Genomic DNA, 71,672 nt, shown 5'->3' with positions numbered 1-71,672 from the left:
GATATTCGGTTGGATATGGGGTATTTATTATTTAAAAAATTAATCGGTTTATTCAGTTTGAATATCCAAAACTGATAATTAACTGAAAAAACTGCCAAAACTGATTAAGCTAACCAAATAAATCGAAAATTGAATAAATCAACTTATTTCGGTTAAATCAGTTCAGTTTATTTAGTTTGACTGACTTTTTGCTTGCCTCTACCTTTTATCTGCAATGTCTTGCCAGTTGCTACTATATATGACTATTTTCTGTCTATACATGTTTAGATCTTTCTTGACTGTTTTGAATGCCACGGATGTTCCTCTATTATATTCGCCTGTGCCATTTCAACATGCTGCTCTTTCTGCCCCTGAGGTGAGTGACATTTCTAGAAATAAGATTTTCATCTCTTTTAGCCTTTGTTGGTTGTAAATACTAAACGTTTATTCAGTCACATAATCTGGTGCCACTACCCTTGATGCCTCTTCTGTATGACATCTTTTTTACTTGTGTTGCCATCGAATGGCTGTTTGACATAAACATCACATTTTTCTTGTCACATAAAATAAGGATTAATTCAGAAAACTTGATCATGCTACTTGTAGCAAAACCTGGTTGTATGTTTCAATTTGATTTTGATGTTCAGGTTAGATGCATGGAGATAAAAAGACCCGATCGTGGTGCTGCTCTTCCCCATGATTCAATCTTGAAAGACAGTTGCTCCATGCCAAATTCATCTGCTGGCCTTTGCTATAGCATTGAAATCAAGGATTCATACATTCCCCCTTGGATCATCAGCAACATGTGTGCTCAAATGGTCTCTAAAGGACAAAGCTTTGAAGCAAGGTATGCTATACTTTCTTTTCCTTAGATCAAATTATTGCATTCTATAAGATTTCTTAACATTTGTTATATAGGGTTATTAAATGGATCTTCATCATGTAAATTAACATACTAGTTACAAATGCTAGGAGTCGTTTAGTTCTCAGAATGTAAGATTAGCTCTAGCAACAGGATTATTATAACGTAAAATTGTTTAGTACATTTTATTAATTTGCCCTTAATAGAAAATAAAGATGAAAAAGTTATAAAACTATGCTTAGAGTAAAACTCAACTACGAAAATATAGAAAAAAATTAAGACAATAATATTATAATATATAAAATGTAATAATAATAGACAAATTTCAATTATAGTAAATAAACAAATTAGTTGAAATGTTACTTGAGAGAATATATTAAAAAACTAGAGAATTTGATATTGGTATTTGTTATTTTTTCGTTTTGGTTTAATGAAAATGGATTAAAGTCATTAAAAATGGGGTAAAACTATAAAAAATCTAACACTACTATAATAATGTAAGATTATCTAAGGAAAATGTGGTAATGAAATTATTCCTATATTTTTAAAAAAATTGATACTGTTGGTCATATTATCATTATACTGTCAAGATAAATTTACTCCATCCGAACATGAGAATGTATAGATTACCACTGGTAATTTTCAGCTTTTCAAAATTTGACAATTGGTAATAACATTCTGATATTATCTGGGTGGTTTTCAGCTTTACAACAGAGCATACCTCAGTTGGGTTAAATATTGGAGTGGGGGCAGTTTGTGAAATTGGTGATAGTAGTGAAGCCACACAGGAAACAATAGGGTATGCCTTTGATATTCCTGGAGTTATGGTTTCCCCTCATTTGAATTCAGGTTTAGTAAAGGGGTTGAAATACTGCAATGACTCATATATAGTGTCTCTCAGCCCTCTATGATATAGTCTTGATACTCAATCATCTCCACACCCAAAAAAACTATATTAATGCCTTTATATATGTATTCTTATTTGATTGACTATAATTTTATTAATGCCTTTATTACATTTGTTGAGGTTGAATCCTTATTTCATTAACTAGAAGCTGCTGGTTTTTGGCTATGAATTTTTGTTGGTTATTTTCTTTTCTTATTTTTTAGATTATCAAATTAATGTGCATTTACCTAAAATTTATATAAATATGGTGTTTTTTTGGTGAAAAATTGAACTTCATTCATTTAAAACAAAATAAGTTCACACTCTCCCCTCTAACTTTAGCTTGGAGTAAACTAACAAGACAGTCCAGAGGATTATTACAAGCAACAAAAACATTACGACTATAGCTAGAGTTTGGTAACAGAAGGTTTGACAATTGGCATACCATTTGTACATCTATTTCTCTCTAAATTTGTGTTTGATGATGACTCGATGTTCAAATCCCTCAACGTAGTTCTTGCAATAATGTATAAGATCAGAAATGTTAGCATTTGTGACAAAGCTAATGACAATAGTGGCATCTAATTCAATCTCAAGGTTAGCCAAATCTTCTTTGGCCAGTATAGCTCAACTTGGATGCTTGTAGCATAGGGGACTAGTCGATGTGATTCTACAATTCACTTGCATGTATGGTCTCTTATGATTGCTTTTGCTTCGGCCTTTCCCGGGTTTCCATTTGAGCTAGATAGTGCATAAAATTCTTCAGCTCCTTCAATCGTTAAACTTGTTGGGATTTCCATGGCTTTGACACATCAAAATTGAGCTCACCTTGGCTTTAATCAAATGCTCCCAACTTCCATACAACTTCATGAATTGATTACATGAAGGATTCAAAGTATCCCAACCTTTTTGGTATTGTACCAATGAATGTATCGTTTTTATTTTTTCTTTTTAATAATCATTGTTTTCTTTTAAGAAAGATAAACTATATTTTCTTAACTTACATGAGCATTGCAATTTCTATAGAGTATGTATATATATAAATTGAATAGCTTGCTATATTCGAAACTTGATTGAAATATTTCATCCACTATATGCCTACTTGAATTTTCTAAAGTAAAGGCGTTTTAAGATGTACTTTTGTCTTGTCCCACAGCAAATAAGCTGCCTGTATTTGATTTCTGACAAGTTGGGATGACGCTTCAATGATACATGATATGAATACAAGGGTCAATGTCAATAATTTTGGCTGTGATTTGGGCGGGTAGTTTCTTCGGCTATTCGTAGCTTGTCTGGTTTTGCGCCCATTATAATATCAAAACATCAAAAAAGCACACAATTCGGGAGGCTATAATCCCAAATAGTAGAAATTTTTTAATTTTAAACAATCGTCCACTCAATTGGAAAAATTATGAGAATATTTTTATTTTTTTTAATTTTTAATAAAATCAATAAATATGGAGAAATTTAAGCTCACACGATTGAAATATAAATAAGTGAATGAGATAAATAGTATAAATTACTCTTGGGAAATAACCGTTTGCTTGAATAATAAAGGGATAACACTGCATACGTGAATCTGAAAATATAAAAAAAGTGATAGCCTTAGCCTACCTGCAAATACCTCAACCGGAAATCCAACAAACTACATGAACCAACATGCTTTTACTTGCATCCATGTTTTTGCATTGTATTCAATTACGGAAAATAAAAATATATAAACAAAAAAGAAGTAAATTAAAAGAACACTGCAGAACAATACCAAATTCTGCACCAAGAAATCCGTAAAAAAAAAATGGATGCAAAGTTAAATACATTATAGCTTTCATCAAAACCCATTCACCATTCACACAATTAACGAAATTATTGTTAGCTTCATCTACAGATGCAAGTGAAAGAATCGGTTTCGTATCCTTTCACACTTGTGTGCTTGAAAGGCATCTCCATTGCCTCAGTCGAGGGCCCTTGTCTAGAAGCATTAGCAACCCGACATTGTTTGGTGATAATCCATACAGGTACCTATACAAATACGAATGGTAACAATTGTCAAATACCGGCATGATATGCTTATATAAACTTTAATATCAATTTCCAACACAATATATATCAAATAGGTATGTAAGTGCGTGCTCCCTCGTTAAATCAGTATCTCTGTTGTTTCAGTGTCAACTGTTCTCTTTGCATATTGCACCCGAATAACTAATTTTGGTTGCTGGTTAGTTTTTTTTTACCAAATAATGCTTTTGGTTGGATAAAATATTAATAGAGATCAAGAAAAGAGAAACTAAAATGCGTCAGTTTTAAAACGCTAGTCAATCTAACAGCAAGTATGTATATAACAATTATTCTACTTACTTGCTTCGGCGAGCTCTCCGACTCCAAGAAACTGAAGATGCAACCCACTGGGAAAAAAGAAAAGGACATCATCAAAAGACAATAAGCTTTAAGTGGCACAGTGGCAATACATCAAAACAAAAAACAAGGTGTTTAAGATCATGGAAAACACAGAATAGCTATATTGAAGAATTATCACATTCGGTTAACGATGCTTCCAACAATGTTAAGTTCCATATAAATTACAACCCAAATTTGAATCTTCAACTAGAAAAGTGAAACTAAACTATATAGTACTAAAATGTCAACAATATATATATAACAGTTTATGTGAAGAAAGATTACCTTGAAGAGGCCTCCAAGCATAGATGGCTTCCCCACAGTCACTTGTCTTTCTGGTGGCATTTCCTTGCACAAATGTTGAGCTATTTCTTTCAGTAGGACCAACTGTGCTTTGTCAGTTCGCATCGATAATAATGCTTGTCTCATCGATTCCCTGTCAGCCTCAAGGTTCTGAAGCCTCATGTAGAGCTTCTTGATATCAGGATCACAAACATCTGGTAGATTAAATGCCTCCCTTGGAGTGGATGCATAATTATCAGAAATTCCAAATCCAGATTTGTGATCAGCAGTTCCATTATATGGCACTCCATTATGGACAGAATCAATAGTATAAACTCTATCACTCATATCATCTCCAACTTCTGAAGCATTATCCATTCTTCTTGTGCTAGAAATCTCATCCATTTCGGAAACTAATTCCATCTTCTTGAAGCTGGTATTAAACCTGGGAGAACCAAAGTTAAACCTAGGAGAGTCACTGATAAACTCTGAACCCATCTCCCTAGAAATGAACGAATTTGTACTATCCATTGAAAACTTCCTTGAATGTCTTGGTCGCCTAGGAGAGTGTCCGACTACCACCTTCTCGAAAACATTCCTTGTTCCAGGAGTCTCTCCATCCAGCTGATTGCTGCTGGGAATACTCTCCATTTGGGAGATCCTTTCTTCCAGATTCCTCAAGTGTTCTCGGGCATGAGGGGTCGCACCAAATGCATATTTTTCCACGTCTTCAACATCTTCAACGTCTTCCACATCATTACCAGGATTCTCATTCAAATTGCACTTAAGAGGTGGATAATCATATGCAGGAAGATCAACTTCAGCTTCGGCATTGAAGTCCTCAGCAACACTTGGATGCCAAAGCTGTTCATCCTTCTCACCTTCAACCTCTGACTCTGTAAACCCATAACTCATCATCCTATGCTTGTATGCCTGGGCTTGACATGTTAGAGCTTGAATTGTCTGCTCCCTCTTATACAACAGATCCTCCAAAATCATTATCTCCTGTTGGTCATGAGCAATTTTCTCCTCGGCAAAACGCTTGAATTGCCTGGCCTCCATTTCAATCTCTGCCTTCTCGCTCTGCAACTTCAATATCATTGACATAGCCTCAGTTGCAGCCGTAGACGAGGCACTTCTCTCTTCCTCCAAATCTGTAAACAAGTCCTGTATTGTCCCTTGTTGGCTGCTAACGGTCTCCCGCAAGGCAGCACATTCATTCTCAATTTGGACTTGGGCATTGGAAAAAATATCGACCCCCGGAACATAAAACCTGTTTCCAGTCTCAAACTCATCATATTTTCGTTTCACAGACCGGAACCAAGTATTCGAAGGAGCTCCAATTAAAGCACAGGTAGTACAACTGCAATTACAACATTTTAACAAACCTCTTGGAGGTGAAAATATTTCTGACTCCATGTATCAATATATATGCATTCAAACTCAAGCAATCTAATTATTTACTAAGAGTTTAAAATAAAATATCTACACTAAAAATGATTTTTTTAATATAAATATATATTAAAGTTCTCTCATTCTCTCTTGAATACTATATCCTCCCAAATTTTCCCTCCTTTCATTTCTGAATCCATACACCAGCTATATGTAAATTTCCTCCTGGATCATTCAATCACAAAGAAAAGTTCCTGAAATAATCAATCAAACAAAAAATAAATAAAACAAGTTTCTAACTAATCACTAACATTCAAAAATATGAATTGGAAAATCTTACGGAAAAGAAAAATTCTACGAGAAATGCAGCTTACCACAAAAGTATAGAGATAGAGCTGGAAAAAAGGAGGCAAATTTTCCCGGGAAAATTAACCTCCCGAGGCGGAAAAAAAATCAATCCCTACTCATTCTTTTTACAATTTCAATTAAACTTCTCCTTTGACAAATAACGCCGATCGCCCGGTTACCAAGCAAAGCGGTGAAAAAAATCACAAATCCAAAAGTAGAATTGGAAACAATAGCAATGGCGTTTGGAGGGAAGGAAAATCAAAGAGAAAAAGAGAGAAATAACATGAAAAAAAACCTTTTTATTTTTTATTTTGGGTGTTTGTTTTGTATTGTCGCTTTGATTTATTCAGCTTTTTTGGTTTTTGGAGTTTTTCTCGATATGCGTGTCGACTTGAAGCGAAAATGAGGCAACCATTTTAAAGGAAAAATAATGAAGGGATTGGTTAACATGAATGAACGGTTGATTATAACTTTGTCATCTAAATCAACCGTTTATGATTCAATCAGTTGAGGATCGGATTGGATTATAGCTAAAATTGCGTTGTTTTCGGGGGAATTTATAAAATAGTTTACTCTGAGCTTGTCCGTACTATATTTGGCTATTCTATCCACTTCCTTCAATTCCTTCCACCATTTTTTTAGTAAATTATGTTTTTATTATTTTATTAATTATTTTTTTTTCAAGATAAAATCTCCCTATTTCTAGAATAAGTCAAATTAAGCAAATTTAAATTAAATATTTTTTTTTAAAAAAAAAAGAAAGTTCAAACTCATGGTGCTACCTTTAGTCAAACAGTGTTGTCAAATACAATAAAATGGGAAAATAAAAATTCAATAAATTACGTGTTAATGATTTTATCTACGATAACATCTAATTTCATAACGGTAAAACTGTTCAATAATATTTTTTTCTTAAAATTACAAATAGAGCCCTTTGTTTTGTATATTTTTACAAAAAGATAAAGTGTAAATTGATTAATTTGGTCCTATTGATCTATCAAACTTAACTTTAAGGGAAGTATAAAGGTGAAGGAAACACACCTACAAAATAGGGAAGGGAAAAGGGAAGGTCCTCTTTATTTTCACTCCCTCATTTCCATTTTAAATTGATGGATAAATTACATGTTTGAAAATTGGGTTTGGAAAACGTAACCGAAAATAAATTTAGAGAAAAATTAGATTTTTAAAATTTTTTACAAAACAAGATATTAATTGTAATATCTAAAATAATAAACACTTAATTAAAATTGTACATTTTCGATTTTTCTAACATAACACTTCGACCTAGAGGTGATCATAGGCCGGGCCGGGTTCGGACAAAATTTTAATCCCGTTTTCTAGGCTTAGGCCCGACCTGACCCGAAATATGAGTCTGAAAATTTGTCCAAGCCCAACCCAAAATAAAATTGCTAAGCTTGAGCCCGACCCATATTAATTTTTTTAGCTTATTTCATTAAATAAAAAATTTAAAACATAATAAATTAAATACATTTAGAAACACAAAAAAAATATTAAAACAAGAAACAAATAAAAGTTTAGACTAAAATAATTCTTAAAACAATACACAAATTAAAAATATAATAAAAAGTGGTTATATTAAAATTGAAAATAAAAAAGTAAATATGATTAAAAATAAAAAAAAATATTTAGTATATAATTTGGGTCGGGTGGGGCCCGGGCCAAAAAATTTTACTCGAGGCCCAGCCCGTTTTCTAAACAGATCTCTTTTTTTGCCCAAACCCATATTTCGGGCCTATATTTTTACTCGAACCCTCTCATTTTTTCGGACGGGCCTTCGGGCCGGGCTGGGTAGCCCAACCCATGATTACCTCTGCTTCGACCGAATAGTCTTCTATGCTATCCTTAAGTTCATGTCTGACAAGTTTGGGCTCACTTCGAATCAGAAAATTTTTCACAAAAATTACCAGTTGAGTAATTTCGAAATTTCTCTAAAATTTTGGGTCAAGTTGTAAATTAAAAAAATATCTCTAGAAAAATTTTACTACTTTCTCTTTAATTCAATTCAAGTGTGTGTAAAATAATAACTCAGAGTTATTATTAAACTTAATCACTTTAATATTAAATATTATATTAATTTAATATTAAATCTTATTAAAATAATAGAATATTTATATTTAAGATAAATATTAAACCAAATTTAATATTAAGATAATCACTTTTAATATTAAAGTAATAAAATACTATTAATATAAGTATTAAATTAAATTTAATATTAAATTATTAAAATAATATTATTTTTTGAATAGTTAATCTGAAATCAAATTCTCTGGTTAAGTCCTAGTAAAAGTGTAATTCTTCCACTGCTTAACCACCAATACCAACCATTGTCGGCCACCAGAACGTTGTTGTCACAACCGCCGGCACTGCCGTATCGGGTAATGCAGGTGCAACACCCTTATGGCACCTCGAGCCGGTTTGGTTGATTATGTGACGACTTGACCGATTTGGTCTAGCCACTGGTTGGACCGTCGGTCTGATTTAACATATCGGACCCGATTCAACCAGTTTTTGGGTCTTGGTCTCAGTTTTGAGCTCCCGGACCTAATTTACGGTCTCAAGTCCAATTTGCAAGTCCAATTACCCATTGGGCCAATTCTTTGACTTGAAAATCAATTTCTAAAAAAATCATATTAATTTTAATTAATTTGATTAATTTAATTTTACTTGACCAAAATTAGTTTTTCTAAAAATCATATAGATTTTTCAAATTAAATTTTAAAGAAAATTCTTTAATCAAATTTTCTAGTAGAACAATTCTCACAACCTCTAATTTAATTCCACATTGAATAAATTGATTCAATTAAATTATTTCTAAAGTCGTAGAATTTTTTTTGATTCAAATGCAGTCCAATTGAGTTTTTGTTGAGCTAGCGAAGGGAACAATCAGACATATACAATTAGACTCTAGTAATTGCAATTATGTCTAAAAGTATCGTTTCGATAATTCACAATTACTTAATCATTATTGAAAAATCCTTATTGTATACACTTTACAAAAGCAATTCATCCAACTAATTTGTTCAATGACCTCTTCATGTGTGTGTTACCCTCATATAATATCGTTGATTCCTTTGAGTTAAATCCGTTCATTCAATATAATCCTATTTTATCTCATTGTCACTATTGTATCTTCTTAATGATTAATGTAATCACTATCAACAAATGACTGTGATAAATTGCTCGTTCAAGAACTAGCAACTCGTAGTCACATTCTATATTTATCAATGCACACAATACCAATGAGATGATATCATTAACTCTTTAATAAAGCTATGAATTCTACTGTTGCTAGTAAAACCATACCATATGTCGAAACCATTTTTTTAAGTTCTGGAAAAAATAAGGATCGACTTTAAAACGAGGCATCTAGTCACCACCAATCTTTTTGTTTAGGTGTGATCGGATCACCTAATAAATCATTTTTAGTAAAATATGGATGTTGGCCTACGAAAAATCAAGAAACGGGTTCGGGAGTCGGTTACGTACTGGGAAGGATTAGCACCCTCGTAACGCCCAAAATTGGTACCAATTGACTAATTAATGTCCCGATGTTGAAAATTTGAAAAAAATATTAAAAATACGATCCCTTAAAAAATGTGAATAACTCGAGTTAGATTTTAAGATTCACTCATTTCAAAGGAATAAAATACAACATCCAACACGTTAGGACATGATATTTTAAGCCCGGAAAACTGAGATCACCTCAAGATTTCCAAAACACACAATGAAATATTAAAAGGGTATTCCGTTATTTGGCCAAACGAAAAAAACGAAACCCAGCACGTTAGGGCACGATTTCTCGAATTTCTAAACATGAAACATTGCCTTATTTTGAGGAATTTCTAAATTAACAATTATAAATCGGCTCAAGATATACTTGTTTAGTTTATTTAAAGGTAAAAAAGCGCTTGATATTAGGCAAAAAACATTTGAAACTTTAAAGTCCGATGAAAATAACAATCATACAAGCATTGAATTGAGCATGAAATAAGTATATGCAACCATAAAATTATGTGAGTAATAAAAGGAAAATACAAAGAACTAAGTTGCATGCAATAGCAACATATCATATACTATATAAATACAAACATTAATAATTGAAAGCTAATGAATTAGAAACCAATTTAGAGGGAGTTCCAAACAAATTACACAAATGAAATATAACAAGTTTTAATATAAAATAAAATAGATAATAAGTAAGAAAGATAATTTGGAATCATTACTATACAAACTATACAAAATTTTAAAACAGTTAATAAATATAAGAATTTTCTAAAAAAATAAAAAAGGAAAAAAATATTATAATAATATACAAATGATTTTTTTAAAATAAATAATATGAAATAGATAATATACAAAATAATACATATATCCATTTACATAAAAAACTTAATATAAATAATTGGTATATAAAAAGTATTTGAAATAATGAAAATGACGAAATAGAGTTTATATATAAAAAAATGTAAAGGGAGGAAAAAAATATTTATAAAAAAATGATATAACACAGCAATATATATACATAAAAAAAATTAAATTATGTGTAAATATAAAGAAAATGTATGAGGATATTTAAATTGACCATATTGAAATAAAAGAAACACATATTGAAATAATAGAAAAACTCAATTAAAATAGACCAAACTTAAAAGGGATAATTAATAAATAACTAGAACATCAAATTAAAGCCAAGGACCACAACTTAATGCGCAAAAATTCTCAAGGACCGAAAACGAAAATGACCCAAATCTCCAAAACTCAGCACCTGGGCATGGACCAAATCACAACAACGCGTGAATTATAGGGAAAATTTAATAAAATGAAAAAGGTGTAAATATGGGTTAATTTAAAACTGGCGTGAATAGGAAGGACTGGAAGCGAAAATTACCCATTTAAGGGAAACATGCGCAGATCCAGCCTGTCTACACACAAGCTATCTCTTTCCCTTCCCCACGCCATTAAAATTAAACATAACATTTATTATTTTTTTAAAAACATTAAAGATTTAGAAAACCCAAAACCTTTTTTTCAAATTCCCTTTTTCCTTAAAAACATTTTACCCTTTTGTTTTAAAAAAAAAAAAACCAAAACTCTTTCTTCTTCCCCACTTCCCAGTCGAAGGACTAAAACCCAACTCTCATTCGCCGCCTCATGCGCGGCCGTAAACAGCCATCGAAAGGCCGAAGTTCACCCCCTTTTGCCAGCGAATCGAAAGGTACGTCTCTCCCTTTTATAAAATGTTAGTTTGTATTTTGTTGACTCAAATGAAAATGGAAAAAAAGGAAAAATAGAATAAAATAATGATGAACAACCACCTTGAAGTATTCTTTTAACTGCTCTTTGATTCTTCGTATATATTTTGTATTCTCAGAAAAAAACTAAAAAAAAAACAAGATTACATATTCGTGGCCCTATATAGCCATTTACAACCGTTTTTGTGCACATTTGCAGGTATGGTGAATGTGGCTTGGACGTGGTACATGGGTGCATGGTGAACGATGATGGAGAACGTGGGTAGTGCGTGGAGGTGGTGGCGGCGCCAGCCAAAGGGAGAGCCTCAAAGCTAGGGTTTGTTATTTCTTTAAAAGAAAATTTGGGCCATTGGGCTTGTGTAAACGGGCTAAAATTATGTTTTGGGCCAGCATTTAAGCTTGGGCTTTAAATTTTGTAATGGACTATTTTGTTTTTGTTTTGTATGTGAATGGGCCGTAATTGGGTATTTGGGCCGGGCAAAAATTGGGTTTTACACCATACACAAGTAATGTACCTGATATACTAACTATGGGCTCGATCATCTCTAGAGCATAAGCCTCCACTTATATCAAAGCATATGAGTTGCATACGTATGGTCAGTGACTAACTCAGGATTTAGGTAAATCACACCATGAACATTACAAGTGAATTAATTCACAAACAGATTCAGAATTAGTTCATTTTGGGCCCATTCCAATGTATCATTCTACCAATGAAAAGATATATGTCTCTACCCGTGGAGTCAACTACTCCGATAGCCATCTTCCCAATTGGAATTGTAGACGATAATCCTTCTAAGTATTTGAATCAAATGTTCACTTTGATTCTTTTACGGGATTACAGACTCATTTAGATTAGTATTGAAGTAAGTTATCTTTCTCGCAATGTAAATTTCTTACAATGCCACTTATCTTCAGTTTAAACTTAGTCAATCAATGAGTTAATATTTGCTTGTTATAATTTCGCTATGCATGTAAAATATGAAAGACAAAAAATACAAAAGACATACTAGTGAAATGTGAAATTAACTTTATTTATTTATCGTTCAAATAAATAGAAAATAATTAGATATTTATTATAATATGGGTACATTTCCCAACATTAAGTTCAATATCATTCAATTATTAGTCACCCTATTTTAAAAAGTTACAAAATGATTACTAAATTATTCAAAAGTTTTCTATAATGCACTAAACTATTCGAAAGATGTTGTTTAAATCAATGGACTGACTAGTAAGTTCTAAACGACAATTAGATGATCTGTATGGTGGATTAGTACCTATTCAAGAGTAAAAGAAAAAATCTTAGGCCCAAGTCAATCTGACGGTTGGTATCAAAGATCGAAGAAGAAAACTGTTTGGATTTTGGTTTATAGATTTGCGATATTTCAAGTTGTTTCATGAAAAAAATTGAACTGTAGAAAAGAAGGGGAATAAAAGTTTTAGATTGGTACAGGTGGTGTGAGTAAATGACATACAGTACTGATTTTAACAATCCGGTGACTTAAATAGAAACTTTCGAATAATTCATTTACCAATTTGTAACCTTTTGAAGTTGATTGACCAAAATGTAAACTTACTAATAGTCAATGATCTTGGGTATAGTTTACCCTAAATTGATTTTATAGGTATTTTTTTACATTCACTTTAATGGTTCATAAAGATTAGTATTTTTGAGATTTTTGACTATCGCTCTTGACAATATGGTCTCAAAGGTTTAAACCAAAGTTACTATTATAGTTGATGTTGGAGAATACCCAAAGACCAATTATATGATATTGTAATAATATACTTATTTACCTAGTTATTAATAAAAAATTTGCCATCATTGTTTTCTGTACTTATTTTCATGTTAAAATAAACTGTATAATGATAAAATCAAAAAAAAAGATATGATCATTCTTAAATGTGTTTAGTCAAGTGTTATTTGGACTAGGATAACAATAATGCATTGAGACTAATATGTGTTTGATTAATAACAAGTGTTGCTACAGATACGTGATATTAAATAAGCACATAAATATATATTAGAGAATAATATACTGGACTATCTCTTCATGAAAATGTTTCTTGGATTATTGTGAAATGTGGTTCGGAGTTAAGATACAACGATTTAAATTTGATGGGTGAATAAGCACATTTCTGCATTTCAAAGGGTAGTTAGATCTCGGCCTAATTTCACTTTATACACTGAAAATTTATAAAGCTTCCTACTTGTAGGACCAAATTTATACCCGGGCCCAAAGCTCACAAACCCAAACCCAAATACACTACACAGCCCGACTAATTTATGCCATGACCCAATAAAAGAAACCATCCACTACCTCCATCACCCCCACACCCTACTAAATCACCACACTAACTCCATCACCCCACTTGCCTACAAAAAGAAAGGGCAATCAGTTGTAAAAGTTGGCTATAAAAGCCATTCAAAACTATTGTAAAAGGGGGCTTGTTCTTTTTTGGAGATTAATCAAATATCAAAACAAAAGAGGTTTTCTTTGTCTATTCTCGTTTTAAGTTCTTTGTTTGTTTATTGTTTTCCTTTTAATTTTATTTTGTTTTCTTATATGAAAGTAAAAATAAAAGGAAGAAGTTTTCCCATTTTAGAATTACCGAAAAAGGGTTTTTTTGAGGTCCGACTGCCATGCACGGTGGCGTCGACGGTGGCCCGTGGGGGTCCGGTGACCGGAGTAAGGCCGGACCGATGGCCGGATTTAGAAGGGAGGGGGAGAGTTTTATTTTTAATATTATTATTATTATTATTATATTATACTTATTTTATTACTGTTATTATTATTTTGTATATATTTATTATCATTGATTTATTATTATTATTATTAGAAACATATTTTTATTTTTATTATTTTTATATTATTATTTTTATTAATATATTATTATTATTGTCTTCTATTTTATTGTTGTTATTATTATTTTAATCGTTATTACTATGTTTATGGTTATTGTAGCATTATTCTATTATTACTATTATTATAGTTAATTAATTCTACATTTTCATTACCCTATATATTTTCTTTTTATATTTGTTTTATCCCTCCATATGTATATATATTATCGTTTTCACGTTATTACTTTTATGTATAGATCCTTTCTTTATCTATGTATATATATATTATATTTTCATATATACAACTTATTTCTTTTGAAGATTCCGTTTTAAAATTATACTCTGTCTATTTTGACTATTTTCTTATTATTAATATGTGTATTATAGAAATCCTTTTTCCTATTTTCTTTTGTTTTATATATTTACATAATTATTTTTATTTCTTTTGTTTGTACCATTATTAACATGTTACTACTACCATTTTATTATTTGTCATTAAATCTCTTTTTGCCACTATGTTTTATTGTTAATATGCATCGTTCAGCTTATTATGGTAATGTTATTTGCATGTGACATACCATTATTTTCGTTTTTAAGTTTTAATTGCCCAAATTCATTTATTCACAGATTTATTCTCAATTGTTTTTAAAATAATGGCAATGTTCGGTATTTAAAGACTTCGAAGAATCGTGCCCTAACGTACTGGGTTTCGCTTTCTTTGTTTGTTTTGAATATTCGAATATCCTTTTACCAGTTCACTCTAAAAAAGTTTCAAAATAAAGGCAATGTTCGGTATTTAAAGAATTCGAAGAAACGTGTCCTAACGTACTGGGTTTCACTTTCTTTGTTTGTTTTGAATATTCGAATATCCTCTTAAGGCTAAAACGCAAGTTTTAAAGGCAAGCTCACAATTGAGGGTAAAAAATGTTGTGTCCTAACGTACTGGCTGTAATGTTTTACCTTGAGGTGAGATGGTCTTTAATACACGTTTGACTTACCTAAATGTTTTAAAAGCCAATAAAAGGAGGATCGCGTTTTGAACTCTGTCCAAATCTTTAATTTTCGACATTAAGACTCTAAATAATCAATCAAGTACCAATTTTGGGCGTGTCGAGGGTGCTAATCCTTCATCGTACGTAACTGACTCCTGAACCGGTTTTCTATTTTCGCAAACCAAAATCATCGTTTTGAAAAATTTATTTATTTATTAACAACGACTGTGTTTTGAGGTGATCCAATCACACCCTATTAAAAACGATTAGTGGCGACTCCCAACTTTTCATTTTCAAAAATCGATTTCCCGTTTTCAAAAAAATGGTTTCGACAGCTTGGCGACTCCACTGGGGACATCAGAGAGTCGAGCTGTAAATTGATTGTTTTCTATCTTCTTGTCAAAAATTGGAAATTTGGTTTTTAAATCTACGATCCTCTCATTGCATTTTCTGTGTCTTTATCGATTTTTATTATGTGGGTTTTACTTTATTTGTGCAGTCTTTCGATATATTCTTGCATCATATTGCATGACCGTTGTGGTCTCACCTTTTAAGTGGGTGTGAAGAACTATGCCTTCGTGAGGTTTTCACCTCCGCATGGGCTAGGGGATCGCTTTCGCGATACATCCGTACCTATGTCTTCGTGAGGTTTTCACCTCCGCATGGCCATAGGAAAATTTATCCCTCTGAACCGAACTTGGTCCATATGAGCCTATAATGGGTGAGGATTGAGGAATCTGCTGGTTCAGGTACCCCTTTCTTTATAACTGAACCACATATAGTAAACCCTAGGAGCCTACCCTAGTTAGGGCTACGCCAAACCTTAGTGGTCTAGGTTGTTTATTTCTCCTGTACTAACGTGTTTCATTTTGTTTATGTTTGCATCACATTGCATAGCATTTTCATCATAAAAAGGAGGTGTCGATTCACGGTTCGGTTACTAATAGAAAGTTTTGCCATGGAGAGCAAATTCCTTGATAAAGGGGAGGATAATGTGGTTATCCGAAAATGGTCAGAGAGCACACGATTAGAAAAGGGCGGCAGAGTTGAAGAAGGCACTACACCAGCATCGTAGCCGCAACTCGGTAATGGAATTTAGCGCCAAGCCGTATATGTAATCCACTTTATGTAAAAGATTTTGTTTTCCAGTAAAGTTTTCTAAATGGGATTGAGTCAGAGTCGACGTCTTCTTCTGCATTCATTCCATGCATTTGCATTACATCACATCATGTGTATTAATTCAAAAAAGAACCCTATTAACTAGAGGTTATTTCTAGTTACCCTGGAACATCGCTATTACACTCGAAGAAAGACAAAAGCCATGGACCAAAGATTGGAAAGACTTAAACAACTTCCAAGAGAGATGCAAGTCCAGTTACAAAGGCAAATGCAAGAGCAACTGGCGAGGGTACGGCAAGATATGAGAGACCAAGTGCTAGAGTTTCAAAAGAATATGATGAATCAATTGTCCCAACTGCTGACTAAGGGGCTAGGAAAAGGGAAAAGCTCCATGATCAATGCTGGAGAGGACAATGAGGAGCCTCTCTACCCTGCGGGTTATACCCCGACAAATGATCAGACACCACCTGAGGTGTATAGACGAAGGCCGTCTGTTACAATCAGGCCCCAACAGTTTCAGGCCGGTGATTCAGCGCATCTGAATTACCAAAACGGTTCAGGCGCTAATCCGAAGAATAATTTAATTAATCCCTTTATCTCCGATCTCGATGAAGAAACAGAAAAGACAAGGGTGGAGCTCTTGAAACAATTAGAATACCGATGCAAGTGGTTAGAGGAAAAGTTTAAAACAATGAAAAGTGTTGACTATTACTATGGAATTGATGCTAAGGATTTGAGCTTAGTTCTAGATTTAGTGCTTCCCCCTAAATTCAAAACTCCAGAGTTTGTAAGGTACGACGGGACTAGCTGTCCCAAAGCTCACATCACCATGTTCTGCAGACGAATGGCAGGCTATGTCAATAATGACCAATTATTGATTCACTATTTCCATGAAAGTTTGGTTGGGGTAGCATCTAAATGGTACAACCAATTGAGCCGTAGCCAGATCAATACATGGAAAGATCTAGCACAAGCTTTCATGAAACAGTATAGTCATGTGACGGATCTGACTCTTGATAGGATCACTTTACAGAGCATGAAAAAGAAACCGAATAAGAGTTTCAGGCAGTACGCCCAAAGATGGAGAGAGATAGCAACACAAGTCCAACCACCTCTCTTGGAAAAGGAGACCTCAATGCTTTTCATCTATACTCTGAAAACCCCGTTCATTGATTATATGTTGGGAAGACTGCTCTGAGTTTTCCAGATATAATAATGTCTGGTGAGATGATTGAAAATACGGTAAGAAGTGGGAGGATAGATGTGGCAGAAAGCATTAAAACTCCGAGAAATAAAGAGAATGAAGTGAACATCATGAGCATGCCATCCAAATTGGTCAACATAGACCAGTCAAGGCCTGTAATCACTAGTTATCAAGGCTCTTCAAGGTAGGAATTCAACTTGAGGCCAAAGTTTACGCCTATCTCAATGTCATATAAGGAATTGTATCAGAATCATATCGGGGAATCTGAATGATATATCCGAAGAGGGAGTTGAGGAAAAAAAGTCTCCAAACTTTTGCATACTTGAGAGTGTTTTGAACAATGGGATTATGGAAGAGATCCCCTTATTTTTAGAGCTAATCTAGAGTAATATTCAAAACACACTTGTTGTTTTAAGCCTAGAAGCAACAAGAATCTTTTGTGAAATAGGCTCGTGTTCAAACATCTTTATTTTCAATAAAATGCACTTTTGTATCTCATTCTGAGCAGATATTCTTTTATTCTTTTATTTCATTCATAATCATGCCATACAAATAATCATCCTTAGAATCATTTATTCTTTGAAAGTATGCCTTTGTACCTACAATAGGTCCCCAGATATCAACGATAGGAGCAACGCTGTAACTGACTCCCTTTTGGGGTGAGATATGTGTTTAAGCGGATCTCAGGACTTTGAAGATGACAGAGATTGTAGTTTATTTCTTTATTTGTTAAGGATGGTAGAACAAGATAAAAAATAGATCCTACTCCACAAATGGTCGGTGGATATTATAAGCAAGAGGCAAATATCGAAACCAGCATTACCACAAAACAAAGCGAGACGTCATTGAGTTATTCCCAATTCAAAGATGTTTTTGCATGATCGCATCAAGATATGCCTGGGTTATTAAGACGTGAGGATACTGCAAGGTGTTTGAATAATATATGCTAATGGTTTTATGATAGCCAGGCTAATCATGAGATTCGAGTTCTGCTAGCCCACCGTAGAAGGGAATTGTATCAATTATGCCATAAATGCCAGATGGAGGAAGACAAGACTTATGTGCCTCATCCATTTCTTCACAGATTTTCTATTTGTGGGGCATGGATATTATGAGGTTGATCTTGTCAAAAGCTTCTAACCGATACTGATTCATCTTTGGGGTCGTCGATTACTTCGTGAAAAGGGTGAAAGTCAGTTCATATGGCCAATATTACTAAGTCCACGGTCATCAAATTCAAAAAAAAAAAGAAAAAAATAAAAAAAATAAAAAAAGAAGAAGAAAAGATGCCAAAAAGATTATATCTAGCTGCACAATGTCTAAATTTTGTAGTTTGTTCGAAGATCAGACGCTATATCACAGTGCAGCAAAGGTAGCAAAAAAATCGTGGAAGATAACTGAGACTTGTAAAGATTGGCATAAGGAAGTGACCTTTTTACCCTTTATCCTTATCGAACGTCGGCCAGGACTTTAGCTGGGGCAACACATTGCTCATTGGTTTATGGGATAGAATCAGTTTTGAAGATGAGATTCCTTTTCTCCGAGTCTTGTCAGAGCTGAAGACAGAATGGATCCAATCCTGATAGGATCAATTGAATTTGAAGAGAGAGGGTCGAAAGCTATCTGTCGAGGTCTAATGCACCGAAAATGAATGATGCGAGCTTACGATAAAGAGATCTATCCTAGAGAATTCTACGAGGGGAACTTGATATTGAAGAAGATCCTTCCTATACAAAAGGACTTCAGAGAAAAGTGATTGCGAACTGAGAAGGACCTTATGTAGTAAGGAAAGAACTTGCCCAATTTGGTGAATTCAGATTTAGTCACAGTTAGAAGTTTCAAAAAAAAAGGAAAAACACAAAAAAAAAAGAAAAAGAAACAGGAGAGGCCAATACGAAAACCTACAAAGGGCACCTTCAGACCAAAGGGGATTTGAGTTGAAAACCCAAAAGTGACGACTTGAATTTGGATCAAAGTAGGGCATATAGTAGTCTTGCTATGCCTAAACTAACAATGAAGAAGTATGCTACGTCTGGGGGCATTGACAAGGTGTTCAGGATCCCTTAAACACAGATTGAGCTCAAAGTGGGTATAGAGAAGTTCAAGCTGCGATATCTGGGGTACCTAGCTTTTCATTTTACCCATTTTTGGATTGAATATCTTTGATTATCTTATTCTTTTCAAGATGCATCTCAATAAATTTCTTTCTTTGCATTTTGCTGTCATTGGTTAACTTACTTGCTTCGAGCTATATTTCTGGTCCGTTGTTATGATCTTTTACAATTATTTTGTATTGAAATAATGATTAGTGGACTAATAACACTTTCCAAAAGAAGTTTTACATATTACTCTGGAAGTTTTTAAATAATACAAGAACCTGAAACATGACTATTGTTTAGAACTCACCAAGCCTAAGGGTTGAAAATATTGAAGAAAAGATGATTATCTCTTTGGACTCTTTATTGGTTGAACCAAAAGACAAGACATTTCATTGGTGATACACTCTCGAAAAATAACGAGCAATGGCAACCCAAGTGTAAAAAAGGGTCACCCTCGGAAAAAATGATACTCTACATTTATACAAATATCAAGCATATACATCCGGTCATTACGTCCAGGGAATAGTGTAACAGATAAAACTGATTAAAGATGATACAAATCCTATACCTTTGAGTTGCAGCAGAATGGATGGAAGAAACCAAATGTTATTCCTCTGAAATTGCAGTCGGAGGCACAAACTTTATGTTCCAAAAGGTACAGTGGAAGGGGCTCTGAAATTACAGTGGGGCAAGCTTGCTGAGCAAAATGTGATTATTTCTTTGAATTTTCTGTCAAGAATACCAGCCGAACAAGATGGCAGCGTAATACGTCAGTGATAATGTCCTGATGAACAACGAGCGATGATATCTTAAGCATTTTAAAAAAAAAAGCTCATGACATTTCTACATTCATATAATAACACATCTAGTTAGGAGCATTTGATTCATTCGATCATTTGACATAAGCATCACATTTAGTTAGGAGCATTTGATTCATTTCAATCATTGCATCCTAATTATTTGGCATAAGCATAGATACGTGAAACTGATTTTACAGATCATGTTCCTCAGAGGATAGTGCAGTTGAATCAGTGAATCCACAGGCCTTAAAACCCTAAGCAGTAGGGTAACAGGCTGAAAAATACAGATCTCCCCTAAACAGTAGCGGAGTAGATCAAAGATAGCAAGCCGTAACCCCCTAATCAGTAGGGTAACAGGCTAAAAAATAAAGATCTCCCCTAAACAGTAGCGGAGCAGATCGGAGACAGCAAGCTTTAACTCCCTAAGTAATAGGGTAACAAGCTGAAGATTATAGATCTTATCTCCCTAAGCAATAGTGGAACAGATCAAAGATACACGCCTTAACCCCCTAAGCAGTAGGGTAACAGGCTAAAATTTATAGATCTGGGCTCGCCGAGCAATAGTGGAGCAGATCAAAGATACATGCCTTAACCCCCTAAGCAGTAGGGTAACAGGCTAAAATTTATAGATCTGGGCTCGTCGAGCAGTGGTAGAGCAGGTCGAAGACTCGCCTTAACCCCCTAAGCAGTAGGTTAACAGGCTAAAATTTACAGATCTGGGCTCGCCGAGCAGTGGTGGAGTAGGTTGAAGACTCGCCTTAACCCCCTAGCAGTAGGGTAACAGGCTAAAATTTACAGATCTGGGCTCGCCGAGCAGTGGTGGAGTAGGTCGAAGACTCGCCTTAACCCCTAAGCAGTAGGGTAACAGGCTAAAATTTATAGATCTGGGCTCCCCGAGCAATGGTGGAGCAGGTCGAAGACTCGCCTTAACCTCCTAAGTAGTAGGGCAACAGTCTAAAATTTACAGATCTGGGCTCGTCGAGCAATGGCAGAGCAGATCAAAGATATACGCCTTAACCCCCTAAGCAGTAGGGTAACAGACTAAAATTTACAGATTTGGGCTCGTCGAGCAGTGGCGGAGCAGGTCGAAGACTCGCATTAACCCCCTAAGCAGTAGGGTAACAGGCTAAAATTTACAGATTTGGGCTCGCCGAGCAGTGATGGAGCAGGTCGAAGATCTACCTTAACCCCCTAAGCAGTAGGGTAACAGGCTAAAATTTACAAATCCTGGCTCTCCAAGCAGTGGTGAAGTAGGTCGAAGACTCGTCTTAATCCCCTAAGCAGTAGGGTAACAGGCTAAAATTGCAGATCTTATCCCACTGGCTGGAGTGGAACAGATCAAATTTTGACAGATCTTATCTTCACTGAGCAGGAGTGAAGCAAATTAGATTTTGGCAAGTCTTATCTCCATGTAACGGCAATGTAGCAGATTTCAGCCACCAGCCTTATCTTCACTGAGCAGGAGTGGAGCAGGCTAAATACTAGATCTTATCTTCGCTGAGTAGGAGTAGAGCAGATCAAATTTTGATGAATCTTATCTCCATGTATCGGCAATGGAGTAGATTCCAATCATCAGCCTTATCTTCACTGAGCAGGAGTGGAGCAGGCTAAACATACCAGATCTTATCTTTATTGAGCAGGAGTAAAGCAGATCAAATTACTGCAGATCACATCTCTGTGAAGCAGCAACAGAGTGTTTTGAAGTAATAAGGTGCGGTGGGTTGCGGCAAAGAAGACAAGACTCAGCCAGCCCAGGAAAATTTGGCCCTTCTAAAATCTTTGCTCTATTCTTGTTACACGACAATGAGCAAAGATGGGCAGCTGTAGGACCAAATTTATGCCCGGGCCCAAAGCTCACAAACCCAAACCCAAATACACTACACAGCCCAACTAATTTATGCCATGACCCAATACAAGAAACCATCCACTACCTCCATCACCCCCACACCCTACTAAATCACCCCACTAACTCAATCACCCCACTAAACCATCCCACTAACTCTATTACCCCACTTGCCACTAACTCCATCACCCCACTTGCCTACAAAAAGAAAGGGCAATCAGTTGTAAAAGTTGGCTATAAATGCCATTCAAAACTATTGTAAAAGGGGGCTTGTTCTTTTTTGGAGATTAATCAAATATCAAAGCAAAAGAGGTTTTCTTTGTCTATTATTGTAATACCCCGAAAACTTTTACAGTAAGATATTATCCTTGATATAGTAAAATAAGGAAATAAAGTGACAAAAAGGGAAATTTTGAGTTATGTCAAAATTGAGAAGTATATTATGATATATTAATTCAAGAAAGGACTAAATTGTAAAAGTGAGAAAAGTTTTGTTGCACAAGAATAAATACTCAAAATTTGAGGGGTTAAAGTGTAAATATAAAAAAGTTGAAGGACCAATAGTGTAAATATTTTAAGAGTGGAATGATCTAGAAACTAAGGAAAATGGATGAATTAGGACCAAATTGAATAGGTGAAGAACTATGAGGGACTAAATTGCAATTTTACCAAATTAAATGATGACTCAAGGATGGAATTTTAAAAGATAATAAAGGGCAAAATGGTCAATTGGAAGAGAGAGTAATTTAGAAAGCAATGATGATGTTGGAGATATTTTAGATTAAATAAATAAATAATAGTTTATTAATATTTTAATTTAATTTTTAAATGATATTTTATTATTTTATTATTATTTTATTTAGTATATATAAGGAAAGAAAGATGAAGAATCATCATCTTTTTCCCATGCACCCAACGTATGAAGAGAAAAGGAAGAAAGAAACTTTCTTTTCTTTACAATTTGGTCCTTTTACCAAAAATTCACCATTTTCACCCAAAAATCAAAAGAATTTCCTTAGCTACCAAGAGAGAAAAATGTTAAGGAGGCTATGGGAAGTTAAAATATTAAGTTGGATTCAAGAAATGGAGGCTGATGGAGAGAGAAAATCAAGATGAAGGTTGGAATCAATAGAACAAGGTAAGAACATCATGATTTCAATATATTTTTAAGTTTGATATTATTGAAAAAGCTTGGGATTGATGTTAATGTAGAGTTTACTTACATATGGTCCTATGTTCTTGATATGTTAATGAAGAGAAAATAAGAGAAAGTGAAGAGAAATAGTGTAGAGAAAGAAAATAAGGGTGTTATTAACATGGTAATTAATATCTTGCACTAAAACAGTTCTAGACAGCAGCAGTATTCTAACTTTGAAAAACCACCATAAATTGTAGAAATTGAATTAGAAAATTAAAAAAATATGGAATTAAATATTATTGAGTCTAGGTTCTCAGAGAAGAAACAGTGTAAGCAATGGATTTGTAAATTTTGAGATATAATGAATTTTGTGAGACAAGGTCAGAATGAATTCGGGTTCCCCTGTTCAGACTTTGAAAAATAATAAAAAAATGAATAAAAATAATTAGGAGCTTAAATTTATATGTATAGAATCCTAAATGAGTCTAGTTTTATTAGAAACAAACTAGAACATAATTTGAATTCTGTACAAGGAGATAATTAATTTTTAGTGAAGAAGGGTCAGAACTGTCAGACAGCAGAATAGGGGTGCCTTTAATGAATAAAATGTACTAATTGGATAAACCAAAAATCCTGAAAATTTTATGGTAAGAATATATGTGAGTCTAGTTTTAGATAAAATTTACAGATCTTAATTTGGACTTCTGTAACTCAAGAAATAAATAATTTAGTGACTATGACTCAAATGGACAGCTTTGAATATACATATAAGTAAATAGTAAAATTATTAATAATGTTACTTATAAGCATATTATATAAATTTAAGGATGTGGAATGGAGAGTAGGAGGAGGAAAATATATATGAATATTCAGCAAGCATGACTAATTTGCATGTTTTAGGCTTAAAGACTAAATTGAATAAAAGTGAAGCTTTATGGGTAATTTTGTAAAAATGTCAAAAAATGACCAAATTGCATGAAATGGATTAATTTTATTATTTAAATTACAAAATTGAATGAAATTATTAATTTAGTTCAAGATAGGGGGAAAACATGTTTTAGGGATTAAATTGAAAAGTGTTGAAATTATGGAAAAATTTTGATATTTTATAGAATTCATGGATTGTTATCAATATGTATGAGAATAATAGCTGGAAATAAGGATTAAATTGCAAGAATTTTATTTTCCTGCCCCTAAGGATGAAATCGTCATTAATTAAAAGTTTAGGGGCAAAATGGTGACTTTTCCTAGAGCATTAATTAAATGCATTAGAATATGAAATGAATGAAAATGATGATCAAATTTATTTATAAAGATCCAGACGACTCAAATATGAGACTTGATCGTGGAAAAGAAAAGAAATGGGATTAATGAAATTATAAACACAAACAAGCAATGAGATAAGTTCGTGTAACTTGAATTATATTCTTAAATGCTTGAAATGCATGTTTTTGATATGAATATGATTTGAATGTTCATTATATGAAATTTATGAAACATTGACATATTTGATGGGAAGAAATCCCGGTTGAATGAAAGGAAAATTCGATGGATCTCTGAAAAGGAATTAACGGTAAAAAGGATCTAGCCCGGACGGGTGATCCTATCCTGATATAGCCCTCTCGAAGAATATGTGGAAAATGGATTTAGCCCGGACGGGTAATCCAAATTAGGGTCTGAATTTAGCCTGGACTGGTAATTCAGATCCAAGCTCATTAGAGTAATTGCCGTTGCAGGGGATTTAGCCTGGACTGGTAATCCCGACAATACTCTATGAGTTTATATTACAGGGGATTTAGCCTGGACTGGTAATCCCACTGTAAGGATGAGGTTCGCGGGAGTGTGCTCTTTGATATGAAATGTGTAAGACCATGGTTGAAAGATACCATGGCAACCTGATATGAAATGTGTAAGACCATGGTTGAAAGATACCATGGCAACCTGATATGAAATGTGTAAGACCATGGTTGAAAGATACCATGGCAACGTGATATGAAACGAATAAGACCATGGTTGAAAGATACCATGGCAACATGACGGGAAATGAATAAGACCATGGTTGAAAGATACCATGGCAACGTGACATGAAAAGAATAAGACCATGGTTGAAAGATACCATGGCAACATGACAGAAAATGAGTAAGACCATAGTTGAAAGACACTATGGCATCATGTCAAAGATAAATAAGACCGTGGATGGAAGACGCTATGATATCTATTGAACAATTGATATTCAGGTAATACGTATTAGATGACGAATGGTTACATGAAATGGTTGTGTGAAATGTTTACAAGAACTGGTCATATGGAAATATATGTACAAAATAGTTGTATGAAATAATTATGAAGATAGATAAACAAAATAAGAATAAGTACATGGAATATAATTTATGTTAAGTTTGATATAAACTTTACCGGAATAAATATACTTAAAATATATGGAAATGATGAAACATGAAATATTGATATAATGAAACGATTGATATATACTTATAAAGAAACGGTAATAGAATTAATATGTTTCATGACATGTACATATATGATTATCTTTGATACGTTGATACAAGGAAATTATGTAAGTAAAGACAATTATTAAACACAAATGTGACATGTCGAAGAAAATAAGTATATCAATGTTGAATTTATATGAAATATATGCAAGTATACTAACAATGATGTGGCTTGACACTTAGACAAAGGACAAGCTATTGATTGAATGGTAATATGTTTAATTACAAGAAGCATTGAAATGGTAAGTACTTAGATGAAAATAAAATTTAAGATTTTGCGAATTTTTTTTATAATCTCGATTTAATTCCATTTGGTTTCTAGTGTATGTTTGGGGCTTCGAGGGCCCAATAGAGAGACGTTATGATTATTTTCAAAATCTGAAAAATAAATGACTCAGAATTATCTGAAAATATTCAGTAAACTCCGGTAATGCCTCGTACCCTATTCTGGCAATGGATACGGGTAGGGGGTGTTACAATTCTCGTTTTAAGTTCTTTGTTTGTTTATTGTTTTCCTTTTAATTTTATTTTGTTTTCTTATGCGAAAGTAAAAATAAAAGGAAGAAGCTTACCCATTTTAGAATTACCGAAAAAGGGTTTTTTTCAGGTCCGGCTGCCATGCACGGTGGCGCCGACGACAGCCCGTGGGGGTCCGTTGACCGGAGTAAGGCCGAACCGATGGCCGAATTTAGAAGGGAGGGGGAGAGTGTTATTTTTAATAATAATATTATTATATTTATTATATTATACTTATTTTATTACTGTTATTATTATTTTGTATATATTTATTATCATTGATTTATTATTATTATTAGAAACATATTTTTATTTTATTATTTTTATATTATTATTTTTATTAATATATTATTATTATTGTCTTCTATTTTATTGTTGTTATTATTATTTTAATCGTTATTACTATGTTTATGGTTATTGTAGCATTATTCTATTATTACTATTATTATAGTTAATTAATTCTACATTTTCATTACCTTATATATTTTCTTTTTATATTTGTTTTATCCCTCCATATGTATATATATTATCGTTTTCACATTATTACTTTTATGTATAGATCCTTTCTTTATCTATGTATATATATATTATATTTTCATATATACAATTTATTTCTTTTGAAGATTCCGTTTTAAAATTATACTCTGTCTATTTTGACTATTTTCTTATTATTAATATGTGTATTATAGAAATCCTTTTTCCTATTTTCTTCTGTTTTATATATTTACATAATTATTTTTATTTCTTTTGTTTGTACCATTATTAACATGTTACTACTACCATTTTATTATTTGTCATTAAATCTCTTTTTGCCACTATGTTTTATTGTTAATATGCATCGTTCAGTTTATTATGGTAATGTTATTTGCATGTGACATACCATTATTTTCGTTTTTAAGTTTTAATTGCCCAAATTCATTTATTCACAGATTTATTCTCAATTGTTTTTAAAATAATGGCAATGTTCGGTATTTAAAGACTTCAAAGAATCGTGCCCTAACGTACTGAGTTTCGCTTTCTTTCTTTGTTTTGAATATTCGAATATCCTTTTACCAGTTCACTCTAAAAAATTTTCAAAATAAAGGCAATGTTCGATATTTAAAGAATTCGAAGAAACGTGCCCTAACGTACTGGGTTTCGCTTTTTTTGTTTGTTTTTAATATTCGAATATCCTCTTAAGGCTAAAACGCACGTTTTAAAGGCAAGCTCACAATTGAGGGTAAAAAATGTTGTGTCCTAACTGTAATGTTTTACCTTGAGGTGAGATGGTCTTTAATACACGTTTGACTTACCTAAATGTTTTAAAAGCCAATAAAAGGAGGATCGCGTTTTGAACTCTGTCCAAATCTTTAATTTTCGACATTAAGACTCTAAATAATCAATTAAGTACCAATTTTGAGCGTGTCGAGGGTGCTAATCCTTCATCGTACGTAACTGACTCCCTAACCGGTTTTCTATTTTCGCAGACCAAAATCATCGTTTTGAAAAATTTATTTATTTATTAACAACGACTATGTTTTGAGGTGATCCAATCACACCTTATTAAAAACGATTGGTGGCGACTCCCAACTTTTCGTTTTCAAAAGTCGATTTCCCATTTTCAAAAAAATGGTTTCGACACTACTCTTTCATGAAGGCACGAGGAGGATTCATTATGTGTGCATTTAAGCTTTGTAAGGAAAGGTCCCCTATGACGGATTTCAGGTCTGTTACCATTATGCTATGAACCGATGCAGTGAGTTTATTGTTATTATTTTTAATCTTACGTTATAATATCTAATCTCATCATTAGAGTAACTAATCTCACCGTCATTACTGTTTTTACACTAACCACAAGTAAACGCACCGTACATCCAAAAGGATGGTATATTCGATGTTATATATTGAGTAGAAAATTGTCTCGACAACAATTATACATCAAAATCAAGTATTTTAAATGAAAACAATGTCAGCTTAACAAGTCTGCTTTTGCTGTTCAAATATTTCATTAATCTAATCGAACTGAATTTTCCATTCATTTTTTACCATAACCAATATATATTTTTGTTTTTTCAGATTCCAACTATGGTGTTATATGTACCATAAGCTGCAAAAATCAATCCACACAATAGGACGCAACAATCTAAGGCTTTCTGCCACAAACTCAAAGATGATCCCAACAAAGTTAAGTGAAATGAGGCGGGCAAAACGAACGAGATCAATGCACATACAGTACTCCCAACAAGCGACGCAAATATAGCAAACCCCGGAACATATGATGCCAAAACCGCTAAACCGATTATTAGAACCGCCCTGCTGGTGTATGTTCCTAGCTTGCCTAATCCTGTAATTGAATTTTCAGCATCATTGTTGTTGAGCTTCTGAAACCATATAATTTTCTTCAACTTCCCTTCCAAGATTTCGTTAACGGGGTGAACCATGATGGGGAACGTAAATACGAGCCCTAGGCATAAGCCAATCTGTTGCCGAGGAGCACAACAAATGAAGAGACCAAATAACATAGATTGCAAGTAAAAGAAACAAAGGAGAAGATCAATCGATTACCTGGACTGCAGTGGCTGTCCAATTGTTAGGAAGATTTAGTGTTATGATATCTTTTGTTTCATCACCATAAGCTAAATAACCGAAACTCCCAAACAGAACATACATAAGTGTAATCCAAGTAAATGCCATGCCTAACACCTTAGGGAATGTGTTCCTCTCTTTCATTGATTGCTCCAGAGCCAATGTCATTCCGAACCCTTCGAAACAGAACACTGCCATCCCTCCTGCAAACGGCAACCCTCCCAAGTTATCAGCGATGGCTTTCCGGTCCCGAAATGAAAAGCCTCCCCCGATTGCACGTTCTATATCTTCTTTAACAACAAATCCCATTGCCAACACATTGCATATATCGGCAAAAATGCTGAAAGGGGCAAAAGCTGAAAGGGATCCAATCCATGACAATGCAATCTCAATTGGGACTAACAAGAATATGTAAGATGCAACACTGAAGGTTTGACCCTTGAAAACTGATACAAGGTTTTGACCAATGAATACCAAGTATGCTACAGATCCTCCACATTGAGAGATGAAAATGAGAAATTCAGTCAAGTATCTGCCTGGTTTTCCCATGCAAATGTAACCCAAATCACCATATGTTATTGTCCCTTGTAGTTTATTTTCTGATGCTGATTTATCCCTGCACTGAACCTATTAAAAACCCAACTTTTCAATCAATATAGTCTAGGAATCTACACAAGGTTCAATGAACAAAAGCAATATTGAAGAAGGGAATAAGTGATACTAACCAGAAGGAGCATGCAGTAGAAAGTAGCAAAGCCAGCAAGGATAACACCTAGGGATCCAGCGAGCCAACCGGCAACCCGAAAAGCAAAAGGGAGGCCTAAAACGCCGGTTCCAACTATTGAGACTATGATGTTGCCTATAGTCTGAAATTTGGATGCTGTTCCTTCTGTTGTTGATGATGATGGTGATGGACTAATTAAAGGAATTCTTTCAGAATTTTTCACCATTTCTTTTTTTTTTTTCAGTTTCTGGAGAATGATAGATAGCTAACGAGAACAGGGCTTCAAGTTTAGTGGAACACAGTGGTCCCTATAGGCTAGGGCTTTGAGACTCTTCGGTGCCACGTTGCTATTCTCAAGCAGTAAAACAATTTTCACATTTAATAGGGATGAAAGAGAGTTATTATCCTTCAAGGATTCACATTAGAATAGGAGTTTCTTTTTGGATGGATGTCTGATGAGACAAAAAGAGTGGACTACATTTAGAGAATTGAGAAATCTTACTATATTTTATTCATTATTTCTAAATTTCACGCACCCAATTATAGTAAGGTGGTGGTTGGCTTTACCTACCATATGAATAACATCCATGGTAGGATTTTGAAAGGAAGCAATCAAAATGAAAAATGTGAATATATGATTGTGTTGCAGAAGTTTGAGATAAATTAGGGTTTTCTTTTTCTATATGTATAGGCATCCGTTTGGGTTGAGAATGGACTCTCTAACAATAATGAATCTAGAATTTGAACTTCATTCATATTCCTTTCTTTGTTTGTCGATAGAATAGATAAATTAGAGTTGGCTATTATTTGTTTAAAAAAGAAGTTTATTTGTAGCCATGTGTTAGCATCATCCATGTGAGTGCATGTTCTCTCCCCTTTTTTCTACTCTGGGTTTTTGTCCTCTATCATGGTGTTTTCTCTAGTTTTCTTATCTCTGTCCTCTTCAGGTCGCACCGTAATCATTACTCTATGCTCAACATACTTTTTGACAAGTGCATGTTCTTATAAAGAAACAATGACGAGATTGTCGATTTTAACCCAACCATAGGAACCAAAATTGCACAAGTAAGCTTAGATGCGCGATTAGATTCAGTTCAATGTATTTAGTTTATCTTTTGCCTTACATTATAATATCGTTATAATATTTAATCTCATCGTCACTGCTGTTTTTACACTAACCGCACGTAGACAAACTATCAATCCCAACCCACTCTAAGAATTTGTAAATGTTTGCCATCAATAGAGTTGAATTATATGAAAAGATATAACAGAAACAAGGAAACATGGCAGATAAGGCATGTGGAAATCAACTGTATTGTTCAATATAGTCCTTGTTCATAACAGATACATATTCTATTGTTCAATATCTACATTCTAATCCAGCAAATTGCAAGGCAACTAGATTCAGGCCTTGAAACAAAGCGACTGACAAACACAGTCAATAGCATGAATCAGTTTTCTCCTTGGACCTACTGCATCTGCACCCATATCCTTTAGCTTTTGCATATTTAGATTCACTAACTGGAATTTATTGATACTTTTTGCTTGAAATATCCTTACAAACTGATCTAATCCTAGTGATTTCAAATACCTGGTAAGGCCACCAGCTTGTTGAAGCTTTCTCTCAAGATTTGAAACCCTTAGCCTTCGATTCAGTAACATGCTCCCTGAATAGGCAGCATTAGGACAATGCATTGATCTTACACTCTTGAGAATTTTATTATGAGATTTCAAAGCAACCACTCCACCAGGTTTCTTTGGTTCCTCCACTCCAGGACCCAGAGCTGGAAACGTGGGTGAAGTTGAAATTTGTTGTCTAGCAATTTCCATACCCATTTTATGAGCCAATGGAGTGGATTTAGGAAACTTTTGAACATCCTCCTTTTTCTGGCCTTGTAGTTGACCAGGTCCTTGGTTTGCCATTTTTGATTTCTTAGAGGAAGGTAATGGAGGTATAAGAATGGTGACTCTCTGCTTTTTAACTACGACCCAACCATCTTCTCCAAACAGATCCAATTCAAAGTTGGGATATGTAGAGCCTAAGCGGCCACCTCGAGCATTTTTTTTGTTTGAATGCTTCAATCCGAGCTGTCTTTGCTTTGATTTCACCATTACTACACACCTATTTCATATATATATATCATGCAGTAGGCTAAAAGCATTCAGTATTGCAACGAAAATCTCAATCACATAAACGATAAAAGAAGAAACCCGCAAAAGAACTATAATCATCCAAGCAAACAATAATGAAAATTTTCTTTCAAAACAACTCACTTTTAACCTAATTTCCTAGATATCACGTGTTCATCAAACCTCCGTTGCTCGGACTCGCCTGAACGGCTGCCACACACAGGATATGTGTCCGATCCTTCCGAAACTGGTATTAGGTTTTGAAGAAGCGGTGGCGGTGGCCGATCAGAAGAAAAAGCTGTACGGCTGACAAAAGAGAGGAGAAGAAGAAGAGCCAGCGGCGGCGGGAAGAAATGAAGAAAAGAAACTAGGGCACAGTTGTATGGGCTGAGTGTTTATGGGCATTTTTAACCTAATATTTGGGTTTTTAATTAGATAATAAGATATTAGCCCAAATAAATTTGTTTAATAAAAATTGAGTTAATTGCTCAAAACATCTTAAATTTTGACCCTTATTTTAAATCGATTTCTAAAGTTTAAATCATTTTAATTATATTCCTAAACTATTGAGGTTATATTAATTAAATCCTTTAGATATTAAAATCGTTAATTTAATAATTAAATGACATGTCAGATCTTATGTGATATAATTTAAAATGAAAAACTTAAGAAAAAAAAACATTGTAAAAATAGATGTGCCAAAAATCTTAATTTTGAGGTCTTCAAATTTTTTACAGAAGTTTTATCGTTTGCTCATTTTTCTTTTCAACTTTACTTTATTTTTAATTTTTATGTTTAACAATTATGCAACAGCATTCTGTTTATTTAAAAATTTCATTTTATATTTAGCAACATAAGATTTAATGTGTAATTTAATAGTTTAATAATGTTTTGAAGTTTAGAGGCTGTTAAAAACTGAACGTCGATACGACAATGTAGAAATATCGCAAAGGAAAAAAAAAGAAAAATAGAACACAAATTTTACATGAAAACCTTTTCGGGAAAAAACTATGAGTAGAGGAAAAAAAATTCACAAATGTTGAATTCGAATGATATAAGAAAAATTTCGACTACATCTATTTATAGGTTGAAAAAGCCTAATTCTAATGAATGTAAAATATATTATGTTAATAAATACTAAATATATTCTACTACAAAATCTTTTTAGAAAAAAATAGATTTTGTTTAATTTAACTTGCAAATATTCTTTTAAAATTTAGGTTACACAACTCTAATAGAGACCAGCTTAGAATAAGGGTCATAGTTTGAGGATATTTGGAACAGTTAACTTATAAAAAGTATACTAATCTAAAGTTCTCAATTCATTTCTTTACTTTTCTGTCTACTACCCTAGCACGCTTTTTTCTAGGTTTTCCTTGTTTTTTCGTCTTTTTGGGTTGTTTGGTAGCGGTAAACGGTGCAATCTTCTTGTAGTTATCAGTAAAAGGCAGGAAGCTTTAGATTGTTTACGTGAATCAATGGAAAAGGAATTTGCTGGATTATCCCTTGATGAAGAGGAAGAAGTCTTGCAATTACACGCAGATTCTGGTTTGAGAAGGGAATAGGAGAATCTTTGTTTGGTAGGATGCTTTTTACCAGCCAGTATCATACACTTTCCAGCAATGAAGAATACTATGGCTTATATATGGCACCCCGTTCGTGGTATTCAGAATCAGCATTTGGGGGAAAAACGGTATTTATTCCAATTTAATCACATTATTGGCCTGGAAAGGGTCTTAAAGGGATGTCCATCGTCTTTTAATAATTATTTATTGATTTTGCATCAGTTGTAATGGGGGGAGGATCCATTACTAGTTCCTCTAATTGCTACCCCTTTTTGGGTACAAGTTTATGACGTCCCAAAAAGTTTTTATTCTGAAAATTTGGCTGTTCAAATAGGAAATTTCATTGGAAATTTTATGGAATATGACTGTTTAAGTCTGGGCAAGGAAAATAGGAATTGTATGAGGATACGAGTTAAAATTGATGTTCGTAAGCCTCTAAAAAGGAAGAAGCAGATCATGGTGCGAGAAAAATGCTCTCATGTCAGATTTAAATACGAAAGACCGTCTTTGTTCTGTTTTTATTGTGGTAAGTTAGGGCGCAGTGATTCCTTTTGTGAAGCAAAGATGATGTTAAGAGCGGAAGTTGCTGGGATGGGTTGGGACCTAACCTTACGTGCCCAATCTAGGAGAGCTCAAGCAATAAATAGTGTCTGGCTACGAGAGGAAGGGAAAGTGTTTGTTGGGGGATATGGTGGAAGACAAAACCAAGAACTTACAGTGGGAGGAGTTAATAAAGAAGCTGTACGCACAAAGAAAATTGATCCTATAATGGGATTCAGTTTAGAAGGAAGAATGCCAATTGCACAGATAGGGGGGATAGATTCATAGATGATCGATCTCAAATAGATGATCGATCTTAAAACAGTATGGACCATGATTTAGAAGATAGTGTCTTACTGGGGGAAGAAGGAAAAAAAAGGGCTCGAGGTGAACAGGAAGAGAATAGCATTATAGCAAACAGAAGTAGAAGGATATCTGAAATCAACTTAACATCAGCGGCTGCCAAAAGGCATGCCGACTAAACGCAATGAAAATATTAAGCTGGAATGTCCGTGGATTGGGGAATCCACAGACAGTTAGAAGACTTCGGCATATGCTGATGTTACAAAATCCACAAGTGGTCTTCTTTATGGAGCCGAAGTTAAATAGTAGACTGATGGAGAAAGTTCGACGTAGCTGCGGGTATCATTATGGTGTGGAAGTAGATGCGGTTGGTTCGAAAGGAGGATTATGTTTAGCGTGGCATGAGACGATTGATATAACGCTCCAAAGTTATTCAATTTGACATGTAGATGTGATAATTGAGAATTCAGATGATGGGAAAAAATGGAGATTTACAGGGTGTTATGGTTCTCTTTATACACATGATAGGGATGAATCTTGGCACCTTTTGAGACGTTGAAGATATAATGGTGTTTATCCTTGGCTAGTAAGTGGGGATTTCAATGAGATTCTATATGGGTTTGAAAAGAAAGGTGGATTACCTAGAGATGAGAGAAGGATGGAAGCTTATAGAAAAGTGCTAGAATAATGTAACCTTATTGATGTAGGGTATTCAGGAAGATGGTTTACTTGGGAGAGGGTAATTTGCCAGAAACGAATATTCAGGAAAGATTAGATCGAGGTGTAGCTACTGAAGAATGGATGTCTTTGTTTCCTGAATCATTAATTTAACACCTTTCTCATTCTTTTCCAGATCATTTTCCTCTACTTATTGCTACCGATAGGGGAGACAGAATGATAAGAGCTTTACGTTTTAAGCTTGGTGGACTTTAGAAGAAACATTTCTTGAGGAGGCTAGAAGTATTTGGGAAAATTCTACTGGGGACCTTTTATACAAACTGAAAAAAATGGGAAAAAATCTAGAGGGATGGGTAAAGCAGATTGGAAGCCGAAGAAAATTTAAAAAGGAGTTGCTGTCCGATAAATTGTCAACCTTATTGGAAGCTGAAAGAAACGATAAAAATTTGGCAGAAATTATAGAAACTAGAGTTCAGTTGAATTTTGAAATTGAGAAGGATGAAAGATATTGGGAACAGAGGGCTCGGATTAATTGGTTGAAACTTGGGAACAGAAATACAACATTTTTTCATAAACAAGCAACTCAAAGGAAAAGGAAAAATCTGATTCAGAAAATGCAATTTGAGGATGGCAGAATAACAGAAGAAGATGAGGAGATTGAGCCAATTGCAAGAGCATTTTTTCAGAATTTATTCTCATCAGATATGTCAGGAAATTTAGATCATATTTTGTCTGACATCGATTGTTGTGATTCTAAAGAAGACAATCGAAGGTAGTTATCAGGGTATACGAAGGAGGAGATTTGGGTAGCTGTATCAAAATTAGGGCCCACAAAAGCACCAGTGGAGGATGGATTTCCAGCTTTATTTTATCAGAAGTGTTGGCCCATTATTGGCGAGGAGGTTTCAGAATATTGCCTGCAGAAATTGAACGGTGATATGGAAGTAGGCGTGATCAATAAAACGAACATTGTGCTTTTACGAAAAACTACCAATCCAACATGTATTACTCAATTTAGACCCAAAAGTCTATGCAACGTGCTGTATAAAGTGATATCTAAGGTGATTGCTAATCGGCTTCGGGGGGGGGGGGGGTGATTGGAAAATGTATTGATCTAGCTCAGAGTGCTTTTGTTCCAGGGAGGTTGATTTCTGACAATGTACTTCTTTCATACGAAATACTGCACACTCTAAAGAAAAAAAGTTGGGAAGGGAGGGTCTAATGGCTGTTAAGTTAGTTATGAGCAAGGCATATGACAGAGTGGAATGGAAGTTTGTGGAAGAGATTATGAAGAAAATGGGATTTGAAGCAGGATGGGTCAAGTCTCTAATGAAATGTGTATCGACAGTTTCATATTCTGTTGTCATAAATGGAAATAAAGGGGAGATTTTTTGTCCCACCCGAGGATTACGACAAAGGGATCCCTTGAGTCCGTTTTTATTTCTATTCTGTGGGGAAGGTCTCTCTAGTCTGATGAGGATAGCGAATAAAAGGAAAATTCTCAAAGGAGTGAAAGCTAGTCGAAGTGGGCCCTCTATTTTTCACTTACTATTTGTGGATGATTGTATTTTGTTTACAGAAGCTACAGAAGAAGGGGCGCAAGCTCTCAAATTAATTCTAAAAGAATATGAAATAGGCTCAGGTCAATGCGTGAATTATGAAAAGCCAACAGTGTTTTTTAGTTTAAATACACAAGATGGGGTTATAGCATCAGTCATTGGCATACTAGGGGTACGAAGATCAACCGATCCAGAACGATACTTAGGGCTTCCTAATTTGGTGGGTAGGAAGAAAAGAGCGGCTTTTCAAGTGCTGAAAGATAGATTTAAACAGAGGATCGATAACTGGAGCATTAGACATCTTTCGCAAGGGGGTAAGGAAATCTTTATTAAAGCTGTCCTACAGTCTATCCCGACTTACACGACGGCTTGTTTTTTACTTCCAAAATCTTTGTGTATCGAGCTAGAGGAAATTATAGCTAAATTCTGGTGGCAAAAAGGTCGAAATAAAAAAGGCATTCATTGGTTCGTATGGAAGGAATTATGTTCGCTTAAAGAAGACGGTGGACTTGGTTTTCAAGATCTTGAAAAGTTTAACATTGCATTGTTAGCAAAACAAGGTTGGCGTCTTTTTAATTTTCCAGACTCATTATTAGCGCGTGTTCTAAAAGCAAAATATTATCCTCAGTCAGAATTTTTTAAAGCTTGGTTAGGGAATTTACCTTCGCTTACCTGGCGAAGCGTTTGGGCAGCACGAGGTCTTTTGGAGAAAGGTTTATGCTGGAAGGTTGGAACAGGAGATCAAATTTCAGCATTGGGAGATTTGTGGATTTCAGGAGACGAAATAGATCGTTTGCAACATCATGAAAATCAAGAAAATGTCAAGTTAGTAGCAGATTTAATTGAAACTAGTAATCGAAGTTGGAATACAGATGTTGTAATTAATACCTTTCGACCAGAAATTGCTAGGAAAATTTTACAGATTCCACTTGCAGAGTTAGCACATGAGGATTTCCAAGTCTGGAGGGGGGAGATGTCAGGGGAATTCTCGGTAAGGAGTGCCTACAAACTATTACAAGGAACTAACGAAGATCCTAGTGAAATTAATTTACAGACCGAGTCTAAAAATTTTTACAGAAAATTGTGGAAGCTACATATTCCTTCAAAAATCACATTAACAGTCTGGAGAATTTCTTGGAACTTCATTCCGTCATTAGTTAACCTCAAGCAGAAGAAAGTAGTAGTTAACGCCATTTGCCCTCGATTCAGACAAAATGAGGAAGATAGCTATCATCTTTTTCAGCAGTGCCCTACGGCAAGAGAAGTTTGGGATCATTTAAAGCTTTCATGGATACTAAATAGTCATCATCAGAATATATGGGAATGGCTTACCTGGATCTTTAGCCAAGGAACGACTGAGCAGATTCGGTATTTTTGTTGCGGCCTATGGCTAGTTTGGTTCAACAGAAATAGGTTAATATACGATAAAATACAGGTATCTGGAAAGGATGTTGCGACACAAACTTACAGCTATATTTCTGAGCTAAATGGGATTAAAGAGAAGAGACTTATCGTTCAACCCATTGGAAATGTTGTACAGGAAAGAAGGAGACCAGGAGTCGCAATATACTTCGACGCGGCCTACGACCAACAAGCCTTCAGATCGGCATCAGGATTGTTTGTACGGGACGAGGAAGGACAAATTATTGCATAAAAAACGATTATCCACTCCGAAATTGCAAATCCATTTATAGCAGAAGCGCATGCAGGGTTGCAAGCAGTCTAGTTAGGGTTAGAAATGGGTCTCAACAAACTGGAAATCGTGGGTGACTCAAAGACAGTGATTAAAAAATGCCAGAAGATGGAGATAGACAAATCAAACATTAGTGCGATCATCAGAGATATTCAGCAAGCGAAAGGCAGTTTTCAAGAGATCAAGTTCCATTTTATACCCAGCAGAGGAAATCTTTACGCTCATACTCTGGCAAAAGAAGCATTAAAGAGAGGAAGTAGCCATTACCTGGTAGGAGGGCTTCCAGATTTCGCTTGCCAAGAATCGGAGGAGAGGAGACCAAGAGAACCAGATTGAAAAATGAAGGAGAAGGTCCGTTTGAATAAGGTAGTAGAAAATCAATTACTTTTGTTGGAAACTGCTACCGAATTAATGCTGGAAAAGACGTGAAATGACAATCCACTGAAGAGCCAGCTGGCGATTTGACTGGAAATGGGACTATTAGGCTTCCTGTTTAGATTTATTTCTGTTATTGTTTTATTTCTGGTTTTGTTTTAATTTTTTAAGATTCATGGATGAGTTGCTTTAGGCTGGTCTTGCTATATACGCAGGCCTGGAATTTTTAATAGGGCTTCTTTTATAGTTTTAGCCCAGTTCTGTTTGATAGTTTTGTTCAGTAATAAAAATCCAGTCAGATATTTTAAGTCAAAAAAAACTTATAAAAAGTATTCTTTTAGTTTTATCAATTTATTTATATTTTTAGTTATGATAAAGAAGAAATCGAAAGATCGAAGAGGAAGAAGAGAATAATAGAATAAAAGCGCAGTAGAGAGAAAATTGGAGAAGAAGAAAGTGAGAAAATTGTGTTGTAATTCCTTAATGGTCATGCCCTACCCTGATTGGGCAATAAAAAGAGTGGGTAATGACCTTGGGACAACCTGGCATATGAGACACACTACGCACCATTTTTATTTAAACGGCTTTTAGCCAAAACGACCTGTTTTAAAGACCTTGACTCAACTCCTTATGATACACATCGTTCTATTAAAATACTTAAACCCCAAAATACAACGATTTAAGTTGGACATTAATTACAAGGAAATAACAGAAATATAAAATATAGGTTGATGATCGTTGCTGCAATTTATTATACGGTAAATTACACCAACAGTCACTCAACTTTGAGGTAGTTAACAAAACAGTCGCCTAAATTTCATTTCAGTCACTCAACTTTTGAAAAATAACAAAACAATCACTAATATTATAAAAAAGTGACAAAACAGTTACTAATTAACAGTTTCTGTCAGTGTATTAACGGGACTGCTGATGTGGCAAGTTAACTGCTGATGTGGCCAGTTAACTTGCCACATTGGATGTCAATAGTGGAAACCCACCAAATTTAAGAAGAAATTGAAAGAAACCCCTTAATAACAGAGAAGAAGAAGAAGAAGAAAATGTATCAAGAAATTTTATATTCTGGTGACAATTCCTAAGTTCCAACATGGAGAAAATTTGAAACAAAATGAAAAATACACAACACCATCCCAGGGACTCGATTTTTTCTTCATCACCATTTTTCTGTGAATGGAAATTTGCAGCAAAGGGGAAATTGTCGTTATTTGAAAAAAAAAGCAAAGAATATTGTAGCCAAGAGGATTGACTTTCGAGAAACTATTCTCATATACAACTTTGACTTGTCAAAAACTGTTAGTGATTATTTACATCAAGCTGGAAGAATCAAAGAACCAAATATAAAAGAAAAAAAATGAACCCAAAATGAAAACTCAAAAATAAAAGAACCCATTTTCGTCATTGAAACACCACGTCTTTGTAGATGTAAAGTTTTTGTTAGAAAATAATGTCTCAAGAGTTACAGAGTAGGTAAGAAAATTTCATATCCATTTTTTCTCTTCCTCCTCCTCCTCCTTTTTCTTTTCTTCTTTTTCTCTTATTAAACCCTAAATTGGTGCTAATATGGCTGTTAAATTGGTGGTAACTGGCCAGCTAGAGGGTTTTTGGACACCAAGCATGCCTTCATCTGCCATGTCACTTTGCTGTGACGTCTGTGACTGAAAACAACAAAAATGATTGTTTTGTCACTTTTCCAAAGTTGAGTGACTGAAATGAAACCTACGTGACTGTTTTGTTAGTTACCCCAAAGTTGAGTGACTGTTGGTGTAATTTACCCTTTATTATATTATATTATATATGATCAATAGTGATTGAACAATTATACCAGTTGTTCATTAAAAATTTAACAATTCAATTTGTTGAGGCCCAATTTTGAATAAAATAAAATAAACCCAACTAACCTACCCTAACCCAAATTAAAATACCCAAATAATTAAAAACCCTAAGCCCACTAAGCCAACCCAAAACCTTAATACACAAAACAAATTAGAAAACCCTAGCCACTCCCTCTGCCATGCCGCCGCCCTATCCTTGTCAGCCACCTGCTCCACTTGCCACCACCAACTCTGCCACCGTTGACCTCATCCACCTGCAACAGAAGTGATAGAAAGATTAAAAAAAAACAACTTGTAAAAGGATGGCTATAAAAAGACCATTAAAAAATCATGTAGAGGGGTTAGATTTTTTGGAGGAAGCAATAAAACAATAAATCTCATTTTTAGCACATAATAGTCTCAAAAGAACAAAGAAAATTCAGCAAGCATTGAAGAGAAAAAAAAAACAGATTCCAAAGGCCAAGGTCTCATCTCTTTTCTTTTTTTATTTTCGGTATTCGACTATACATACATATATTTTTTCCTTTTTTTTCAAAAAAATAGTATATACATATTTATATATAAACATAATAAAAAAATTAAAAAAATTTACCTTTTCTAATTTCTGGCCACCGTGCGTTGTGGCCGACGGTTTTGACTGGCCGGAGTCTTCACCGGCGTGGGGGGTCTCTGCAGAGGAAAATGAGAGGAGGAGAAAATTTTTTTTAGAACAGAGGAAGAATGAATTTTTTAAAAGAAATCGGATTTAAATAGCCCCCCAAAACGACGTCGTTTTGGGGTTGGCCATTAAACCCCAAAACGACGTCGTTTTGCCTGACCCGACCCTATCCGACCCATTCCACCAAGGATCCGCGTGTTTTTCATTGGAGGGGCTAATTGCATTTTTAGCCCCTCTGCTTTTTTTATGGTTTTGCAATTAGATTTATTGTGCTTTTAATTTGGCCCCAAAGTATATAGCGCTTGCGATTTAGTCCCTCTTGCTGTGTTGCGTTTTGAGGGGAGGGATAATTTGTTTTTAGTCCTCTTTTGTTTTGCGCACATCCAAATTAATCCCTTTCCCTTTATTTCTTTTTAAATTGGCCCCAAAACTTCATTTTTGTTTCGAATTTAGTCCTTTTTCCATATTTAATTTGTTTATTTTATATTATTTTTATCATTTTTTATTTTTAATATTATTTATTATTATATTTACTATTATCATTATTATCATTATTATTAGTATATTTTTACTATTATTAGAATTATTTTTTAGTTTCAATTAATACTTATATATATTTTATGTATAAATTTATAGTTGTTTTTTTATATTATTATTATTCCTAATATATATATGATCTATATATATTTAAATACTATATTACACACATATTTTTAATACCACGTTATATACATATTATTATTGTATCTATTTTTACCCCTATTATATTTGTTATTAATATTAGTATATGTTTTGTTATATATGTATATATCTTTAATATATATATGTATATATTTATGTAGTATTATTGATAGTTGTTTTTAACATTATTATTATTTCTAATATGTATATATTATGTAAATATTTTAATACTATATTATGTATACATTTTTTTTATATTACGTATATATATCTTTTTAATATTATATTTTATATATATCATGTATATTTTTAATACTATATTATTTTTATATATATATTTACATATTATTTTATGTATATATTCTTTAATAACTATATTATGTATATATTTTTAATACTATGTATATACTTTTTAATACTATTATTATGTTTATATTGTAATATATACGTATGTATATAGGTAACATTATTAGTGTTTTTAATATCAAGTTTCTGTCACTTTACTAACTATTCTTATATGTATATATATATTCATTGTTTTTATTTCGTGTTTAATACTGTTATTACGTTTAGTATCGCATGCATTGTTATTGTTTTTAATATTATTGTCATATTTATTATTTGCTTCGATGCATTTCTAACTCTTTTATTTTTTGTTTCTCACCCATTCTTTTATCAGTTTGCTTTTCTTATTATAGTATTAGCATATCATTATTCTTATTATTATTTTCTTTGTAAATATTGTTTTTATTATTATCCTAATGCTCTTATATTATATGTTAATATTTTTTCATACATTATATCATTGTTTGCACCGTTTATTTATTTATGAAATTTTATTTTAAAAAATATTTTTATTCATTTTTTTTTAATTTCAATAAATAAGGCAATGCACCAATTTAACATTAAGTCATTGATTTCATCGCTATGTTGGGTGAAATTCGTCAGCTTGTGTTAAAAACGGGACGCCCTTCTAAAAAAAAAACCAAAAACTAAAAATTCTCATTTTTCAATCGAATCACGATTAAATGTCAAATTGAGCTCGTATTTTTGAAAATTAAGACAACACATGTTTAACAAGATACCAATTTTGGGCGTCGCGAGGGTGCTAATACCTTCCTCGTGTGTAACCGACTCCCGAACCCTATTTTTTCTCTGGCTTTTAACGTAGACATAAACCCGGCCTTCTTTTTGTTTAAAGAATAAATTTTCTTTTAAAAAAAAGAGGATTTTATTAGGTGTCTGATCACACCTAAGAAAAAAGATCGGTAGCGACTCCCCTTTTTAATAAAATCGCAAGTCGGTTTTCAATTTTTCAAATAATCGCCTCAACTAGCGACCAAAGTAAAATTTTTACGTCACTACACAATTATTCAAATAAATTTTTTTAAATAATTCAATGAGCATTTTATAACTTTTTGAAGTTCGTATCAATGTGTAAACTTATTAACAGTTCAATAATCTTAGGTATAACTTACCCTAAAAATATATCATATCAATTAGCATATCAAGTTGTATACCATTTGTATTGATAAAAAGAAAAGTTGTATACCATTTTTTTTATGTGTTGTCACCAATCTAAAAAAAAAACAAAAACAAAAATATAATTTTTGCCTTACATTTTTTAACTATCTAATTGGTTGTAATTAAATATAAAAGCGAGTCAAGTTGAATTCTTAAATAAAATGAATTGTGTGTTGAATTCTTATATTTTTCATTTAGAACATTTGAATTGAAAACTTTATTTAAAGAGTATTGAATTTTTTACTATCTAACTCATGAAAGATAATAATAATCATTATTGATAAAATAGAATGTCATAAAATTTAAGTAAATAAGGAAAAAGATCGGAGAGTTGTGTGTCCTTCAACTCACTTTAGGCTTAATTTTTTTTTAGTATTATGCATGTATGTTTTACGGTTCATATTTGAGGTTTATGGCTACCCCTTCCAACAATATTGTCTCCAAGGTTCGAACCTACTTTGTCCTCATGGGAGTGCAATGTGACTTACCATTGCAGCCAACCAGTTGTTGATTTACAACTTATCACACAAAAAGGACAAAAAAAATATAAATAAAACATTTATGCTCGTATTCAAAGAAAACTTCAATTAAACTTAATTATTGAGTGATCCAAATTTAACTGAGTCGATTAGTTCTAATCTTAATCGATGACTTTTTGTCACATCCTAAAAATTGAGTTAGTAGAAATTGAGTTAATGAATCGAGAATGGTCACGTCAGAATTTTTTTAGATGACCTTAGCACATTTGTTAATAAATAAATATCAATTATAGTGATTAAGTAGTGGTGGAGCTGTCATTAATGACCTGTGCTCGAATCCCTTCCCTCTCATTAATTTCTATTTAGTGCAAAATTGTCTCGAACCCTTAATAAATATCATCCCATGTTTTAATTATTTTCTTGTTAAATTTAAATAAGGAAGAAAATGGCTAGGTGGTTAAGTGTTTAATATGTTACTTAAAGGTCTGAGGTTCAAGTTTTTTTATCTCCACTTTTTTAATTTATTTTTTTTGTGAATTTTTCTATGTGCTAAATGCCCTTGCCATCCAACCCATAGTTGCCATACTGGGAAGATTCTTCCCTTGTTTACATGGTCAACATTCTCTCAATAGCCCCCTTTTCACTCTCATGATCCCCTTTTTGCTCATTTGTCCCCTCAACATATTATTCCTTTCACTCTTACCTTGTGTAATGTTCATTGATTCTCTTCACTCTTACCTTGTGATGTTCATTGAACCTAGATAAGATGAAGAACACTATTTTCTTTTTCCATTTTTCATTCTTTCATTTTCATTGCCATTCCCCTCATTGCTCCTCTTTTTTATCTCTATCTCACTCTTACCTCTTGCACCAACTTGAACTACCATTATTTTGATTTTGGCCTCCTTCCCTCCATCGTTAACCACCACCATTCGACCTAAACACCACCATTTCATCATCCATCATCCTCTTCTCATCTTCTTTTTGTTTCACTGCCGCCCTTAGTGCTACCCTCCACCACCACGACAACCATTGAAACTCTTATCTTTTTCATATTTTTCTCTCTTTTCCTTTCTCTTCTTTTAAGTGAGTGACCGAACCCATATTCTTTTCTTCTCCTCTGTTGAACTGCTGCCTCTGTTGCTAAACCGTCGCCGCCATAGCACCACCGCCAACGGTTGAGATTCTTCCTCTTTTCTTCTTCAATTTTCAACCTATCTTATTTTTTTTAGTCATAATTTTTTTTTGCATTATTTATTTTTAATTAGTTCTTAATCGTAAACTTTTTCATTGGCCTATTTTCAAAAATAGTCCTCCTCTTTAGATCCTTCGTTCCTTTTCAATTCGTGTTCAAGATGATTCGTCAATCCTCCCGTTTCAACCAAGTTAGTGTAAGTGTAAGGGTTGAGTAGAAATCTCCTTACTTTTCTCTTGACTGAATATTTTTAAGGTCATAGTGAATTATTTCTCAAGTATTAACATCTCGTATGTCATGTTTATTGAAGGGCCGATCGACACCAACTTGATAGACCATTAACGTGGGAATCGAATCACTAATCCAAGTGATTATTTCTAAGGGTAAGTGTTACTAGAAATTAATAGTAACTCGTATCAACCTTAATAATGATCGTTATTGTAGGGCCCAATTTTAGCCCGGGGCCCAATAAACAATAGTCTAAATACAGAGTCCATTTACAACAGGCCAAAAAACCTAAACCCTAGCCCAAAATTACAAGCCCAAAAATTTAAATCTTTTTCAGCAAAAAAGAAGGGAAAACCCTAGGTGCCGCCGCTCGTGCTCACGCCCGCACCCCATGCCCCTCGCGAGCCGGACACCGCTACCCCACAATGTGCTCTGCTCCACCGCGCCACGTCAGTGCCCGTGTCCACCACGTACCTGCAAATAGGCAAGAATTGGTTGTAAAAAAAAGGCTATAAAGGCCTTCGAAAAACCATTGTAAGGGGGACTTTTTTTAGATATGAAATAATTCGAAAAAAACAGTAATCCCAGTCACAAATTGAGAATCTAATAGCAGAGCAGAGTGGAAAAGAAAAAACAACCGTGGGTTGCATTTTTAGTTTTTATTTTATTTATTTTTCCCTTTTTATTTTTTCCTAAATTTATACACATATACAAATACATCAAAAACATGGGAAAAATATTACCTTTTGAACGCCGATCGCCGTGCACGATGGCGTGTAAGGTGGTGCGTGCGGCGATGGCTCATCGGTCCAATGGCTAGATACTGGAACCCTTCAGAGAAAAATGGGGAGCCTTTTCTTTTTTTTGAAACTGGGGAGAAGAATGAAATTTAAAAAAAAAAATTCAGCTTTTATGGACTGTTAAAACAGCACCGTTTTGTTCCATAAGCCCAGGCATCAAAACGGCGCCGTTTAGGCACACGACCCGCGCGTGTGACCCGACCCGGAAAGGATCAGCGTGTTTTGTATTAATGGGCTATTTTCCACTTTAGTCCTTCCGCTTTTTATCCATTTGCAATAAAGTTTTTTTATTTGTTAATTTTGGCCCTGTGATTTATTTCTGCTTTCAATTGAGCCCACCTTGGAGCTGCACGTTTTGGAGGGGGGATTATTTCCCGTTTTGGTCGCTCTTTGTTATTTGCGCACTCAATTTGGTCCTTTTCTTTTAGTTTATTTTCAGATTCGCCCTAAAATTTATATTTTAAATCCAATTTAGTCCTTTTTCAGTTATTTCACTATTTTATTATCAAAATTAACTAATTATTTATTTTCACTATTAATACTATTATTTTTATTATTTTATTACTATTATTGTTTTTATTATTATTATTTATATTGTTGTTATTATTATTCCCTTATTTTATTATCATTATTTATCCTTAGTATTATTCTTACTAATATTTTTTTTACTATTATCATATTCATTGTTATTATTACTATTTTATTATTATTATATTATTCATGATTGTAAGTTATTTTATATTATTCATTCTTTTAATTTTTTTTATATATCTTATTTGAATTATTTTATATACATTACTGATCTGGCGTGGCTTTACTTATTTATTAAACTCTTTTATATACTTTTATAATATATATATATATATATATATTGATCGTTTTATTATCACAAACTTCTTTTATACACTGTTTATTTTTTAAACTTTTGTGTACATTATGTTTTCTCTATTTATTTTAAACCTCTTTTATACCTTTTATTTGTTATTTGTGATTCATTATTATAACATTTTGTTTATGCATTATTACTTTGCGTTGTACGTTATTATTTCATCATATTTTATTCGTCTAAAAAGTCGTGTTTTAATATCGTTTAAGTTTTAAAATCATTTTACTCAAAAGTTTCTAAAATAAGGCAATACTCGGTATTTAGCATCGAGAAGATTGTGCCCTAACTTACTGGGTTTCCATTTTCCTCGTTGAATCTAAGTAAAACGTGCAAGTTTCAAATAAAAGCTTATTCTCAGGAATTCGAGGTGTTGTGTCCTAACTCACTGGATATGACATTTTGTATCTCGAGATAAGGATTTCTAAAAAATAAAGGCAATCTTCTATGTTTGGAAATCCGAGAAATCGTGGCCTAACGTGTTGGGTTTCGATTTTTTCGTTGGACCAAATAATCGAATATCCTTTTGTAATTTTCAAATGTATGAGTTTTTGGAAATCAAGAATTGATCGTGGTTTCGAAGGTTTAAAGAATCATGTCCTAACGTGCTGGATGTGATATTATATTCCTTCGAAACAAGAGAATTTTAATGTTCAATTTGAGTTATTCAAATGTTTTAAAAGAGATCGTATTTCAAAATATTTTTTTTAAAATTTTAGACATAAGGACATTGTTTAATCAATTTGGTACCAATTCTGGGCATAACGAAGGTGCTAATCCTTCCTCGTATGTAACCGACTCCCGGACCCATTTTCGCAAATTTCATAGGCCAAAATCGATATTTTAATAAAATAAAATGTTTTATTAGGTGACTTGATCACACCTAAACAAAAAGGATTGGTGGCGACTCCATACCTCGTTTTAAAGTCGATCCCCATTTTTCAAAATAAAAATGGTTTCGACAGTTATTAACGTAAGATCACTATTGTTGATTGAATAGGTAATCTAGTTGTTAGATCCACATGTGGGCGTTCTTAGAGAGTTGTTGCAGATCGGATCTATGATCAGGTGTGATTTTAACATTAAACAAAAATAAACCTATGTGTTACATTGTTAAAATTATTATTATTTAAATTATGTTTGATGAGGATACTTTATGTATCCATTAAGAGAGATAAAACCCGTTGTTATGGACTATGTCAAGTAAGTGATTTGAAACCATTGATTTTGGTGATATGTATGATGTGTGATTTGTTGATTATTAATGATATGAAAATTATAAAAATCTCATCTCATGTTATGTGATCTTATGTCATATGTGATTTTCGCATGATTTATAAAATATGAAATTTTGGTACCATGTGTACATATGTAATTTGCATGTTAAACATACCTATATGATTTGGGTGATTTTGGCCATATCACATGCATGGGGTGAGACATGTAAAAGGTGGAAGTATGTGGCAGTTTATTTGTATTAATGTGACACTGTTCACGATTTTGATTATGTGGCAGTATATTTACGGTTTTGGTGGCTTGTCCACGATATTGATTTTTGGCAGTTTATCTACAATTTTGGTGACACTGTTCATAATTTGGTGTGTTTGTTCATAATTTGGTGTGTTGGATGGGCAAGTTCTGGGAAACTCGATTTTGGTGTGTAGCGGAGATGGGTAGGACCATTTTCATAAAATCTGCATCGCTTTACGAAATATGCATTGACACTATCATGCATAGTATAAGTGAGAAATATAGAGTTATATGAAATTGATATGATTATTATGATTATATATGTATATGTTTATATGTATGTGATTGTGTTTATGTTAATCTCACACTGAGCTTTATAGCTCAGTCTTTTTAGTTTTCTGATTTTACAAATAACCCCGAGGTTAAGATTCGATGACGACAATTGGAGGAGTTTCTCGGAAGTCTTTTTAAATTAAAGTAATTAAGTTTTATTTTGATATTTTGGGTTTATAATAAGTTTGAGTATGGGTTGTGGCATTGGACTTCATTTTTTGGGGATTTTTCATTCTGATTTGCATAAATTGTTTGCATGACATTAGGTTTTAAAAATTGCATAAATTAGTATTTGATAAGATTTTGCTTGAAACTCGGTTTTTAAAATAGAATCTGTCAATAACATATTTTTTCGCTGCATTTATGAAAAATTAGTTTTTAATAAAATTAAACTTTGTTTTCAAAATTATTAATGTTTACAAATGAGTTTTCTAAAGACATTTGATTTATGAAGTTAATATGTTTTTTTTTGAAATAATGACGAATAACAAAATTATCCAATTTTAAATAAAAAAGACAAATGATTTAGAAGTATGATTGAAAATCTGAAATAGTTTTGAATAAATGATTGAATGTTTATAATTGAGATATTATTTATTTCAATTCATGATATTTGCAAGGTTTTTATGAAATTAAAATAAACGTTTTATTTAATTTGTTTTGAATTGATAAACCAATAGTTTTAATTTTTTTTTAAAATTTTTAAAGTTTATTTAAGCTATTTTCATGGGCAAATGATTTTTGAAATGAGATTTAAAATACAGTTGAATATTCGATTTTACTAGTTTTGAACGAACTGTTCAAATGATTTTAAAAAAGTACGTTTCAAATCAAGAAAGTTTTTTTAAGCCATTCCAATGGCCAATATAGCTTTCCAAATTCGACCATTATGACTAGGCCGGATTTGAAATGTTTCCACTTTTACTTTTAACTAGTAATGAAAATGAAGCTTATTTTACAAAAATAGACAGCCCAATATGGAGATCACAAGTAGTTTGATGTTTATCTTGAATCTAATTTGACTAATTGATTCACTGTCCACTACCTCTACTTATTGAAGAAACTGGCAAAGGAATGGTCAGGGTGAAGTCCCTTCATCGGCGGTCAAGGGCGTGTTGACTGCTGCATTTGCCATCTTTGATTGATTATTGTACCAGCTCATGAATCTAGCTATAAACTCTGTGTCCAACAATTTCAATAAAAAATTGTGTTAAATAAGAAAACCAAGTAGAGTAGTGCAAAACGTAGTTCATTGGATAAATTGATTATGAATCTAATCGTTCTAAATTAAATAAATTATTGAAAATAAAAAATATTATAAAATTATAAAATGATTAAAACAATGGCCTGTTCAACTAATTATTCAGTCCGATTTTTAACCGGTCCGTATTAGTTTACAAATCAATTGATTTTTTCTTATTTTCAACCGATATATCAATATGTTTTCAATTTAATCGGTTTGATCAATTGCTCTAATATGAAAATTTTACTCCCCACTCAACTCTTAAAATACAGAACAAGGGAAAGAAAAAAATTTTAACCAACCGGAAAATATATATAAGTACTAAATTGGGACAAAAAAAATTTCAAGTATCAAATTGAAAAAATTTAAGTACTAAAGTGAACATCGAATTTAAATTTAGATACTAAATTAAACATATAAGCTAAACTTAGGTACCAAATAATATATTAACCATTGTAGTAAATGCCATTTGTTTAATTAGGTACATACTTACCTTCGATTCTGGAGAAAATCCGACTGTTCTTTTTGACCGGATCAATAACTTTCGTCCCCATTTCATCTTCACTCTCAATCATGTTTTCATCATCCCTCTTAATTAATTTCATAGGACAAAATTAACAGTAATTAACAAAATTTTAAAATGGAAATAATTAAGACAAATTACAAGGAAATATCGATCATGGAGTTCTTACATTGTATTCATCATATAAAGCATCTACTTGAGGATGCAAGTTCTCATGCAAGTGCTTTTTCACTTCTCCAACCAATGACTGCAAATTATTAAGGTTGATTAAATTAAATTAAATTAAATTAATTACTATAATCAACAACACTAATTCAAAAATATTCAGGGTTATCCAATTAAATATTAGTGTAATTGATATGGGTATTGTTGTCAATGTAGGAGGATATGAGTTCAAGTATGCTGAAGCGCGTTATCCTTCTATTTACGAGTTCGGAAGGGATTAAGGGTAGTTCTAAGCTCTATGTCAAAAAAAACATATATAATTAGAACCTATAATGAATTTGTTTAAAAAAATATTTGAGGCTAATAAAAATTTATTTTAGATAAAAAAATTATATCTCTAAACAAATTAATCCAAATTTATATCGTTTAGATCGGTTTTGATAATTTATCGGATTTTGAATTTTTTTTATTGAATTTTGTCTTCCATTTCTTTTAGTTTATCACACTAATTTAGAAATAAATAGTAAAATATATATTGAAGGAATAGTAAACTATTTTTTTTGGTTATAGTAAACTATATATTTAAACATTTAAGAGTGTATTCGAATGAACAATTTTAAAGTTTTTAATATTTTTAAAATGCTAATATTTTAGAATTCATCAATTCAAAATATTAGGATTTATAATTTTTTTATTTGAATAAATAATTGATTTAGAAAAAAAAATTAGGTTATTGGTATTTTACAAATTATAAAATATGAATAATAATTTCAAAAATAAACAATATAAAAAACATTCAATATGGATATAATTATATTTGTAAAAAAATATAAATGGTTTTAATAAAATAAAAATTAAAAAGTATATATTATAATTAAATAAAAACGTTTTTTTGAAGTTTAAGTTTTTTTTTAATCTAATAGTATGGCCATGTGTATTAAATCAAATAAAATTATAAGAAATTTTGAAAAAGCATCTATTTAGATGAAATTTGACAAGGGGAATTGAGCTATTGAAATTCCCACTTGAAATTACTCAAAAATTTTAAAATTCTCCGATATATTTATCCAAACAAGTAAAATTATTTTAAGATTTTGAAAACCTTGATATAAATGAAATCCCTTCTACAAATTTCTCCTTCAAACACACATTAAAGATTTTGTAATTTTATTTTGGTTACCATTTCAACAACTTATTTCTTTGGTATGAGGAATGTATCCTTAATGTTCATTTTACATTTTATGAAGACTAATTCTTTCAGGGCTGCTCCTTCTTACAATGTTGTTACGAAGATTTATATGAGTTCTTTATTTAGAAGTGCAATTTGACTTACACATATTACACATTGAGGGAGAAGATGACAACAATGTTTGAACCTTGATTTTTAGGGTGTCAACTAGGGGTCCTAACCATTGCCTACTTATGGTGGAAATTTTTGTATACAAATAATGGAAAATTTTAACTATACAAATGTGATTGAGATTTTGTCATATATCCTAAAGTTGTATTTAAAAAAATTAAAAAAAATAAATAGGACACGGGAAAAAATCTTAATCCCACCTATGGCGTTAAAAATTTCCACCATTAGTATATAAAATAAGAAGTATTATTTTTATTTTAAAATGTCACATCAATGAATTGAATATAAGAATTTTAATTGTGTTAACAATTAGATTTAAATTTTGAAATTTGAGAAATTTCAAATTTATAAAGAGTACAAGAAGTGGGAGCACTTTTTTCAGAATCGAATTGGCCCAATCGAGGTACTAATTCGAAATAAGGAATTGGTCTTGTTCATTTGTGAATCGGGACAAATTGATCAAACCAATTTTCTCTATTTGTAGTATTTTTAAAATTTTTAAAATTATATATTTAATTGAACCAGACAAACCAGTCGAACCAAAGACCAATTGTATCACCGATTTATCCATCATTTCAATTCTGTTTTAACTTTAAATACTCTACATAATTACTTTTAGATCCATGGATACGAAGTAATTAACTGGTTGGTGTTGGACAGATTATTATATATTATTATTTGGGCGGGGCCGGGGGAGGGGGGTGATCGTTACGTACCATGAATATGAAGTCAGGAGACACATCATGCTCAATGAAAATTTGAAGCTTTCCTCGAATGATATATAGCCTGTAAATTCCACATGAGTAAACCACAAACTACATTTCATTGCTACACAGTCAAAATTTATCCAAATTTAAGCAAACTCAAAGCACTCACTGTTTTGGACTTCGCTCCTCCACCATGTTCTTGGCTATATTTGCAATGTCTTCTTCCCATCCCGTTAATATTATCTGATCTTCCTTGAAAGGATAACTGAAGTTAACCAGCACAAACATTTACATTATTATTCCTTCATCATTATAAACAAACAGTCAAATGATTAAGCTTCCTCACCTTGATTGCCAACAGGCTTCGAATGAACGAATGGCTTGACGCAGATTATTCTTTGAACTATTAGCTATCCTTTCACCAAACTTAGGTGGCAAAACTATACCTTCTTTCTTTGCTATAAATTCCACTACTTCAACAATCTGAACTCACACATCAACAAAAAACAACTTCATCAAAAAAACTATATGTATCTTTTCGTTATTTATGGTCTTTCGAATATATATATTTGTTCACCACCCACCTCTTGTTTTGAAGGTGGAAGTAGCTTAATGACAGTGCAAAGTGATCTAATCGGCTGAAGCTTAGAGATATCGGAGCAGCAGAAGAAAACTTTATTTCCCGCTTTATACCTTAGTAACAGCCATCGAATGTACAGTAATGCATCTGTACTTAGCTTGTCTGCTTCACATAAAACAATTGCTGCAGGAGAAAAAGAATCAGAGAGGCATTAAAAAGTATAGGATTTTGCTGTATATGGAGTGGGGGTTATTGTATTACCTTTATAGTTTTGAGGGTCGTATGAGAAAGGTTTTTTAGGTTGTGTTTCCTTCATTAGTTCCACAATCACATGCTTCTCGTATCCTTTTAGATCCGAAAGATTCACTTCTACATGTTTGGATGATTCCCTTATATTTACATCCATTCTTCTTACTGATTCCCCCTGTTATTTTTGCATTCTTGTTATAAACAAAATTCTCAAAATCACAAATTTAGCCTTTTATATTTATATATTTTGTTAATTTGATTTTTTAAAAATTAAATTTGACTAAAAAAGAGTTGAATTTTTTCTTTTGATAGAAAAAACTGAATAAAACATTAAATTTTTAAACATGATAGTCCGCATGGTAATTCATGTAGATCCGACTTTGGGGGTTGTTTGATAGTGCAACTGCCCAAAGTCTAGGACCGGAAAGGGCCCAAAAAATTATTTTTTCAACTTTTAATGAGAAAAATTCAGAATAAAATGATAAATTAATTGAATGCCTAGTTTATTCAATTTTTTACCATAAATGCTTCATCTTCTAGGGCTCCAATAATTTTTAGTTTTTATTGTATTACATTTTATAATTATTTATTGTTTCGCCTACAGCCTCAAAAATGTCAAGAAGGAGCATGAATTCATGTATACTTTATGTTTTTTTTTTAAATTTAGATATTTTTATAATTTTTAAATTATTTATTAATGAGACATAAAAAAATACAATGTCAACATAATATACACATGAACTACTATGCAAATTTTCACATATAACATTAATGTTTTAATCAATATTTTAGATTTAATTTTTTCTTCAAAAAATTAATGTTGAAATTTAAACATTAACAATATTATACTTAACAATTACATACCTTCAAATAATATGGCTTGCACTCGTCCGTGGTCTGAAAAAAAAACATGAAAACATTTAGCCAGTTGGCTAGATAATGAAGATAGCTTAGCAACGAATATGCCAACATCACACCGTAAAACTCAGTTCTATGGTATTTATGACTCTCTATTTGCTTGAAACGAAGTTTAAATCTACTTACAATAACAGAATCGTTCCCCAATATTGTTACTGGATTCGATATTATGATACCTGAACTCGATCAGATCCGAAAATTTCACGAATTACAGCTCTTATCATAGTTCTTTTCCCAACACCGGCAGGTCCTTCAAATATAATGTGACTAAATTCTCCGCTTTTCACCTGTGGTAGCGGTTATACAATCCGAATATGATATGAATATTGGAACAGCAAACAAAGACTATATAGGAGATGAACAAGTCTCACCAGATCCTGCACCCGAAGTGCTTCACTTCGATTGCAGATGAAATCTTTCAAAGCTTTGGGTCGGTACTTATCCGCCAATATGAACTTTTGATTCACCTCGGCTTCTTTTTTCTCGACAACGGTTTTGGTTACCGTCGGTGGTGCAGCCGATGGTTCCCGTACTCTCTCCCTCAATGGCTTCTCCTTAAAAACTAATTGAACATCAAGAGGATTGTCCTCAGCCTCCTTTATCTCCGGTTTTATATCCTTCATTGAAGTTGTATTAGAACATGGTACTGGTAATGAAGGATTAGTTGCTTTAACGGGTTTGAGAACATCAGGATCCTTGTAATAATCACCAGTTCTTGTACAAGTAAAACAACTAGAACCGAGTTCTTGAACTTTACCGAACAAAATCGAAAGAGAGCTCGAACTCGTACTGAAAACGGTCGTCGTTTGGCTTTCTCGACCAGGACTATCGGCTCCGGACACGTTCTTTTCACGATTAATCCTAAGTGTCGAATCAGTGAGGCCTTTGTAATAAGGGCTGCATTTATTGTACTTTTCATCGACTTCTTCATCACCAATGAAATTATTAAGACGAAACTTATGAGAATATATTCCATGCAACTTGTTATGTTCGTGGAGACTCTCTTCGGTTAAATCGGACTCTTTTTTTTGTCGGTCGATGAAGTCGCCTAGTTTACTGATGTTGCTCCAACTAATCCAGTAAGATGATTTCTTACCACGGCTAACAGACGCCGAGGAACGACTAGACGGAGGTGTAACGATTAAGGTCTTGGGTTTGGACGTTGTGACGGTGAGATCCGGATCCGATGAGGAACGTCGGGGGATTGTAGCTGGACTCGGCATCGCATTTGCCGAGCTGCCTGCCTCGATTTCTTTTCCTTCCCAGTTCTCTTGGTTTTTTTGGTAGCTTTTGTGGAGGACGAGAAAGTATGCTGGGGGGCATATCCAAAGAGCTTCGATGAAAACAAGGGAGGTTGAGATAAGCTAAAACGTTGTGAACAATGCTTCATTTTGGCGCATTCAAATTCATGGGTCAAAACACAGTTGGATTTTGTTATACATTGTTGTTGTTATCAACAATTTCATGCTATTTCTTCTTCTTCTTCTTTATTATAAATACAATTAGACAACAAGTTTTGTTTATTTATTAGGAAAAAATAATTTGGTTGATCAACTTGCATTCAGCTTAGATTTCTGGGAATTCTGGTTTCTTCTTAGTTTTCAATTGGAGCTCGGCTTTCGTTTCAACCTTCAATCGTAGGAGTATTAATTCCAGCTAAATGATGTGATTGATTCTGGTTCATAAATAGGACAATGTTAGGATCCATTTGGTGCGGGCGAGTAGAGAGCTCCACCATAGGTACGGTGGGGGTTATTTTTTCACTGGACAAGTCCAGATAAATATGTCCATAAGTACGGATTTTAATTTTCTTTTTTCAAAGCATCTTATCCAAATCGTCCTTATTTGTTTATTTTCTTTAGATAATCACAAACCATTCTTAGTTTATTTACATTTAAAATTTAATCTTTCGAAAGTTTAATTTTTTACTTTTCAAAATTTAAAATATATTGTTAGTATTGTTAAAATTAAAAATTAAAACAAATAATTAAGATAGAAAAACAACAATGAGTCCAAGTCAAAGATTAGAAACAATTAAATAAGAACATAATGAAATAACAAAGAAACGAAACAAATACATGGAAAAGATGAAAAATGGTGTGTAGAAGTTCTAAGCAGCCTTGGAAACCAGATGAATCTACAACCTCCTTCAAATAGCTCTAACTTCCCCTCTAAAAGGGAAAAGTTGGAAAGAAAAAGTTTAAAAATGATCCCATAATCTGAAAATATTATTAAAACTCAAGAGAAATTCTTAAAAATTAGAAAAAATCAGAGAGTTTTATTAACTCAAAGAGAGGAATTGTTGGATGAATTATGAACTGCGTACAACGAAGAGACCATTATATAGGCTAGTTAAGTAAATCTAAATAAAACTATTAAGTATTTTGAAACTCTAATTAACTTAAATAATATATAGTTTTAAACTAAACTTTATTGTTGACATAAACTTCTAAATAACTTAAAATATTTAAAAAAATCTAAAATTTGGAATAAATAAATAATAAAATAATAAGACCTAATAAATATAAAATTGAGCTCGTATATAATAAAAATTAAGCCTAAAATCGGACCCAATATGATTTAAACTTGAATTAAAAGTCCAGAACTTGTAATTTCTGAATTAATCTCATCCAGAATTTTTGCTCGTGCAATCTTCACTAAAGCGGTCATAACTTGAGTTCTCGAATCCAAAATTGAGTGATTTAAAGTGCATTTCGAAGCTAAGAGATAGATATTTGAATACTATGAAAATATCTCAACCCAAGAATGCTTCGATCCATCCAAAGAGTTTTCGCAAGTCGACTCATTTTCTAAACTTGAAAATTGGCAGCTTCAGTGAATGGTATTTAATAAATTTCACCCCATTTGTGCATGTATCATTCCCCTTTCTTCGAAAAGATTCGTCCTCATATATTGTCTTTGGTCGAATAAGAAAGAATCTTTGTTGTAGGTGAAATGAGTTAATTGAGCTCTTATTAAAGGATCAACAAATTCCTGAAAAAATGAAACAAGTCCACTAGACAAATTCAAGTTAAGGTTAGTGAAAATATAACCATTCCTCTCTTTTTCATGGGTATTTTCTTGCTTTTCATTAATTTTCTCATTTGAGAACTCTCCAATTTAAGTCATATGTATTTTCACTAACCAAAAGTGGACCATCAAGTAGACTTTTATCACTCAATGTCTCTTTTCTCTTAGTCTTTTCACATAATTTTTTCTCACTTCCCATATCCCCCTCATAAGTATTATGAATATTTAATTTAGTACAATACATCTAAGTAGGAGAAAATGACGTTTCTATCTCATCTAACTCTATAGATTCGAGGAAAAAATTCTCACTATTATCTTTTTTCGGTTCACAAAGTTCGCCATCACAAATCTCATTTCCAGTAGAGTAAGAAGATTCAACAAAAGTCACAAACTCATACTTACTTTCTTCTCTGGTTTGATATTGAATTGGGCATCGGAAACCCTTATGACCTTTTGAACTACACCAATAAAATTTCACAATAGGTGAGAGAGCAATTGTACTCCACCTTTTGTTTGACCATCTCCTCTTGAATTAACATACTATTTTATACCCAATTTTCTCATCACAATTGTTTTTTATATATTAGAACAATGAATAAATAAATAAAGTTAATTTCACATTTCACTATTATGTCTTTTGTGTTTTTCTCTTTCATGTTTTGCATGCATAGCAAAATTGTGACAAGCAAATATTAGTTCATTGATTTGTTTAAGTTCAAATTGATGATAAGTGGCACTATAAGAACATTTACTGTAACACCCCTAACCCATATTCGTTGCCGAAACAGGGTTATGGAGCATTTCCAGACTTTACTGATTAATTACGAACATTTCATCATCTTTAATACATATATCATAACTCATTCTTAAAACATTCATATGGCCCTTTATATGGGCCCTCGAAGCCCAAAATAGGCGTTAGAAGTAAATCGGGACTCAACCGGAGACTTCAAGAAATTTTCGCAAAATGTTAAAAATTTTCTTAGAAACAGAGGACACACGTCCGTGTGGCCAGACCGTGTGGCGCACACGGCCGTGTTCCAGCCTATGTTCTTACCCGTGTAACTCTTTGACTTGGGTCACATGGCCAACTATATGCCCTTGTGATAGGCCATTTGAAAAAAAAATAGGATTCTATTCTGAAATTTCAAGGTGCAGGGGACACACGGCCATATCACATACCCATGTGCCAGGCCGTGTATCACACACGGCTGATTCACACACCAGTGTCTCTACCCGTGTAGAAGAAAATAGGCCAACTTAAGGCTACTTTTCTCACCCTTTTTGTTATACACCTGCACATAACACTCTCATAGACCAATATATCCCAACCAAGAAACCAATACAAACCAAAACATGTTCTCAATATGGCATAACATCATCAACACTTCATTTACTTATACTTTACTTACCCATTTAACTCATTACATAAATTTATCTAGTACTATTACTATCTACTTCATACAAACATTTAAGATTCATAACTATATTTCAATCTATATCATTGTTAGACCAACCTTATACATGCCATATAAACCAAAATTTACATTACAAAACTACCGAATTAATCTGGATAGTGTGGCTTGATGTGTTGATCTGATCCTCGAACCTTACACTAATCTACAAAGAACATTGAACAACACAAGTAAGCTTAATGAAACTTAGTAAGTTCATAGGCTTTAAAAATAATGTTTACCGAACATACTATGATAAATCATTAAACAAGCATGTCACTATCATTTCCTTCCATTCATAATTTCAAATGATGAATTCACTTGATTGAGCTCAATATCAAAAACTTCTTAAATTCTATCACATTAATTCCATATGACACTTACCAATCTTTGTCAAATTAGAGAACGTCTTACGGATTTGAGTATATCGTTTTCTTGATGCCATAGTCCAACTATGGTCTTACATATATATTGCCATGGCCATGCCATGGTCTTAAACTCGTAGTGCCATAACCCAGTTATGGCCTTATCTTCAGGATGTCATAGCCTAGCTGTGGTCTTACACACTTTTATATATACTGCCATGGTCCAACCATGATCTTACGTTCACAGTGCCATAACCCAGTTATGGTATTTTCACTAAAATGTCATAGTGTAACGCCCCTTACCCGAGACCGTTTCCGGAGTCGAGCGCAAGGCACTACTAAACTTATTTGAGCACTTAACCAAATTCAGATAATTTATATCATACTTTTCAGACAAGCTGTCTAACTGCGTGATAGTTGCTAAATAATTTATATCTCGAGTTATAAAACTCGAAATCCAAATCCGTAAATTTTCCCCGAATTTATACTCATATATCTACTTACCAATTTTTTTATATAATTTTTGGTTGCTCCAATTAGTACAGTTTATTAGTTAAATCCTCCCTTATTTCAGGGTTTGGCTACTTTGACCTCTGTACACTACGAACCAAATTTCTCTCTGTACAAAATTCAAATAATCATGCCGTTTGTTTCTCTTAAAAATATACCCAATGGGGAATCCATACATATACAGTATGACTCATAATTATTTTTTTACAATTTTTAATGATTTTCTAAAATCAGAACAGGGGAACTCGAAGTCATTCAGTCTCTATCTCACCACAATTTAAATATCTTATAACATAAAATCCAATTGCATGCACCGTTTCCTCTATATGAAACTAGACTCATTAGGCTTTAATCTCATTTTTTTTCCTGCCCTTAACTCAATTTCCACAATTTATGGTGAATTTTCAAAGTCAAACTACTGCTACTTACCAAAAACTGTTTTAGTACAAATATTGTTAACTAGTTCATAACATCTTTACTTCAATTCATTCAAACTCTATACATGCCATATAAATCTTTAAACATAAAACAAAAACTACCAGAATTGATCTGAATAGTGTGCCCTGTTGTGTTGATCCGATCTACCCATTTCACTTCAAGTCAATCTACATAAAAATATTAAACACACACAAGTAAGCCTATTGAAGCTTAGTAAGCTCATAGGCATAAAAGCACAAATCATATCAAATATCGTACACAATCATATATCTATTAGTTTAACTATTTCATCCTCCAAATCACAATTTCATTAATAACTCATTGGAATAATTTCCATATGGCTACTCACAATTTAACTCACTTAGGCCCATTTCTCATTTACTTCATTGTCAAATTAGGGAACAATAAGGGAATTGAGTGCTTCATTATCACATTGCCATAGTAAACTATGGACTTTCACATTGTTACGCATCACACACCGAAGCCATAGCCTTGCCATGGTCTTACACGGTTCACATATCATACCGAAGCCATATCCCAGACATGGTCTTATACGGAATCACATTATCACATTATACCGATGCCATAGCCCAGCTATGGTCTTATACGGAGTCACATTATCACATTGCACCGATGCCATAGCCCAGCTATGGTCTTAAACGGGCGCACTTATCACATATTTTTCGTCAATTCATCAGGGTCATAGAATAGAAGCACTCAAATCCATTGTTCCTACTAATTTGTACTTTTAGTTACACATTATTTATTAATTAATGCAAATTGATAGTATTCATCAACAATGAAATACTTTAACAATCATAAGATTTTCATATCAAAACATTGAACTTTGCCATATGAACTTACCTGAACTAATTTGCAAAAGTCGTAGAAATTCAGGGACTATTCTTGAATTTTCTCTTTTCCACGATTCAGTTCGTTTTCTTGATCTATAATTATAAAATCATTCCTTCATTAGCATCCATTTCAATTCTATTTCACTTCACAATTTATGCTGTTCAAATTTCGAAATTGCACTTTTACCCCAAAATTTACAATTTTCACAATTTAGTCCCTGTTCAATTCACCCATCAATTGAACTAATTTTTCTCAATTAACACTTTATTTTATCATTATAAACTATTTCAAAACCTTTTATATTCTGAATTTCAACAGAAACCTTCAATTCACAACTTTTTCACAATTAGGTCCTAAATATCATTTCCTATCAAAATCACTTAATAAAACCACCTTAATATGAAATTAGAACTTAAATTTCATAATAATTCATCATAAAATTCCCTTATCCATCCAGGGTAACTTCCAATTTCACCCATAAAATCAAAAACTAATGAATTCTACAAGTGGACCTAATTGTAAAAGTCATAAAAACATAAAAATTATCAAGAAAAAGCAAGAATTAAACTTACATGATGTAAAATATGAAAAACCAGATTTCTACAGACCTTCTATGGCGTTTTGGCTGATAAAATATGAAGAGATCTCTAGATTCTTCAATTTTATTCTTATTTTATATGTTAAAGTTGTAAAATTTCCAATTTTGCCCTTATTTCCCTTATTTTTCTGCTGATTTTCTTGCCTTTGCCGTCCAACCTATTCACTTTTAGGCTTAATTTCCCTTTAAATCTTCCTTCTTTTAACACTTGAGCTATTTAATCCTTTTAGCAAAATTTATTTTTATTACAATTTAGTCCTTTTTATTTAATTGACTACCTAATCGTTAAAATTTCTCAACCAAACTTTAATACTAGCTAAATTAAACTTCATAAATATTTATAAAAATATTTATAGCTTGATTTTCAAATTCGAGGTCTCGATACCTCATTTTTGACCCGTTTGACTTAATAAATTCTTTTAATTCACTAATTTCACCATTTCACAAATTCTTCTAAATTCTTACTTGAATCATAAATATTAAATTACTATCTTGTTCAATCTTATTTGTCGGATTTAGTGATCTCAAATCACCATTTCCAACACCACTAAAAATTAGGCCGTTACAACTCTCCCCCCTTAGAAAATTTCGTCCTCGAAATTTCGTACCTGAAAATAAATGCGGATATTGTGATCTCATAGATTCTTCTGTTTCCCAAGTTGCCTCCTCCAATCCATGTCGATGCCATAACACTTTTACTAACGGTACTCGTTTATTCCGTAGTTCTTTAACTTCTCGAGCTAATATTTTCACTGGTTCCTCCAAATAAGTCATATCTGATTGTAGCTCTATCTCAGAATGAGGAATCACATGTGAAGGGTCTGATCTATATCGTTTCAACATAGATACATGAAATACATTATGGATCTTCTCAAGTTCTGGAGGCAAGGCCAATCTATAAGCTACCGGACCGATCCTCTCAATGATTTCGTATGGTCCGATAAATCGTGGACTAAGTTTTCCTTTTCTACCAAACCGTAAAACTTTCTTCCACGGAGAAACTTTCAAGAACACACAATCACCCACATTGAACTCTATATCTCTTCTTTTCAAATCTGCATACGACTTTTGACGATCGGAAGCAGCTTTCAAACTTTCTCGAATAATCTGAACTTTCTCTTCAGTTTCCCGAATTAAATCCACTCCGACTAATTTCGATTCACTTAATTCTGACCAATACAACGGGGTTCTGCACTTCCTTCCATACAGAGCTTCAAACGATGCCATTTTGATACTAGCTTGATAACTGTTATTATAAGCAAATTCAGCTAAAGGTAAGTACCTTTCCCAGCTGCCACTGAACTCGAGTATACAGCACCTTAACATATCTTCCAAAATCTGAATCACTCGTTCTGATTGTCCATCTATCTGAGGGTGGAAAGCTGTACTAAATTTTAACTTAGTACCTAAAGCTTCCTATAGTTTATTCCAAAATCTCGAAGTAAACCTCGGATCTCGATCAGAAATAATTGATGTCGGCACCCCATGTAATCTCACAATTTTTGACACATATAATTCTGCTAACTTATCAAGTGAAAAATCTGTTCTGACCGGAATAAAATGCGCCGATTTAGTGAATCTGTCTACTATCACCCAAATCGAATCTTTTTTCTTCGGAGTCACTGGCAATCCAGATACAAAATCCATCGTCACATGTTCCCACTTCTATTCTGGAATCATTACGGGTTGTAACAAACCTGTAGGCACTTGATGTTCAGCTTTTACCTGTTGACAGATTAAACATTTTGCCACAAATTCACAAATTTCCCGTTTCATACCAGGCCACCAATACATTTTTTTCAAATCACAATACATCTTCGTACTATCCGGATGAATCGAGTACATACTACTATGAGCCTCTAATAAGATATCTTTTTTCAATTCTAGATTATTCGGGACACAAATTCTATTACGATGGTATAACATACCACTATTATCAATAGAGTAATCTAAGTTCAAATTATCCCGAACCATTTGTCGTTTCAACACCAACTTCGGATCTTCATCTTGCAATTCCCGAATTCGTTGAAAGAATACTGGTTTTGTATTTAATTAAGCTAATATAGAACCATTTTCATTAACAGACAAATGAGCATTTAACGCCCGAAGAGCAAATAATGATGATTTCCGACTAAGTGCATCTACCACTACATTTGCCTTACCCGGATGATAATCAATGATAAGATCGTAATCTTTCAACAGCTCTAACCATCGCCTCTGTCTCAAATTCAGCTCTTTCTGTGACATTAAATATTTCAAACTTTTATGGTCTGTATACACATAACATTTCTTTCCATATAGGTAGTGTCTCCAAATTTTTAAAGCAAATACTATGGCAGCTAATTCAAGATCATGTGTAGGGTAGTTCCTCTCATGTGGTTTCAACTGTCGAGAAGCATATGCTACAACTTTTCCTGACTGCATCAATACACAACCTAAACCATTCAGAGACGCATCACTATATACTACATATGGCACACCTGATTCAGGCTGAGTTAACACCGGAGCCTCTGTCAACATTTTCTTTAATTGATCAAAACTTCGTTGGCACTCATCAGATTATACAAACTCAACATTCTTCTGTAATAATTTAGTTATCGATGAAGCAATCAGTGAAAAATCTTTCACAAATCGACGATAGTAACCAGCTAATCCAAGGAAACTTCGCACTTCTGTAACATTCTTTGGAGTTTTCCAATTAATCACCGCTGACACCTTACTCGGATCTACCCGTATACCATCAACTGACACAATGTGACCCAAGAATCCCACTTCATGAAGCCAAAATTCACATTTACTAAATTTTGCATATAACTGTTTTTCCCTTAATATCTGTAGTACAATTCTCAAGTGCTGAGCATGCTCGGATTCTGTCTTTGAATAGATCAGTATATCGTCAATAAACACAACCACAAATCTATCCAGGTAAGACTGGAAAATTCGATTCATTAAATCCATAAAAGCAGCAGGAGCATTTGTCAAACCGAATGGCATAACTAAGAACTCATAATGACCATACCGAGTTCTAAAAGCTATTTTCGGTACATCACATTCCTTTACCTTTAACTGATAATACCCAGATCTGAGATCTATTTTTGAAAACACTGTAGCATCCTTAAGCTGATCGAATAAATCATCAATACGAGGCAAATGATATTTATTTTTAATTGTTACCTTATTCAGCTGCCTGTAATCTATGCACAGCCTCAATGAACCATCCTTTTTTTTCACAAATAAGACAGGTGCACCCCATGGTGACATACTCGGTCTGATAAACCCTTTGTCTAACAGTTCTTGCAACTGCGCTTTTAACTCTCTTAATTCTGCTGGAGCCATTCTATACGGTGTCACTGATATGGGAGCTGTTCCTGGAAGCACATCTATCACGAACTCAACTTCTCTATCGGGTGGTAAACCAGGTAATTCTTCAGGAAATACATCCATGAATTCATTTACAACAGATAGTTGCTCTAACTTTGATTTAGAACTTCGAGTATCAAGAATATAGGCTAAATAAGCCTCATTTCCTTTACGCAACAGTTTCTGAGCAGACATAAAGGAAATCATTCTAACCATGTCATCCAAATTCCCAGACTCAACCAAAACAATATCTCCTGTTTGACATTTCAAGCTAATTCATTTTTCTCGACAATTCACTACCGCGTCATGTTTCATTAACCAGACCATGCCCAAGATAATATCAAATTCACGAAAGGGTAGCAGCATCAAATCAGCGGGGAAATCACGGCCCTTAACTTTTAGTGGACAGTTATGACATATTAAATTAACTACCACACTTTGACCTAACGGATTTGTAACTTGTACATCATAATCAGTAGGCTCAACAAATAAATTCTTTTCAGATGCTAACATAGTGCAAATATATGAATGAGTAGACCCAGGGTCTATTAAAGCTTACACAGGAACATCATAAAGATAGAAAGTACCAGCAATTACATCTGGAGCTGTTGCTTCTTCTCTCGCTCGAATGGCATAAGTACGAGCAGGAGCCCTAACTTCTGATCGGCTAGCAGTATCTTTCATACCCAAACGAGTAGCCCCTGTAGCACTGCTTTGACCAGAGCGTCTTCCTTTTTGAGGAAGAATTTTCTGTTTCTCCCTCTGTTCCACTTCTTCTACTTGTAATTGGGGACAATCATGAATAAAGTGATCAGTGGCCCCACATTTATAACAAGCCCCTAACTTACTTCTACATTCACCGGGGTGACTTCTTCCACAATGTTGACACTTAGGCCTTTGGGTATTTTGTACACTACCCACACTAACAGCAGGTCTGTCAGATGCTTTGTAATCAGATTGTCTTGGCCTACTTTTTCCTGATCTTTCCGGTACTGAAGTGGCTCGACTGAATTCCTCTTTAGATTTCTTCACTGGTAAAGCCGAAAATGACTTAGATGCACTTCTTTTGAAAGATTCTTTACTTCTTCTATCTCGTTGCATCTTTTTATTATATACTTCTTCAAGCTTCTGAGCACGATCTGATAGAACAACAAATTCTCGTATCTCAATGCCCCCTATCATCATTTTAATCTCATCATTAAGCCCTTCTTCAAATCTGATACACATTTCTTCTTCAGTGGGTACTATATCTCGAGCATATTTGCTCAGATAAACAAATTCTCTTTCATATTCAGCCACAACTTGTTTCCCTGACGCAAGTCGAGAAATTCTCTTTTCTTCTTATCCAGATATCTTCTACCGACATATTTCTTCTTAAATTCATTTTGAAAAAATTCCCAAGTGATCTTCTCAGCCGGTACAACAGCTTCTATTGTTTCCCACCAGTTATAAGCTTCTTCTTTCAATAATGACACGGCACATATTAAGTAATCATCTGGTGAGCACGCCATTTGCTTAAAAACCCTCATTATACTTTGTAACCAATATTCAGCTTTAACGGGGTCATCATCTGTTCTTCCCCGAAATTCTTCAGCCCCATGTTTTCTGAGCTTTTCAAATGGAGAACGCTTGCCAGATTCAGTTGTCAGAGGAGGTGGAGGAGCAACCGGGGGTACTACAGATGTTGAGATAGGGGGAGGAGGTTGCAGAGTCTGATTTCCTTCTCGTACATTCTCATTATACCACTGATTCATGAATCTATAAATCATATTTTTGAGTTCTTGTTCTCGCATCAATGAAATCAGAGCTTCACTACTTGTTCCTTGTTCAGAGGTTTGTACTCTGCTATTAACTTCTTCTTGCTCAGTTTGTTATGGTCTATCTGACATCTTTTCAAATCGAAGATAATCTATAATAAAAACAAGGATTAGATCGGATCATACACAGCACACTATCACAGATTTATATGGCATGTAATTCTAGACACTTTTCACATCATACATATTCCGAGAATCGGCTAAACCAAAGCTCTGATACCAATAAATATAACGCCCCTTACCCGAGACCGTTTCCGGAGTCGAGCGCAAGGCACTACTAAACTTATTTGAGCACTTAACCAAATTCAGATAATTTATATCATACTTTCCAGACAAGCTGTCCAACTGTGTCATAGTTGCTAAATAATTCATATCTCGAGTTATAAAACTCAAAATCCAAATCCGTAAATTTTCTCCAAATTTATACTCATATATCTACTTACCAATTTTTTTATATAATTTTTGGTTGCTCCAATTAGTACAGTTTATTAGTTAAATCCTCCCTTGTTTCAGGGTTTGGCTACTTTGACCCCTGTGCACTACGAACCAAATTTCTCTCTGTAAAAAATTCAAATAATCATGTCGTTTGTTTCTCTTAAAAATAGACCCAATGGGGAATCCATACATATACATTATGACTCATAATTATTTTTGTTAAATTTTTAATGATTTTCTAAAATCAGAACAGGGGAACTCAAAGTCATTCAGACTCTGTCTCACCACAATTTAAATATCTTATAACATAAAATCCAATTGCATGCACCGTTTCCTCTATATGAAACTAGACTCATTAGGCTTTAATCTCACTTTTTTCCAGCCCTTAACTCAATTTCCACAATTTATGGTGAATTTTCAAAGTCAAACTACTGCTACTTACCAAAAATTGTTTTAGTACAAATATTGTTAACTAGTTCATAACATCTTTACTTCAATTCATTCAAACTCTATACATGCCATATAAATCTTTAAACATAAAACAAAAACTACCAGAATTGATCTGAATAGTGTGCCCTGTTGTGTTGATCCGATCTACCCACTTCACTTCAAGTCAATCTACATAAAAATATTAAACACACACAAGTAAGCTTATTGAAGCTTAGTAAGCTCATAGGCATAAAAACACAAATCATATCAAATATCGTACACAATCATATATCTATTAGTTTAACTATTTCATCCTCCAAATCACAATTTCATTAATAACTCATTGGAATAATTTCCATATGGCTACTCACAATTTAACTCCCTTAGGCCCATTTCTCATTTACTTCATTGTCAAATTAGGGAACAATAAGGGAATTGAGTGCTTCATTATCACATTGCCATAGTAAACTATGGACTTTCACATTGTTACGCATCACACACCGAAGCCATAGCCTTGCCATGGTCTTACACGGTTCACATATCATACCGAAGCCATATCCCAGACATGGTCTTATACGGAATCACATTATCACATTATACCGATGCCATAGCCCAGCTATGGTCTTATACGGAGTCACATTATCACATTGCACCGATGCCATAGCCCAGCTATGGTCTTAAACGGGCGCACTTATCACATATTTTTCGTCAATTCATCAGGGTCACAGAATAGAAGCACTCAAATCCATTGTTCCTACTAATTTGTACTTTTAATTACACATTATTTATTAATTAATGCAAATTGATAGTATTCATCAACAATGAAATACTTTAACAATCATAAGATTTTCATATCAAAACATTGAACTTTGCCATATGAACTTACCTGGACTAATTTGCAAAAGTCGTAGAAATTCAGGGACTATTCTTGAATTTTCTCCTTTCTACGATTCAGTTCGTTTTCTTGATCTATAATTATAAAATCATTCCTTCATTAGCATCCACTTCAATTCTATTTCACTTCACAATTTATGCTGTTCAAATTTCGAAATTGTACTTTTACCCCAAAATTTATAGTTTTCACAATTTAGTCCCTGCTCAATTCACCCATCAATTGAACTAATTTTTCTCAATTAACACTTTATTTTATCATTATAAACTATTTCAAAACCTTTTATATTCTGAATTTCAACAGAAACCTTCAATTCATAACTTTTTTACAATTAGGTCCTAAATATCATTTCCTATCAAAATCACTTAATAAAACCACCTTAATATGAAATTAGAACTTAAATTTCATAATAATTCATCATAAAATTCCCTTATCCATCCAGGGTAACTTCCAATTTCACCCATAAAATCAAAAACTAATGAATTCTACAAGTGGACCTAATTGTAAAAGTCATAAAAACATAAAAATTATCAAGAAAAAGCAGGAATTAAACTTACATGATGTAAAATATGAAAAACCAGCTTTCTCCAGACCTTCTATGGCGTTTTGGCTGATAAAATATGAAGAGATCTCTAGATTCTTCAATTTTATTCTTATTTTATATGTTAAAGTTGTAAAATTTCCAATTTTGCCCTTATTTCCCTTATTTTTCTGCTGATTTTCTTGCCTTTGCCGTCCAGCCTATTCACTTTTAGGCTTAATTTCCCTTTAAATCTTCCTTCTTTTAACACTTGAGCTATTTAATCCTTTTAGCAAAATTTATTTTTATTACAATTTAGTCCTTTTTATTTAATTGACTACCTAATCGTTAAAATTTCTCAACCAAACTTTAATACTAGCTAAATGAAACTTCATAAATATTTATAAAAATATTTATAGCTTGATTTTCAAATTCGAGGTCTCGATACCTCGTTTTTGACCCGTGTGACCTAATAAATTCTTTTAATTCACTAATTTCACCATTTCACAAATTCTTCTAAATTCTTACTTGACTCATAAATATTAAATTACTATCTTGTTCAATCTTATTTGTCGGATTTAGTGATCTCAAATCACCATTTCCAACACCACTGAAAATTAGGCCGTTACACATAGCCTAACTATGGTCTTACATTTAAATATTGCCATGGTCAAACCATAGTTTTATCCGTCAATTCATCTTGTATCACGAAACAATCGTACTCAATCTTGCGTTCTACTTAATTTGAACTTTCAATTCATTTTCCATATTTATGCAATAATCACAATTCAATAACAAAAATATGAAATAATACATTTTCACTCCTAAATTAACAATTAATCATGAAAATTCAACCATATGAACTTATCTGGGCCAATTTGTAGAATTTGTTGTAATTCAGGGACTATTCAGCTAATTTCTTTTTTTCACGATTTTCTTCGTGTTCTTGACCTATAATATAAAATTATTCATTCATCAGCATCTAATTTAATTCTAATTCAGTTCACTATTTTATACCCTTTAATTTTCAAAATTACACAATTACCTTAATTTTTACTATTTTTACAATTTAGTCCCTCACCAATAAACCCATCAAATGAGCTAATTTTTCTAAATTAACACTTTATCTAATTATTTTAGGCTATATACAATCTTTGATATTCAGAATTTCAACACCAAACCCTAATTCTTAACCTTTTCATAATTTGATCCTAAAATCAATATCTATCAAAATTACTTAATAAAATCATCATATAGCAAGATTAAAGCTTCAGATCCATGTTAATTCATCATAAATATCCAGCATCCATCAATGGTAACTTTAAAAATTACTCATATAATAAAAAACTAATGAATTAGATAGTTGGACATAGTTGTAAAAGTCTCAAAAACATAAAAATTTCAAGAAATAAAAAAAAATTAAACTTACATGCAGTAAAAATATGAAAAACAAGCTCTACGGGCTCTTCTATGGCTATTTTTAGCTGAAGATATGTGAAGAAATTGCTAGAAAATCTTTTATTTGTTATTTTATTTGTTTAATTTACAAAATTTCCAATTTTGTCCTTAGTTCACGTTGTTTTCTTGTTTATTTCTATACCCATGCCGCCCAGCCTATATAATTTAGGCTAAATTGCTCTCTAAGTTCTCCTTATTTACTTTTTGGACTATTTAATCACTATTTTCTGAATTTGCAAATTTTGCACCTTTTTTAATTTAGTTCTTTTTAATTAATTAACTATCAAAACGTTAAAATTTTCTAAAGAAACTTAAATACTAACTCAATGACACTCCATAAATATTTATAAAAATACTTACGGCTCAGTTTATGAAATCGAGGTCTCAATACCTCGTTTTTGAGACTAATTAACCTAATAATTCTTTTTAAATCACAAAATTCACTAATTCAAGAATATTTCTAAATTCACACTTGACTCATAATTATTAAATAATGATAAAATTTTCAAACTCACTCGTCGGATTTAGTGATCTCGAATCACTGTTTTCGACATCATTGAAAATTGGGCTGTTACATTTACATTGCGAGAAAGATAACTTACTTCAATAAATAATCTAAATGAGTTTGTAATCCTGTAAAAGAATCAAAGTGAGCATTTGATTCAAATACTCAAAAGGATTATTATGTCATCTACAATTCCAATTGGGAAAATGGCTAGTCTTGGCTATCTATCACATCCCATATTTTTATTTATTATTTTGTCAATTTATTGAACAAGTAAGTATGTGGTCAAGTGGCAAGGAGCTTAATTAAACTCCTAGAGATTCTAGGTTAAATTCCCATCATTTACATGTTTTTATTTAAATTTTTAACATGTAAAATGGATGGTCAACCCTCTTGCTGTCCACCCCATAGTTGCCTTGCGGGGAAGATTCTTTCCTCTTTTATTGAGTCAACTTTCCCCCAATACCTCCCTTTTTCCCTCCATGATCTGCTTTTTGTGTTTATGTTCCCTCTATTGCCATTTCCTTCTCCCTTTCCATGCGA

General features: G+C 33.1%; 6 protein-coding genes and 4 long non-coding RNA genes across 22 annotated transcripts in view; 3 read left to right on the top strand and 7 right to left on the bottom strand.

Moving 5' to 3' along the window:
- Positions 1–1,859, top strand: part of LOC121229663 (protein downstream neighbor of Son) — an 8,017-nt gene extending 6,158 nt beyond the window's left edge. Inside the window, exons 13-15 of the mRNA XM_041114439.1 lie at positions 268–355; positions 627–826; positions 1,545–1,859. Coding sequence (XP_040970373.1) covers positions 268–355; positions 627–826; positions 1,545–1,752 — 496 coding nt within the window. The 3' untranslated portion in view covers positions 1,753–1,859. The remainder of the gene's footprint in view (positions 1–267; positions 356–626; positions 827–1,544) is intronic.
- A 1,518-nt stretch (positions 1,860–3,377) lies between these two features.
- On the bottom strand, positions 3,378–6,583 carry LOC107925649 (myosin-binding protein 7). Its single transcript, XM_016856361.2, has 4 exons — positions 6,170–6,583; positions 4,407–6,049; positions 4,083–4,129; positions 3,378–3,746 (listed from the first exon to the last, which is right to left on the bottom strand). The coding sequence occupies exons 2-4, from the start codon at positions 5,820–5,822 to the stop codon at positions 3,644–3,646; spliced, it is 1,566 nt and encodes a 521-aa protein (XP_016711850.1). The 5' UTR covers positions 5,823–6,049; positions 6,170–6,583; the 3' UTR covers positions 3,378–3,643.
- Positions 6,584–10,648: 4,065 nt separating this feature from the next.
- On the top strand, positions 10,649–11,883 carry LOC107925612 (uncharacterized). The gene is made up of 2 exons (XR_001692029.2): positions 10,649–11,379; positions 11,616–11,883. It is a non-coding gene; the product is annotated as an uncharacterized lncRNA (long non-coding RNA).
- A 16,462-nt stretch (positions 11,884–28,345) lies between these two features.
- Positions 28,346–30,478, bottom strand: LOC107925638 (amino acid transporter ANT1). The gene is made up of 3 exons (XM_016856343.2): positions 29,776–30,478; positions 29,030–29,677; positions 28,346–28,944 (listed from the first exon to the last, which is right to left on the bottom strand). The coding sequence occupies exons 1-3, from the start codon at positions 29,998–30,000 to the stop codon at positions 28,537–28,539; spliced, it is 1,281 nt and encodes a 426-aa protein (XP_016711832.2). The 5' UTR covers positions 30,001–30,478; the 3' UTR covers positions 28,346–28,536.
- A 594-nt stretch (positions 30,479–31,072) lies between these two features.
- LOC107925639 (uncharacterized) lies at positions 31,073–38,792 on the bottom strand. Of its 13 annotated transcripts, none has more exons than XR_005927564.1 (6): positions 38,510–38,735; positions 38,018–38,271; positions 37,882–37,939; positions 37,438–37,799; positions 32,049–37,269; positions 31,073–31,896 (listed from the first exon to the last, which is right to left on the bottom strand). XR_005927564.1 is itself a non-coding variant. In XM_041114412.1 (3 exons), the coding sequence occupies exon 3, from the start codon at positions 31,884–31,886 to the stop codon at positions 31,179–31,181; it is 708 nt and encodes a 235-aa protein (XP_040970346.1). In that variant the 5' UTR covers positions 31,887–31,896; positions 37,212–37,269; positions 37,438–37,673; the 3' UTR covers positions 31,073–31,178. The 13 variants fall into 13 exon arrangements, 2 of the variants coding, with proteins under 2 accessions (XP_040970346.1, XP_040970347.1); XR_005927576.1 differs by having other exon boundaries at positions 38,018–38,217; XR_005927573.1 differs by having other exon boundaries at positions 37,222–37,269; positions 38,510–38,722.
- A 1,599-nt stretch (positions 38,793–40,391) lies between these two features.
- Positions 40,392–41,173, bottom strand: LOC121229651 (uncharacterized). The gene is made up of 2 exons (XR_005927535.1): positions 41,060–41,173; positions 40,392–40,721 (listed from the first exon to the last, which is right to left on the bottom strand). It is a non-coding gene; the product is annotated as an uncharacterized lncRNA (long non-coding RNA).
- Positions 41,174–44,489: 3,316 nt separating this feature from the next.
- LOC107925575 (uncharacterized) lies at positions 44,490–45,455 on the top strand. Its single transcript, XR_001692028.2, has 3 exons — positions 44,490–44,986; positions 45,121–45,200; positions 45,315–45,455. It is a non-coding gene; the product is annotated as an uncharacterized lncRNA (long non-coding RNA).
- LOC107925574 (uncharacterized) lies at positions 45,405–46,487 on the bottom strand. The gene is made up of 2 exons (XR_001692027.2): positions 45,976–46,487; positions 45,405–45,706 (listed from the first exon to the last, which is right to left on the bottom strand). It is a non-coding gene; the product is annotated as an uncharacterized lncRNA (long non-coding RNA).
- A 3,309-nt stretch (positions 46,488–49,796) lies between these two features.
- On the bottom strand, positions 49,797–55,686 carry LOC121218424 (replication factor C subunit 3). The gene is made up of 11 exons (XM_041095615.1): positions 54,835–55,686; positions 54,640–54,750; positions 54,410–54,442; positions 53,513–53,720; positions 53,301–53,479; positions 53,063–53,199; positions 52,886–52,981; positions 52,726–52,795; positions 50,654–50,731; positions 50,455–50,551; positions 49,797–49,897 (listed from the first exon to the last, which is right to left on the bottom strand). The coding sequence occupies exons 1-11, from the start codon at positions 55,684–55,686 to the stop codon at positions 49,797–49,799; spliced, it is 1,962 nt and encodes a 653-aa protein (XP_040951549.1).
- A 9,942-nt stretch (positions 55,687–65,628) lies between these two features.
- On the bottom strand, positions 65,629–66,827 carry LOC121218410 (uncharacterized). The gene is made up of 2 exons (XM_041095596.1): positions 66,376–66,827; positions 65,629–66,289 (listed from the first exon to the last, which is right to left on the bottom strand). The coding sequence occupies exons 1-2, from the start codon at positions 66,825–66,827 to the stop codon at positions 65,629–65,631; spliced, it is 1,113 nt and encodes a 370-aa protein (XP_040951530.1).
- Positions 66,828–71,672: the final 4,845 nt, after the last annotated feature.

This window comes from Gossypium hirsutum, chromosome A01, assembly GCF_007990345.1.
Source record: "Gossypium hirsutum isolate 1008001.06 chromosome A01, Gossypium_hirsutum_v2.1, whole genome shotgun sequence".
In the NCBI taxonomy this organism is placed as follows: domain Eukaryota; kingdom Viridiplantae; phylum Streptophyta; class Magnoliopsida; order Malvales; family Malvaceae; genus Gossypium; species Gossypium hirsutum.
Note: the sequence above shows the minus strand (reverse complement) of the source record. Positions and strands in the feature narration are given on the sequence as shown.

Excerpts from the sequence above, each read along its gene's own strand:
- LOC107925649 (XM_016856361.2), bottom strand. The coding sequence starts at position 5,822 with ATGGAGTCAGAAATATTTTCACCTCCAAGAGGTTTGTTAAAATGTTGT. Across the intron at positions 4,130-4,406 it reads TGCTTGGAGGCCTCTTCAAG|TGGGTTGCATCTTCAGTTTC; the intron begins GTAATCTTTCTT and ends CTTTTTTCCCAG. Across the intron at positions 3,747-4,082 it reads CGGAGAGCTCGCCGAAGCAA|GTACCTGTATGGATTATCAC; the intron begins GTAAGTAGAATA and ends GTATTTGTATAG.
- LOC107925638 (XM_016856343.2), bottom strand. The coding sequence starts at position 30,000 with ATGGTGAAAAATTCTGAAAGAATTCCTTTAATTAGTCCATCACCATCA. Across the intron at positions 29,678-29,775 it reads TCTACTGCATGCTCCTTCTG|GTTCAGTGCAGGGATAAATC; the intron begins GTTAGTATCACT and ends GGTTTTTAATAG. Across the intron at positions 28,945-29,029 it reads GGACAGCCACTGCAGTCCAG|ATTGGCTTATGCCTAGGGCT; the intron begins GTAATCGATTGA and ends CCTCGGCAACAG.
- LOC107925639 (XM_041114412.1), bottom strand. The coding sequence starts at position 31,886 with ATGGTGAAATCAAAGCAAAGACAGCTCGGATTGAAGCATTCAAACAAA.
- LOC121218424 (XM_041095615.1), bottom strand. The coding sequence starts at position 55,686 with ATGCCGAGTCCAGCTACAATCCCCCGACGTTCCTCATCGGATCCGGAT. Across the intron at positions 53,721-54,409 it reads GCAAGCCATATTATTTGAAG|GGGGAATCAGTAAGAAGAAT; the intron begins GTATGTAATTGT and ends CAAAAATAACAG. Across the intron at positions 50,732-52,725 it reads CTCCTGACTTCATATTCATG|TCATTGGTTGGAGAAGTGAA; the intron begins GTACGTAACGAT and ends AATAATTTGCAG.
- LOC121218410 (XM_041095596.1), bottom strand. The coding sequence starts at position 66,827 with ATGAATCAGTGGTATAATGAGAATGTACGAGAAGGAAATCAGACTCTG. Across the intron at positions 66,290-66,375 it reads GACTTGCGTCAGGGAAACAA|ATTTGAAGAAGGGCTTAATG; the intron begins GTTGTGGCTGAA and ends AATGTGTATCAG.